This window comes from Poromitra crassiceps (genome assembly GCF_964638095.1).
Source record: "Poromitra crassiceps genome assembly, chromosome: 4".
NCBI lineage: Eukaryota > Metazoa > Chordata > Actinopteri > Beryciformes > Melamphaidae > Poromitra > Poromitra crassiceps.
This window is the reverse complement of record NC_139626.1, coordinates 47,957,810-48,029,898: the sequence shown is the minus strand read 5'-3', so window position 1 is coordinate 48,029,898 and position 72,089 is coordinate 47,957,810. Positions and strand designations below refer to the sequence as shown.

The 72,089-nt window shown below is 44.7% G+C and overlaps 1 protein-coding gene across 1 annotated transcript; it reads left to right on the top strand.

The window, feature by feature from the left end:
* Positions 1-16,755: 16,755 nt before the first annotated feature.
* Positions 16,756-65,337, top strand: LOC310774624 (uncharacterized protein). Its single transcript, XM_083634718.1, has 2 exons — positions 16,756-16,764; positions 63,672-65,337. The coding sequence occupies exon 2, from the start codon at positions 63,684-63,686 to the stop codon at positions 65,247-65,249; it is 1,566 nt and encodes a 521-aa protein (XP_083490844.1). The 5' UTR covers positions 16,756-16,764; positions 63,672-63,683; the 3' UTR covers positions 65,250-65,337.
* Positions 65,338-72,089: the final 6,752 nt, after the last annotated feature.

The following is a 72,089-nucleotide window of genomic DNA, read 5'->3' as shown; positions in this document are numbered from 1 at the left end:
TGCTAGTATCAACATTACACACCCGTGCACTGTAACCGGTCAATTTACTGCATAAATGGGTGTTCTATAATGCATCATGTTCTCCGAAGGAACTCAATGACTCACTTTACATGGTTGAAATGATGCAAAGATTATTAAAACAGTCTTCTGAATCATAATAATGTCGTGCTGCATTAAGAACAGAATGTGCTTTGAGCAGGAAGTGCACCTGTCAGAAATATGGAACAAACTTCTGAGAAAAACAACACTCTGACCTTTATGAAAGCACATCCAAACAGCTGACCTGAGAAGGAGTGGTAACCTGTTACTTCCCCTGTTAACCGCAAAGGAAAAAGAAGAAAATAAATACAGATTGTGTGTGCACTGCAAACACTTTTTTAAATCCCATTCAGTCTTGTTCATTTTATCATTCTTATAGAATATTTAAAAAAAATCTGCCAAAGAGGGAGATCATTTGGTTTGATTCCCCTGCAGCTTCACTTATTTTGCACAAGCTGCTCAAAATAATGGATGACACAACACCCCCTCTACAACAGAGCCTTTTCAGTCAGAGGTCCTCCCCTCCAGTAAAGACCGTTACATGAGGTACTTCGTGCCCACCGCAATAACCACATATAATCACTCCCTCCTCCCCTCCCCTCATATAAAGACACTATTAAAGTCACATTGCTAATGTACATTGGACACTTGTGCACTTTTGTCCACATTGCACATTTTGTTACAGTGTACAGTTATTGACTAGTAGCCTAATAGTATTCTATCATAATATTCGATAGTGGACAGTTATGGAAAAATGCAAGAGCACTATAGTTGTGTAAATATGTGTATAGGCTATATATTGTTGTTGTTGGTTTTACAAGTTCTTACCGACACCTACCCCCTTGTCTGTTTTTGATATAAGTTATGTTGTGTTACTGTACTGTCATTACTGCTGCTGTAACGCCAGAATTTCGCCAGAAAGGCTATCCGCCCGGAGGCAGCCTCCTGGTCCTCTGCCCACGGGGGCTCGCGCAGTGAGACAGCCAGCGAGTACAGTATGCACTCCACAGGGCTGTATTTACATTGTATTGTGTTTGTACATAGACTGTTATTGAAACATGACACCGGTAGGTTTCAGATTTGTAAAATGCATGATTTTGCAGTGGGGAGTAGTGCAGGTTTGTTCTGCCCCAAATCGAGGATCCTACTCGATGATTTGGAGGCAGAACAAGCCCTACGCAGCATTCAAGCACCAGCATTGGCCAATGTCAATTCCAGTCTTTAATCCCAGACACGCCCACTTTACAATGGTCAAATGAAACTCCTCCCCTCCCCATATGTCCCACCTCTCTACCCTGTTTCAGTCAGAATACATCATCACAGACCCTGATCCCATTTCAGCTCGACTTTAAGAGAAATAAAATGCGAAGAGTAACACTGGAATGAATAATAAGGCTAAAGATTGAATGTTGATCTTATTTTATTTATTTATTTATTTATTTATTTATTTATTTATTTATTTATTTATTTATTTATTTATTTATTTATTTATTTATTTATTTATTTATTTGCCATGCAGGGTTCAACATCAGTTTGTTTCGGTCAGATTGAAAAGATTGCATAACGGATAATAAAGTAAGTTGCATAATCTCCTTCAAATCACGAAGTGTCAACAAAATCTACCAGCCTGTAATCCAATGCAATCTAATGTATCGGCAAACGTTGCCTCTTCTATAGTAATGTTTCCATGTCCTTTTTCTGATGAACGCTGACTGAGCACATTTCCATAAACACCCTGATTCACACTGATACAGTGACGCATTCACAGACCTTAAAACCACAGTCCTCTGCTGCTGGCCGCTTGCAGCCATTGGAGCAGCTGTGGGTTCGGTGCCTTGCTCAAGGGCCCAGTGATGGAGGGCGTTGAGGGATCGAGGAGCATTTCTCATTCCCTTTCCCTCATCCGCTCTGGTGATTTGAACACATCTGTTCAGTCATAGAGGTGATCACATCGTTCATATACTTTAAGTCCTGAGTTCTTCTTCTAGTTATTTTAAACAAATCTCTGCGTTGGTGCAGCTGGAAATGTAAAAATACATCACCTCATGTGCGGCAGAGGATCTTCCAGAGCTACCAGCAGCGAGTGTTTAGAACAGAACATTTAAAAGCCTTTATCAACTTGAAATATAGGCGGATTGTGTTATATCAATCAGCCTAATTAGCAAAGTGGACATTTATGTATGCAAAATGTCAAGATTTAAACACAAGGTAAATTATGGAAGCGGTAGGCTAAACATACAGTAGAGGCACAATTAACTTGAACCCACCTGGTGGAGTTGTTGGGTAACAGGAGGACTGAGGCTGTACGGTCATCCCATGTGTAAATATGTGATGTAACTGGGATAACAGCTTATGTGTGTACAGGATACTATATGGCTACAATGTAGCAGAACTGTAACAGTTACTAAATACAAATACATGTACTAAATACATGTGAATTAGGTGTTGTGGAAGATGAATTTCATTTTTTGTTTCATTGTACGCTATATGAGGAACCAAGATTGTCTCTATTTCAGTTAATGCAAAATAAGAAACCTGAACTATTTTGGTCAGGAGATGATGCTAAGTTGGAATGGTTATTCAGAGATGAAAAGTATTTAGTTTGGCTAGGTTTATTGGGAGTGCTTGGAAACTCAGAATGGAGAAGTTGCTCATCTGAATATACAACTCTGTCTTGTCTTGTTTATGTTTGAGCTTTTTGTAGCTTGTTTGTTGATTTGTTTGTATTGTTGAACTTGAATGATTTGTGTCTTGTAAGCCCAGACGGGCTGGGCACCATGAATATGGTGCATGACACAGAAATAAAATGTATCGCGTGGGGTCGTCAAAAAGGGCCTTTCTGTGTGGAGTTTGCATGTTCTCCCCGTGCCTCCCGGGTGCATGCTCCCTAGTCCGATACCTCACGAGTCCGACACCTCACGAGTCCGAAAAAAGAGGCATTGGACAGGGGATCATGTCTATGTTCCCCGGGTTCTATGTTCCCCGTTTTTCACTAACCCTAAACCTAACCTCCCCCAGACCCTAACCCAAAACCTAACCTCTCCCACCCCCACGCCTAAACCTAACCTCCCCCAGACCCTAACCCAAAACCTAACCTCTCCCACCCCCACGCCTAAACCTAACCTCCCCCAGACCCTAACCCAAAACCATGAGGTGTCGTCGGACTCGTGAGGTATCGGACTAGGGAGCAGTCCCCGCCTCCCGGGGGTTTCCTTCATATAGGAACCCCCTTCACCAAAACATGCAATATCCTGGTTGCTAATGTGGTTCCTCCTCTGGTCGTTAAGGGCGTCTGTTCGGAGGGAGGGGAACCGGTTGGAATAGCGTGAACCTCCCACGTGCTATGTCCTACCAGTGAAGTGTAACGTGGCTAAAACCACATAAAAAACCTGGTTAATATTCTAAAAGTGTTGCCGACAACGCCACCTAGTTTTAAGAGACTAGGAACTCATTAAGAATAAAAGAGGTGGTCACACAGGTTCTTTAAAATCAGGAGTAAGCAGAGTTAAAAACCACTAAAAACCCAAGGTAAAAAGTTAACAATGTTTATTACAAAAATATATTAAAATGATTTCCCCGGCCCGGCCCCAAGTCCAGTACTATGCTAAAAAGTCCAATCGTCGCTGCTTCCGGCTCTGGTCTCCCGTCCTGGTCCTCCGGTTCCCTTGATGGGGTCAAAGTATAGCGTCAGCTAACTGTCACTCAATGTACATCGTTCCACATCAAAAAATATATCCGTTTCAACAGCCACTGCACTCTTATAAAAACGAACCCGTAGGTATTAAACTCAAAACAACATGCATATAAACACGGCACTCCGATTGAGGTTAAGGAGTTAGTGAGCTGTTCTAACGGCCAAAAAGAGTCCCGGTGGGCTTGACAGGGGGGAGTTAAAATGGGACAGTGGACGATTAAAAACTGGCTGGAGATAAAAAGGCCCGATCAAAACAAGGGGGAAGTGACAAATATTAAAAGGCTAAAATGGTATTAAAATCCGGCCATCGCCGTATTGAATAAAGTGCAAGCAGGGAGGACGGAGCCAGGGGTAAAACAGGTACTTAACTCGACAGAGGGGCTCGTCGAAACGTTTACCCCTCTGCTGCGGGTCCTTGGCTTTCCCCTGGCTTTCACTGGTGATCAGCGCTGGTCACCGCTACACCGCTCGGCTCCTGTCTGTGTTGACTCTGTCGCTCTTCTGTGGGATGACTAGATCTGCGTCACCTGGCTCACACACCACGTCTCGTCTCTCGGTGGCGGCTTCTCCTCCCTCTCTCTGGCTCTCGACTGTGTCCTTCTCGTCTGGACGAGGAACGGCATCTGTAAGAGACTGGGGAGCCCCACCCCGCCTGCGGCTCCCAGTTCCAGGTGGAGCGGCTTCCGGGCCTTCCCCCTCTCTCCTTCTCCCCCGTGAATCCGCCACGGTGCGCCCATAGGTACGCCTGGAGAGAGGGGTACTCAGCGGCCAAGCCGCTCACACCTGCATCTCACCCAAGCCGCAGGCAGGGCTGAACGCTGCTCCCCATCTCCGCCGCTCCTCCGTCTGGACTCCTGTCAGTCAGCCATTTCTCCTCTCTGCTCTCCCGTCTCGTCCTGTACGTCTCTCCTGCTTCCCCGCTTCTCTCTGTGAAAACAAGCGTTATATTCCCCTGCCCACCCAGGCTGGCAGGTGAAGCCAATTCCGCTGATTTGGAGTGTGGCCCTCAAGTGCAGTCGGGGAATCTGATGTCCCACCAAGAAGTCACTAACATACACAAAGTGTCCCGGCCACATCTCCCCATGGTTGAAGGTTAGCAGTCCCTGTAACCTTACTGTCTCTTAGCTTCCCCAGCCAATGCTCCCATCACAAAACCCACTTTTTGTAGTTCAGTTTGCCCAGCATATTGCACCAGCACCTGTAGCTGTTCCTTCCAGTCCTCATAGCGGAGTCTACAGAGTCTGCCCCGCCGAACTTAGGCACCCAGGGTGCCCCTGGGAAGACGGGAGTCATCATCATGGTTAAGCAATAAGAATAAGAAAATTAGAAAATTAAATTAAAACAAAACCCTTGGGTTATAACTCTGCTCAAGTCCTGATCCTGCCGACAACGCCAAATGTAACGTGGCTAAAACCACATAAAAAACCTGGTTAATATTCTAAAAGTGTTGCCGACAACGCCACCTAGTTTTAAGAGACTAGGAACTCATTAAGAATAAAAGAGGTGGTCACACAGGTTCTTTAAAATCAGGAGTAAGCAGAGTTAAAAACCACTAAAAACCCAAGGTAAAAAGTTAACAATGTTTATTACAAAAATATATTAAAATGATTTCCCCGGCCCGGCCCCAAGTCCAGTACTATGCTAAAAAGTCCAATCGTCGCTGCTTCCGGCTCTGGTCTCCCGTCCTGGTCCTCCGGTTCCCTTGATGGGGTCAAAGTATAGCGTCAGCTAACTGTCACTCAATGTACATCGTTCCACATCAAAAAATATATCCGTTTCAACAGCCACTGCACTCTTATAAAAACGAACCCGTAGGTATTAAACTCAAAACAACATGCATATAAACACGGCACTCCGATTGAGGTTAAGGAGTTAGTGAGCTGTTCTAACGGCCAAAAAGAGTCCCGGTGGGCTTGACAGGGGGGAGTTAAAATGGGACAGTGGACGATTAAAAACTGGCTGGAGATAAAAAGGCCCGATCAAAACAAGGGGGAAGTGACAAATATTAAAAGGCTAAAATGGTATTAAAATCCGGCCATCGCCGTATTGAATAAAGTGCAAGCAGGGAGGACGGAGCCAGGGGTAAAACAGGTACTTAACTCGACAGAGGGGCTCGTCGAAACGTTTACCCCTCTGCTGCGGGTCCTTGGCTTTCCCCTGGCTTTCACTGGTGATCAGCGCTGGTCACCGCTACACCGCTCGGCTCCTGTCTGTGTTGACTCTGTCGCTCTTCTGTGGGATGACTAGATCTGCGTCACCTGGCTCACACACCACGTCTCGTCTCTCGGTGGCGGCTTCTCCTCCCTCTCTCTGGCTCTCGACTGTGTCCTTCTCGTCTGGACGAGGAACGGCATCTGTAAGAGACTGGGGAGCCCCACCCCGCCTGCGGCTCCCAGTTCCAGGTGGAGCGGCTTCCGGGCCTTCCCCCTCTCTCCTTCTCCCCCGTGAATCCGCCACGGTGCGCCCATAGGTACGCCTGGAGAGAGGGGTACTCAGCGGCCAAGCCGCTCACACCTGCATCTCACCCAAGCCGCAGGCAGGGCTGAACGCTGCTCCCCATCTCCGCCGCTCCTCCGTCTGGACTCCTGTCAGTCAGCCATTTCTCCTCTCTGCTCTCCCGTCTCGTCCTGTACGTCTCTCCTGCTTCCCCGCTTCTCTCTGTGAAAACAAGCGTTATATTCCCCTGCCCACCCAGGCTGGCAGGTGAAGCCAATTCCGCTGATTTGGAGTGTGGCCCTCAAGTGCAGTCGGGGAATCTGATGTCCCACCAAGAAGTCACTAACATACACAAAGTGTCCCGGCCACAGAAGCTTCCCCTGTCAGGTGAAAAGAAGCGGCTGGCTAACTGCCCATGTCTCGGAGGAAGCATGGAGCCAGTTTCGGCTCTCCCCAGATCGGCAGAGGGTGGAGTAGCAACCAGGATAAATAAAAGTAAATTAGCACTAAGGGGGATAAAAATGGGCTAAAAAAATCGGGGGGGGGGGGGGGGGGGGGGATTATCTATCTTATCTACAATTGCCTTGTCTCCAGCCTCAGGATTAGCCGAGTGTTTGTCTGCAGTGTGGTTAGTTCAGGCTGATCTCCTGAAATGTCATCAAATAAGCATGAAATCTTAGAATCTGTGTTCCATGCACACAAAGTGAGAGAATGATGTGTTTGCATCATGAAAGGTGTAGGAAGGAGGTATGACTGAACAGGAAGCAGTGGGACATTGAAACTCTGTGGTGGACGTCTGCATTTACCTTCATACCGATGACCTGGGTTCAAGTCCCAGCTTTTAGGTTATACATTTAGTGAAACCTATTTAACCATGACCGAAGCCTTTAACCGTAACCACAGTTGTTATTAGTTGCCTAAAATTAACTGTCAGTCAAAACGTCCGCTTCATGTTATTGTCACAGAATCCAGTTTGTGTTGGGAGGAAGGTAATTTTCACATCATTTGTGTCAGACTCAATCTGAAACACAGACTGCTCATTTCACCAAATGTGATTACGTTGATGAGTTAAATCAAAAATCAAATTGGCAGTGACATGTCTGACATGAGTAGACCTTATATTAGTGAAGCAGCGGTTCATTGGCCAATATGAATTGAACATTCAGCTGATCCGTGTAATAATAATTGAGGTGCGCTATCAAAAAGAATGCCAATCATGACAAAAATGTCAGTTACTGCATTTATTGTCTATAATATTCTGCATTATTCTACATGGGGGTGAGAGTTTATTTGTGAATTTGTGACTGTAAGTGTTTCTCAGTGGGCTGTGTAGGCCTATAACCCACACACCACATCCTGTCATCCACTTTGGATAAAAGAAGCCGCTGGTTCAATCCCCGGCTACTCCAGTCCATATGTGGAAGTGTGCTTGGGCGAGCTTCCGAACTCCAAATTGCTCCCGATGGTTGCGCCAGCAACCTGCGTGGTAGCTTGCCGCCATTGGTGCATGAATGGGTGAATGTAGGCATATATATTGTAAAGCGCTTTGGATAAAATGGCTATATAAATGCATTTACCATGAGGTGGAGGCAGCACTGATCAGTTGCTCCGGTCAAGAGAAGCCAGTTTTATTGAAAGCACTTTTACATAAAAAGAACTGTCGCAAAGGAGACCCATGCAAAACAACAACAAACACACCACAGATTTTGAGATAGGCCTACTGTTTGAAAGTGTAGTGTAAATCTAAAGCTTTTGAAAATGCAAACACTCCGTCCGGAAGTTAGCTATAGCCTACTGAGATTAAAATTTGTAGCTATTAAGAAGTAGGCTAGAAGTCAAATACTTGAGCAAGGTCCTGCACTGACACTCAAAAAAGCACAGGCCTAACAGATGACTTTAGAGAGATTATCTTTTAAGCATTTTGTTCTTAATTGGCAGAGATAGAGAGAGACAGGTATGGGCGAGTGAGATAGAGGATCATATGCAGCAATAACTGCAGGCTGCATTTGAACCTATACTGTAGGTCGCTGCAGCAGGAAGGACTGGGCCTTATATGGTACGGCGGTACGCGCTCTTCTCGGTAAGCCATCGGGACGCCCCAATTCTTGCACTTCTAACCTTTAGGGGAGGAGGTGGATTTAAACTGACACCAGATAAAAGACTTAAAGAGAAATGACTCATTTTCTGACAGTAATCTTCAAAGAGTGTGATGAACCTGATCTCTCTTTTGTGTAGGTGACAAATCGATGTGTTGCAGCCGTGTGTGGCGGCGGTGAGAAAGAGAGCAGCCGGTACCTGAGTGAGAGGAATGAAACAATCTCTTCGAGGCAGGTCCTCAGCAGCTTTATCAACAGGTAAGAAACACGCAGAAAAACCCTGTGTGGACTTTTCAAGATTCAAGATTCAAGATTATTTTAATTTGTCCCGAGGGAAATTTGTCTTGGACATACAGGCTGCCACATAGGTACACAGTGCCATAACAAAAACAACAACAAAAAAAACAATAGTGCATAGCACACCAGTGCCGACATTGCTTTTGATTTTGATGTCTCCGCGCAGTCGTGGACTCAGGCTGTTGGAAGGGCAGGGGCGAAAAAATAAAAAGGGCCCGCACTGTGGGGCCCCACGTATGCAAAGAGCTCTGATGCATCATGTATGATGCAGGGCTTTATGGAGTAGGATATGGCGTAGCCAGCCACTGGGGGAAAAGTAGCCTGCTAGGGGATTCCGGGGGCACTGTATCACATTTTCTCCACTAGAGGGGCACTCATTAAGACAGTGGTTCCCAACCTTAGGGTTGCGACCCTAAGTGGGGTCGCCTGGAATTCAAATAGGATCGCCTGATTTTTATTTTTTATTTTTTACACCAGACCCAATTTAATACTACCGAAGATGATTAGATTATTTATTTAGCGAATGCAAAGTCCTTAAGCCAAGCAGTTGCCTCCTGATCTGCTGTATGGAGGGTGACTAGTCCTCCTTCAAGTCTTTGTAGAGGGCAAGCTTCGATGATGTGTTGCATTGTCTGCTGCTCTCCACAAGCACACAGTGGGCTTGGGCTGCTGCCCCACTTGTGAAGCCTGGCCAAGCAGGGGCCATGTCCAGTCCTGAATCTATTGAGGGTTGACCACTGATGATTAGATGATTAGGGTCACATGCGATTTTTTTAAATTGTTACTTATTTTTTAGTTCTGAGTTTAAAGTGATAATCTCTAAGATTTCAGCTTTGTTCTCTTGGGTGACACCTATGGCGATGAGTGGTAATTGCAGGTGACATCCAAACAGTGTTGCATTATGTGACATTACTAATCTCACATAATGTCACTATAGACCTTATTCGATTGACGTCACTCAGGTACGGGCACGCCCACCGCCGACATGTTCTCGACATAATGCTGCAGCTCTTAAGTGACAACCTATGTGAGAGCAGCGTTTATAGGAAGCTAGCCGCCGTTAGCGTTACCTGTATCGTTCCAATTGTGTTCTAGTATGGCTGTAGTAATGACAGCAATAAAGTCCCCGTGGTTTGTTTCTATCTCTACCGTCCACAGACGTGAAGGGAGCGAGACGGAGGATACAGCAGCACAGGAGATGTGTGTGGATAGTTGGGTGAGAGACAGGTGAAACTTTCTGACAGCTCCTCACAGCAAAGTCTGTTCACCTCGTTTTTTCTTTTGTTTATTTATTACAGGCATTAACGGCAGCATACAAACAACAACTCTGGGTTTTTTATTGCTGTCATCACTATCGCTATTTTGTAATGGAACAGAAATGACAATAAGGCCGTTACAGTCGTCAGCTGCAGGACGGTATGTCAACAATATGGCGCTGTCCGGGGTTATAGCGAATAAGGTCTATACTGCAAAGGCTTCCATCAATGGACCATAGCCTCAATCAACATTGTGAGTGACTCTTTATTTATTTATTTTTATTTAGATGAAAATCTTTGAGATTATAACTTTAAATCAGGATTCTGAGAATAAAGTCAGAGTTTTGAGATTAAGGTCAGAATTCTCAGATTAAAGTCAGAATTCTGCGGGGGGAAAGAAGCATACTATGTGACATCACTGACAATGTCACATTATCGATGGTGTACCGGAATTTGAATGTCGTGGGTCCCTAGATTTTTGTGACATCAAAATAGGGTCACGAGCCAAAAAAGGTTGGGAACCCCTGGATTAAGACATGCTATTGTCGGTTACTTTTTTTAAGCAGTCGGTTACAAGAAAGAAAGAGAGAGAGAGAGAGAGAGAGAGAGACTTCATTGCTCATTACGTGGTCCAACCATTGACATCATAGTGGATCCAACACTTTCACTCTCGCACACATAGGCCACACACACACACGCACGCACGCACGCACGCACGCACGCACGCACGCACGCACGCACACACACACACACACACACACACACACACACACACACACACACACATAGCCTACTGTAGTGTGTGGTTGGCACCACGGTTATGAGAGAGATATAACTGATCATTAATCCAATCCTCTCTCTCTCTCTCACACACACACACACACACACACACACACACACACACACACACACACACACACACACACACACACACACACACACACACACACCAAACACACAGCAGCAGCAGCCCTTTTTCGCACCCCACACAACAAAGGGTGCTGTCCAAGGTGATGAAGTGAAGATAAGGTGCTTCGTTCTTTTGGAAAACTAAAAAGAAATTTGGTTTTAGCCTATTTATCTCATTAACACAAATAATATAATGGCATTGAAAAATGCATGATCTGTGATTAAATAATGTGGTGTATGTGTTCATGGGGTCTCAGACTCTCCTTATGAGAGCTCAGCCTCCATTGGCTCAGCCCCCAGATAACCCTGCTGTTGAATCTTCAGAAAATAAAAAATGAGAAAAATCCTTACGAGGAACACGAAAGCATCATTACATCATAACAGCCACTTCTCATCAGCTGCATCTCTTCTTCTGTGTAGAATCGGATGAGAAGAAGGAGAAAGCAGTGACAGCTCTCCACCTCCAGCTGCAGCAGCGACTCCCCACCAACCACCAGATCTCCCACAATCCACCCTGCAGTTTGAGATCTTCATTCCAGACCAGTTTCATGACCTCCTAAATGGAGGCGGATAAGACAACCTGTCTGCTGTTCCTCCTCCCTGTTCTGCTTCAAGTTTGCACCGGCCAAAACCAGGACTGCCAGGACTGCAGCCGCCTACCTGACGGTTAGTGATTGATTGATTGATTGATTCATTTGTTTATTTAATTTTTTAATCAAGCAACCTCGTTGAGCTCAAGATCTTTTTTCACAAGACACCTGAGAACAACAACAAAAGCAGCTCTATAAGGTGACAGACTCATCTGCATTGCCTCCCACAGGTCTCAGCTGCTTCACTGACTACAATAACAACATCACATGTGTGTGGAACAGCACATACGTGTCGGACAGCATCGACATGCGTGTGGACACCGTGTGCACCCTGTCCGCCAGCAAGGTGCAGAGAATACCAAACAGACAGTAAGCATGACCGCCATACAAAACCAAACCTGATAGACAGGGAGAGACATACAGAAACATAAAGAAGCTGAAAATGGTTCTTCAGAGTGATGCCATTTAACATCTGTTTCTGGTTGTTTTTCTGGAACCTTTTCTGCACTTCTTTGACACCTGCATTGTGTTTTTGTTCATCTGCCTTTGTAGGCTACAACCTAATTTGCAATTGCACAATAGGGTTATTTTACATATTTGACCCATCTCCCCAAATGTTCTTGAAAGGTTCTTTGTGGAAGGATCATTTTTGGTTGCAGCTTGCACCTTCATCTTTCTCTGTGTGTAGTCATGTCATTCTGTGTGCAGCGTGGAATATGAAATTAACATTGATCTTTTAAAATTGTTTCAGAGACCAGAGTGTCTCCTGTAACCTGGAACCCTTTGACAACTCCACACCAGCGCTGAGGAAATGTTCTCTGGTCTTCAGTTACACCTATGTGAGTCATTACACCTACTGTACTGTATGTGAGTCTAACCCGGTCCTGAAACTCATCAGTAACCAACTATTATTATAATAATAATAATAATTATTATTATTAACCTACCTAACTTTAAAAACAAAAACAAAAAACAGATGTCAATCGATCAAGCGTTTAATCTCCCTATCTCAATCTCCAGTCTGTAAAAGTGTTAACATTTTAGGGACTTCAGTTAACTATCCTTCAAAGAGTACTCTCATTTGTTTCTAATTTAATTTATTTTGTGTGTGTGTGTGTGTGTGTGTGTGTGTGTGTGTGTGTGTGTGTGTGTGTGTGTGTGTGTGTGTGTGTGTGTGTGTGTGTGTTTGTGTTCATGACAATTGGCTAAAAGGGGGCGTGGGGGGATTTTGAAATGCAGAGTAGGGTGGGCCGCACCTGCCATCTTGCATTTTGGGAATTTGCATCATATGTGGTCACAGCTATTGCCAATGTGCGCTTGTTTAAGAGTCTGTGTGAAGTTTTTCAAACAGTGAATATCCAACGAATATCCCATTTGAGAAAGAAAACCCTCATCACTGATACATTTTAAGCAATTGGCTGGCACTCTCATCCAAAACATCTTACAGTGATGACAAAAATATAACCACATTTAAAACTCAACAAACAATAGTAAAAATGTCAAAGGGCAAAATTGAGATGACGTGTATTTCCCACAGAAATCTAGGTCTTTTTGCCTGCCATCATACTGAGGAAAATTGTCTAAAAGTTGTCTCATATGTATTTTACAAACAATTGTCTTGACTTACATTTTTCTCAGGTCTTTAAGAGCTTCAATGTATATTCAATTAATGTGAACTGTGAGCCTCTGAAGGAAAGCTTGATCAACTTCAACTTCAAGCCATTCTGCCACAGTGAGTACAATCACATGGATCATACACTCACAGCCTATTACATAGTACTCCTTCCTTACTACTTAATGTCAGGCCGAGTCTGTGAACTACTTGAAGACTTAAAACAGTGTGTGTGTGTGTGTGTGTGTGTGTGTGTGTGTGTGTGTGTGTGTGTGTGTGTGTGTGTGTGTGTGTGTGTGTGTGTGTGGGTGCGTGCGTGCGTGTGCGTGTGGGTGTATGTGTGTGTGGGTGTGGGTGTGATAATTCAGTAAAGCTGAATCCTCCTAGAAAGCCAGCCGTCAACTTCACCACCGTCTCCCTCTCGTTCCCTGAAGTGGAGAGCCATGCAAGATTGCCTCTGTTCAACTGGCAACTCCAGTGGAAACAAGAGGCTCAGACATGGAAGGTGTGTGTGTGTGTGTGTGTGTGTGTGTGTGAGTGTGTGTGTGTGTGTGTGTGTGTGTGTGTGTGTGTGTGTGTGTGTGTGTGTGTGTGTGTGTGTGTGTGCGTGTGCGTGCTCGTGTGCATGTGCGTGCGCGTGCGCGTGCGCGCGCATGTGTGTGAGAGAGAGTGTTGTGAGTCTGAGTTTGTGAGTGAACGTGAATCATTTAAAATGAGCTGTCTGGGTGATTCTTGACTTGTGGATGTAAAATCTTGTCTCTTTCTTTGTCGACTCCAGTCGAGTTTATGTATGAAACAAAACAAAAACAGTGTGACGTTTGCCCGCGAGAGTGAGGGAAGAACTAGAGAGAGCGTTTGGGTGGGATTGTGAGGCAGAAAAACAGATAGAAAGATGTAGTTGAACGTCCTTTTTTTTTTTTCATCCCTGGATGCCTATCAGGATCCCTCCCATGATGCATCTGTGCGGAAAAAAGTGTGTCATAAAGATGCAGTGGCCTGTCAGACGGAGCTGGACCCAGACTCACTGGAACAAGGGGAGAGGTACAAGGCGCGGGTTCGAGTCCAACCTGGACTCGAACCTGGTTGCGCAACCTGGAGTGACTGGGGCCCCACTGCATCATGGATGTCGGCCATCGGGACCACTAAGACAGGTAAAGCAACGATTTATATTGTAGATTGCCAAATGCAAACAGGGCCGACTAGCTAGTTATAGATAGAGTTATCGTAGTGGGGGTAAGAGTGGGTCTGACTATATATAATGTTGTGCTACACCCCTGGGTACTGTAAAGGTAAAAGGTAAAGTCCCACTGATTGTCACACACCTGAGTGTGGGAAATCTGTTCTCCGCATTTGACCCATCCCCTGGGGGAGCGGTGAGCGGCAGCAGTGCTGCGCTCGGGAATCATTTGGTGATTTAACCCCCCAATTCCAACCCTTTGATGCTGACTGCCAAGCAGGGAGGCAAATGGGTCCCATTTTTATAGTCTTTGGTATGACTCAGCCGGGGATCGAACTCACAACCTCTCAGTCTCAGGGCAGGCACTCAAACCACAAGGCCACTGAGCTGTATAGATTCTAAGCTACAGTCAGAGGAACGCAGCATCCGGGCAATGCCAGTCACTTCCAGGTCAGGTTCATGGGTTTGTCCCACAGTGATGCTGAGCATTCTTTCATGGCTCTGTCTTCATTTGCTGAGGTATTCATGGTGACTGAACACACACAGAGCAACAAACAGATCATGTGAACTCAAATGATCTTATCACACTGGGAGTAGACTTCACACGTTTGTGGCTAGAAATGACAGCCTGGGAGCTGTATGAAAAACCCAGAGATCCTGACCTGCAATGTGATGTCAGTAAACTGCACACAGCATGCTCTGCCATCTGATCTGTGATGCTTTATACTATACCAGACTAGAGGAAACCAAAGAAACAAGAGCAGAAAAAGAAAAATATGGAGACAGAGGAGACCGATTTTTAGGAGATTTCACTCGTCTCTTCTTGGGGCAACAGAATCTAATTAGGACAAATATGTAATTTGGACAAATAGGGTGACGTCTCAGGTGGAGGATGATGGGACCCTCTTCTCTTCTGCAGACCCACTTTGTGATTTATCAGATAAGACGGGTATATTTTTACATTAAAAACTATGGCTTTTGTCCGCAAGACATAGTCTATGGTCCCACTAGTTTCCATGTGATACTTGCGATCCATGTGCTCTGGGAAAATGTCTGAGAGAGACCCCTTAGCTGCTCACTCATCACGCATAAAGTAAACCAGATCTAGGTAAGATGTCAGCTATATGCTCAAAAACTAAACGAGAAACAGGAGATCGAGATTGAGAGAAGATGTTTTTGTGTTAAATGGCTCTATATTCTGACAGCAATCACTGAAATAGAGTGTTTGGTCAGTGAGTTGGAACCCCCCACCCCCCACTGTCCTCTATCTCTCTCCTGTAGTCCTGCAGGCAGGGCGGGCGGACGTATCTCCGCAACCGTAACTCGTAGAGACTCAGGGATGCGTTGGATTCGGGGTGAAGAAATACATCATGTTAATTTATAGGCATCGCGATCTGACCTTCCGTTTCCTAGAAAATGTCGACTTTTCTCTGATTGGATAGTTTGAGGTTGCCGCCAATTTTGATCCAATCAGAGAAAAGTTGACATTTTCTGGGAAACAGAAGGTCAGATTGCGATGGCTTTAAATGATTATTATGTATTTTTTCGATATATAGAGCCATTTAACACTTATTTTAACACAAAAACATTGCTCAATGCAGCTTTAAAACCGATCAGACAAAACCAAGGTTTGGTGTTTCAAATTAAATTAATTTGTGGTGAACGTGTCATGCTCTGCTCTGTGTTGTCAGCTCGTCCTGATGTCCAGTTTTACACTCTGGTGGGAACCGTCATATGTGCAGTGCTGGTCTTGTTCCTGGCTGTCATGTTCTTCAGGACCAAGAAAAGCACCTGGTAAGCAGAGGGGAGAGTTAGAGAGACACAAGTAATAAGCACCTCCCCAAGATATTTGTGTCTTTTGCAATAAGATTTTGCTCATCTCTTATTTGTCCAACTGTAACTGCATTCCTTCTGTCAACTTTGCTCTCAGATTGTCTCTCTCTGTCTCAGGGTTTACGTGGTGAAGAAGATCAGAGGTCCTCCACTGCCAGACCCGGCAAAGTCCTTCCTTCATCACGTAGATTTACAGGTAAGCTTTTTCCTCCATGTTTGTCGCTTTTGTATGGTGTGGCGGCCGAAGGCGGTCCATATTATGGTCCATATATTGTTCTTTATTTTTCACCTTCTCAACCCCTCCTCTTCATCCTCCGCCCTCTCTCCTTCAGACTTGGCTGAAACCGCAGTTTACCAGCGAATCTTTCCAGTCTTTCTTGAAGCCGGTGGACATCGTCTCTGTCAAGGTCACCAAGGCTTTGGATGGCGTCTCGCCCTGGGGGAAAGACGCTGCACTGCTACTGGACAAGATAATATGGGACAGCAGCAACCAGTCGACTTCCAGGAATTCCAGTTTTTCCAAGCTATGTCCTCCCCCTCTCTCTTCTCTCACTGAGGGAAATTTGGAGCCATGCGGCGCTGACTCACCTTACGGGCCCGCTGCCGTCCAGAGGGAAGAGGCCAACAGAGAGAAAGGCAGTGAGGAAGAGCACGGGAGAAACATGGAGATTCTGCCATTGTTGTTCAAAGGTAGTGAGAGTAGCAAGGCTATGCAGGTATGTCCAGACTATGAGAGGGTGGAGAAGCTCCAGGCCCAGCGCTGCAAGCTCCAGAACCCAGATTCAGGCATCAGCATTGGGGAAGAGGAGCAGGTCAGTGAGGACAGTGTGGAGGAAGTGGATAGTGTCAGTATGACCGGTGGTGAAGGTGAGGGACTGCAAGGAAGAAGGAAAGAGGAGAGGGAGGGAGAGAAGGGAAAAGATGCAGAGTTTCACAAATTGTTTGGTGGCATTAACAGCAGAGGGTCCATTCAGGTTTGTTCAGACTATGAGCGAGTGGAGCAGACCCAGGCCGAGAGGCTGGAGCTCCAGAGCTCAGATTCAGGCACGGGCAGCTGGGGGGAGCAGGTCAGTCAGGAGAGCCTGGAGGAAGTAGACAGCATCAGTGGTGAAGGTGAGGAGCTGCAAGGAACAAGGAAAGAGGAGATGGAGGGAGAGAAGGGAAAAGATGCAGAGTTTCACAAATTGTTTGGTGGCATTAACAGCAGAGGGTCCATTCAGGTTTGTTCAGACTATGAGCGAGTGGTGCAGACCCAGGCCGAGAGGCTGGAGCTCCAGAGCTCAGATTCAGGCATGGGCAGCGGGGAAGAGGAGCACGTCAGTCAGCAGAGCCTGGAGGAAGTAGACAGCATCAGTGGTGAAGGTGAGGAGCTGCGAGGAGGAGGGGAAGAGGAGATGAAGGGAGAGAAGGGAAAATTTGCAGATTTACCCGACGTGTTTGGTGCCATTAACAGCAAAGCAACGATTCCGGTTTCTTCAGACTATGAGCGAGTAGAGCAGCCCCAGGCCAAGAGGCCGGAGCTCCAGAGCCCAGATTCAGGCACGGGCAGCTGGGGGGAGCAGGTCAGTCAGGACAGCCTGGAGGACGTCGACGACCCGTCTGAAACCACACCCAAAGCCTTCCTGTTTCCTCCTCCCTCCAACATGTCCCGCTGCGCTCTGCCTTCTCTCACCGCTCTGCCCTTGAACTTCTGTGGGCCAGGGATCTCGTACCACTGCCAGCTCACATATAGAGGGGATTTCTCTGACAACCGATAGAGCCCTCCGGTGGTGGATACATGCCAGTGAGAGTGTCACTGATGATCTGCTCAGTGGTAAAAACAAACAGTGAGCTCAGTCAAGGAAGAGACAAAAGATGATACAATCATCATCAACAAAATAATACAATAATTACATTAGTGTACATTGTGCTATTAATATACTATTAATGTATGTACTATTAATGTAGTATATTAATTAATAAATTCTTGTCACCTGAGCTCACCCACCTGGGTGATGCATGCCACGGCAACCAGTTTGCACCAGAACGCTCACCACACATCAGCTATCTCAGTGTTGAGTAGAGCAGTGGTTCTCAACCTGGGGGTCCCGAGTTTATCACCCTCGCATGTCAAAAAGGTTGAGAGCCACTGGAGTAGAGGACTGAAAGATCCAATTACAATAGATATCAAGGGATGTTTAGGTGGCCATGATGGAAGAAAGGCCAGTTTAACAACTTTACCAAGGCAATGAGTGCCCATGGGAACCTTGTTTTAACCTCTCATCTGGACGGTGCTCACTCACAGGACACCTATGGCATTGGGGATGGGGATATTATTCATGTAACAAGACGGAAGAGCACCTCCTACTGGTCCTCCAACACCACTTCCACCAGCTGGTCTCCCATCCAAGGACTATACCACAGCAAAACATTGTTTAGCTTCCCAGACAAGCTAGCCATGTGATGCAGGAGCTGGTGCTGGTGTCCATGCTGCATATAGACGATACTGAAGCCCAAAAGTTTGTGTGTGTCCAGTGTCACCCTGATGTTTTCTTCCATTGGTCGATCACTCGGGACAGAGCGACCTAATTGGACAGAGCTCGATAGGATGTGACATATGGACGTTCACTCAAAACTCACTCAAAAGTTGAACATGAAGTGGATTCAATAAGGAAATGTTTTCAATCAATATTTACTCATTTACTTGAATTGTTCATTTGTACAGTGAGAAAATATAGAAGATGACAAAAGCACAATGATAAAATACAGTGAGAAAATGTGCATAAAAACATCTAAACAGAAGAAAATATGTGTATATATATTTATATATATTTATATATTTTTCATATATTTATATATTTTAAATTAAGGTGTAAAGTAAGGTGACAAAAGCACAATACAGTGAAAATAAGTTGATAAAAACATCTAAACAGAAAGAAATGTTTGTATATATATATTTATATTTTACATATATTTTTATATTTTAAATTATTTTTTAATAATATTTTTTGTATATTTTTGTTGATATCTTCTACATTTTAAGAAAATAAAAAAGATGTACACAGTCTGCCAGTGTGCATCTGTACATCTCTACAATAAATCTTGTAGTTTTAGGTAGGACTGCTGGTACCTGTAACACAATAAAGAAACACCTCTGCTGTTAAGCATGGTGCAGTCTGATTTAAAAGATACAAATCCAGAATTCATCTGTGAAATGGGTGCACATTTATTTATGCCAAATCATGATAAAAACAACAGTCAGAAGAACCGTAGAAAAACTGTAGAAAAGCAACAACAAAAAATCTCGGACATATCGGACACTCTAGGTGCTCCAGGGTTATTTGGACAAACACAAATGAAAACACAGAATGGAGGAATTTAAATGAAATGGTGCATTGATATAATCATATAGTTCTTAGACCCACAATACAAATACAAAGTAAACTGAGCTAAGCCTGATATCACTTGTATTTCCACAAGCCAGTGTTGTTTACTGGAGCAACAACAGTCATTCCAGCTATATTTGATTCTATTGGCTATTCTTATAGCACTTTTCTAAAATGTAACTACCACACAAACAAAACAAAATACAATTTAAAGGAGAAGAAAACAACAATCATGAATATTAGAAGAGGAAACTTTCAGGTGAGTGGAAAAAAAGAAAAAAAAAAGAAAATTGCTGCACTACTGTAGGCGATATCCCCCTACAGGACGTTGAAGGCATGCATCCTACTCCCCCCCTCTGATTGGCTTACCCTGATATCTTATCCTAACCCAAACCAATTGCCCTAACCCTCAACCCAACCAATCATCACGCCTCATGCTTAAACCCAACCTCCTCATGCCTAAACCCAATCAGAGGCAGACTAGGGCGAGACATGCCTCCGCTGTCTTGCTGGGGGGGGATTCTGCCTACTGTAGCTGTATCTGAAACAACCCAACTCTCTCAACATTTAAATATAGGCAACATTTTATCTTTCACTTTACAAATGCCTATATGATTATGACCAATGGGGGGGGGGGGGTGACATGGATCATAAAATGGATTCATGATTTTCAATGATCGAAGCCGTACACCTAAGATCCCGTTCAGTCATGGGCTACATGGGATAAGTCAATTAATCAACAATACAACAATATCAAGAGACAACATGTCGTCAGCTGAGCGCAAGATTTCAATAAGTGCATACAATTTTTAATAAGGGCATACATCGGACACAAGAGTCAGATGCAGAGTGAAGCGTACCCGGGAAGCATACCCGGTCAGGGGTTCACGAAGTTGATGTCCTGTTCGACAATGAACTCTAGCTTCATCTTTACAATAGACAGCTAGTGGCCGGGGACATTTTCTTTCTGTCCCAAACAACATGTGAGGATAATTATCAAGATGTTTTGGCTGTCTCGTGGCTGTTCTACTGTAACTTAATGAAAATGCCAGCTGAATAGGCATATTGAGTATAAGAAATATGATTAAAAATGATGTACACAACCCACTGAATATGTAGATAAGAATAATGTTTGGGATAAGTACAAACTGTATTAATGTGTTAAGATATGTACAAAGTACAAGTATAAAATGTATTAATGTGATAAGTACAAACAAATACATAAGATGAGTATAAAATATAGAAAAAGATTACATTTGCAACATCAGCTCAAACTGATTGACATGGCATCTTATCTCCCTGTCTTATAGTTGTGTCATGGGTTTGGATTTGAGTTATAGAACTTCTGCCTTTTCACACATCCAGAAGTTTTCATTGTCACAATCTGCAGAATTCCACCTGTTTGTCTGGATGTCTGTCTGATTAAAGAACTTGATCTCTGCACAGTCATCATATTTGGTGCTGGTAGGCTGTATAGGGGCCCAGCTGACATATAGAAAAACAAAATGTATTTAATTAATCTACCATAAAATCCTGACATCTGGATTACCTTAACAGTATGAAGCGTATAAACCCATGCAGTTAAATTAATTAAAATACAAAAGTAATGTGAGAACCTTGCAGTCAGCGGTGTCCCATCTAGCCATTTCCATATTGAAGTGGGCGGTACTTAAAGCCCTCCTCCAGTCAGTTTCCCCACCTACAATAGACCCTTCTCACGGTGGCCATTTTGTGTGGAAAAGGCAGGGTAAACACAGGTGCAAGCAAAACACTAATGTTCCATGGCCGTTTCTCAATACCAAGAATGCATTCTTGTTCTTGGGGAGAACGTTCTTGCTAGTCGTTCTTGGAAGAATGAACTTGCTAGGTCACAAGCACACATGACGCTGTTGGCAGTTTGAGACGATGCGTTCTTGAGGGTATTGCGCAATACCAGCGCAGAGGCCGCCTGCAGTACTACACAAATAAAAAGCTCAGCTGATGTAGATGCAGTCAATTGTGCTCTGGAGCCTTTTTGCCATTTCTTGCCATAAATGTTCATAAAGTGGCACTTATTGAAACCCCCGGCCCCCAGATCTATTCATCTGTCATTGATGTTTTAAAGCCCTCATAAATAACATGATATATGACATAGTTGATCAGAAATGCAGCAATTTGCTTCCTCTCTGTGTGCTATATAGAAGGAAGAGACATACAGTAACTCACCACAACGTTCAAATGTTGCATTGGGGCTAGACTTTGGGGACAGTTCTATTGAAGTGAATGGGTAAGTAACTCCCCTGTAAGTGATGTTTGTGTAGATGGGCCATTATATTTAATTGAGCAGTATTCTGCCATATGTGACCTGTATGCAGAATATATATTATGTGGGGAGACATTTATTTTTTGCATCATTGTAAAGCAACAGCACAGTAAACAGTATATATACTCTGCTTGATCGTTCTATTGATTGATTGATTGAAAAGTTTATTTCTATAGGGACAGATACATAAGCATAGAGCATTCACAAGAAACAGTCTTTGTTATATATCCTAACTTCTACAACAGCATGAGTGAATACTGGATTCTGATTGGCTAGCAACAGTGGTAAATACGCCAACAACCCACAGTTCGGCTCCAACCGCAGTATCACTCCGCTCCCTGTTGAATGAAGAACACCTGTGCTGACTCCGCCCACTGTTAGCCTGTCAGTCGACAAATCTCAACAAGGAAATGTCCGATTTCGTAGTAACGTTTGATTTACTGGGTGGATTGACTTTTGAGCAGTGGTTAGATGAAGATGAAGATGAAGGTGAAGTGAACAAAGAACGACATGGTGAAATTGGGGAGAGAGAACTGGCTGAGCTTGAGGTGTCACGGAGTGAACCTGGGACTATCAAACAAACAAATTGGGCAATACGATGTTTCCAGACCTGGTGTGCTCAAAAGAATCTTGCACCTGACTTCAAGAACATCTGCAAGGAAGAATTCAACCTGGCACTCAGCAATTTCTACGCCACTGTTAAAACTGTAAAAGGTGAGCCGTACAGTATCAGTGGATATGCTGGTCTGCGAGCGGGTCTTTCATTAATGACCCCCCCTTTTCCCGTTCGTGGAGCTTATTCGGTGACAGTGAATTCAGCAGCAGCAATGGTGTTTTCACTGCGATGATGAAGAAACTGCGAAAGGAAGGAAGAGACACCTCCACCCACCACCCATCGATAACAGAGGAAGACTTCCATATAATTAAGACTTCCATGGCGCTTTCTCCCGATACACCGTGACCGCAGGGATTAGTCAACAAAGTGTGGTTTGACATACAGCTGCACATGGGGCGCCGCGCAAACGAGGGAAACCGTGGACTGAAACCCGAGTCATTTGCTGTACGCACAGACGACAACAGTGCGAAGTTCGCAACTCTAACGTTCAACGAACCAACCAAGAACCACAAAGATGTAAACGAGATCAACAAGGAAAGGCTGCGGGGATTTATGTATGAAGAACCCGGAAACCCAATGTGTCCTGTGGCTTCCCTCGAGAAGTACCTGTCGCTGCTGCCACCTAATCCACCTGCATTCTATCTCCATCCAAGGAAGGATTACACCAACGATAAGTGGTGAGTTCATTGCCTAGTCCACAATTTGTCACCAGTGTTACCAATGTAACGTTAGTAGCGCTTTTGTAGCATTTGATGGCTTATGTTACATTGCATTAACGCAAATATTTATTTTCCCTAGGTATGCAAAAAGACCTATGGGGATCAATCACCTCGCAAACATGCTTCCTTCCATCTGTAAATTGGCTGGAACAAAAGTCTCCTACACCAACCACTGTTTAAGAGTGACTACAATCCAAAAGCTTTCTGACGCGGGACTGGAATCAAAAGAGATCATGTCGGTGACAGGGCACAAGAGTGACACCTCCCTACAGTCATACTGGCGTCCCAACATCAATGAAAGGAAAAGCTGGAGCACAATACTGGCATCTCCAGGGGTTACAGTAGGATCAGAAAAACGCCCTCTGCCGGCGCCAGATATCAACACACCACCACCAAAACGGGCTGCTTTAGATAACTGTTTAAATAACTGTACTTTTACAGGCAATGTATCAATAACTGTGAATCCCGTTAAGGAATAGGTTAGTTGTTTTTTGGCTCAAAGGCAACTAAATGTTTAGTGCAATCATTGATCTTGTGTATGGAACTATATTCTGTGGCGGAAGGATAAATGTATTCTGAAACCAATAATGATTGTAAATAAATGAATTGAATGTTACAATTGTGTATTTTTTATATTATTTGGTAGCTGTTGTAGAAAACAAATTTACCACTCGAGGTCGGGGGTTGTGGGCACATTTACCACTGGTACAGGGTTTATAGCACTCGGCTTCGCCTCGTGCCACAACCCTGTACCAGTGGTAAATGTGCCCACAACCCCCTCCCTCTCGTGGTAAATTTGTTACATTTATAGCCTAAGCTAGTTTGCAATGTGTGTCCCTAGATGTTATAAGGCAAATATAAAAACAGAGTACAGAATACAGACTATAGAATACTGCTGTTAGGTTACACAAAATATAAAACATAAAACAAATATACATCTGTTATGTACAGTATACAAGATATGTAGTAAAGATACATTAGTGTGTTAATGTAATACAATAATGACATCAAGGATAACAACATAAGATTAGTAACTTAAAGTGGGGAGTTTTATCCACACTCACACCCATCCACTCTCACACTTACTCAAATACACTGGCAACATCCATCTATCCTACATACACACACACGGCACGCGCACACACACACACACACACATACACACACACACACACACACACACACACACACACACACACACACACACACACACACTCACTCACAGACACACATCTAGACAAGACACACGCACACACACTCACACACACACACACACCCCACACATGCACAGCAGATCAGTTACTAATGAGAGCATGACTGCTGGCTCTTCAAATACTGTTTCACATTGAGTTTAAAATGATCCCAGTTGTGGTCTTGTTTAAGATATGTAGGTAATGAGTTCCAGGCCTTAACCCCCTGTACAGAAAAAGCTGTTTGTCCTAAGGAGGATTTTCGGAAAGGGACTTTGCAGTTCCCTGCCACAGCACCCCTAGTGGCTGTGCCAGAAACCCCAAGCGGTACCACCATATCGCCGAAAAAACGTGGCGCCTGATTATGGATACATTTATGGATCAGTTTTAAGTTAGCAAATTTGGGAGTTATCAAAACATTTGGAGTCGACAGGGAACTCATACAGTTTGGAAAACAGTAAGGTCCAATTTAAACTTCCAAGAACCTCGTGTATCAACTTGTACACTTTAAGATGACTCACAGAGCTTATGTCACACCTGTTGTGTTTTAAGATGAAACTAGTTGCCAGCCCTAACTGTCCTCACTGCCAGGCTCAGACACCTGGCTTTGTTTTAACGGGGGAGGCGCAAGCATGCAACGCCTTATATGAGACAGGCAATTTAGAAAATGTTTAATGATCAAAGCTTAAAAAGTTATGCTTTGCAAGGATGCCACAATGGTGAAAAGATAATTTTTTTTAAATGTTTAAAGTTTTTTTTATGAACCAATTCAACAGGTTTAAGGGTTGTTGCACCTGTGAGAGACCAGTTGACAAAACAATAATCAATATGTGAAAAGATCATGGAATGCAAAAACATCCTAGCTGCATTATCTGTCAAAGATGTCCTGATCTTCCTGAAGTTACATAGGTTAAATGTGATTGTGTTTGATACATTTTTCACATGGCGCTTGAAGGTTAAGTTCCACTGCAGGGTTTGGACAACACACCTGTTCCGTTGCCACCACGACGACAGGCTGCAGCCATTTCACACATGACATGATGTTTTATTGAAGCACATCAGATCTGATTAAACAACAACAATATAATAAAAGATGCTTTGGTGTTTCTCATTATAAGAAAATGACACTTGTTTTATTCACCAGCCTCCTCCTCTGCCTCCAAACCACAACACTCATTTCCTCAGAAACAGGATGAATTGTGTGTGTGTGTGTGTGTGCGTGTGTGTGTGTGTGTGTGTGTGTGTGTGTGTGTGTGTGTGTGTGTGTGTGTGTGCGTGTGCGTGTGCGCGTGCGCGTGTGCGTGTGTGTGTGTGTGTGTGTGCGTGTGCGTGTGCGTGCGTGGTGTGCGTACATGCATGCGTGTGTGTGGGAGTGAGTGAGTGAGTGAGTGAGTGAGTGAGTGAGTGGGAGTACGTGTGTAGGTGTGTGTGTATGTGTATGTGTGGGTGTGGACTTGTGGTATGTGGTTGTTTCCAAAGAGGTAACCCTTTATTTTACAGGTACCCTAGTTACATATGAACTATTTGTAATTACACATGAACACCAAATGTAATTACACAGTAATTACCAATAGTTATAAATGATGTTCATATGTAGTTACATGGTAACAGACCTGTAAAGTGGAGTGAGTCTATTCAACTGTAGTTCATATGTACGGTAGTTACATTGTAACAGACCTGTAAAGTGGAGTGAGTCTATTCAACTGTAGTTCATTTGTAGTTACATGGTACCAGACCTGTAAAGTGGAGTGAGTCTATTCAACTGTAGTTCATATGTAGTTACATTGTAACAGACCTGTAAAGTGGAGTGAGTCTATTCAACTGTAGTTCATATGTAGTTACATGGTACCGGACCTCTAAAGTGGAGTGAGTCTATTTAACTGTAGTTACATGGTACCGGACCTGTAAAGAAGCTCTGGCCTGGGACAGAGATTGCTAAAACCCAGTGGTGGATTCGAACCACTGAACTTCAGATTGCAAAGCAGGCGGCTTTAACCACTCAGCCACGAGGGCTTTCCAACTTTCTTAGTGGAGTTTGGGAGGATAACTGTATGTCAGTCAGATGTAGTCACTTCCTAGCTTTGTTATTATAAGCATAGACTTGGGGAAAATGTTGATACTTTGTTAGTTGTAGCTTGAAAGACAGGCAATATTGATTAATGTGAATGCATTTCTGCAGTGTGACTGGGTCCCCAACAAATTGAGAAATTGGGAAATTGATGGAGAAATGACTCATTTACAATAAGCTAACAATTAGAATGTAGAGGAATGGCTATTTTGATTATAGTTTCACTGTTACCTCTATACCTACAATACTTCTATTAGAATGTTTGTATGGGAATTCTGGACAAAATCATACCTAGAACTAAATAAAGTATCAATATTTTCCCCCAAGTCTCTGTGTATAATAACAAAGCTATGAAGTGACAGGAACTACATCTGACTGACATACAGTTATCCTCTTAAACTCCACCATGAAAGTTGGAAAGCCCTCGTGGCTGAGTGGTTAATGCCGCCTGCTTTCCAATCAGAAGTTCAGTGGTTCAAATCCACCACTTGGTTTTAGCAATCTCTGTCCCAGCCCGGAGCTTCTTTACAGGTCCGGTACCATGTAACTACATATGAACTACAGTTGAACAGACTCACTCCACTTTACAGGTCCGGTACCATGTAACTACATATGAACTACAGTTGAACAGTCTCACTCCACTTTACAGGTCCGGTACCATGTAACTACATATGAACTACAGTTGAACGGTCTCACTCCACTTTACAGGTCTGTTACAATGTAACTACATATGAACTACAGTTGAACAGACTCACTCCATTTTACAGGTCTGTTACAATGTAACTACATATGAACTACAGTTGAACAGACTCACTCCATTTTACAGGTCTGTTACAATGTAACTACATATGAACGTAATTTAGAACTATTGGTAATTACTGTATAATTACATTTGGTGTTCATGTGTAATTACAAATAGTTCATATGTAACTAGGGTACCTGTAAAATAAAGGGTTACCGTAATGATTAATCCACTTAGAGTCAGCCTATAATGGATTTTCCTTGCATGCATATAGGCGACTCTGGCGTGCCAAGACCTGGTGGTCAGGTCATGCCGTGCAGACGCATAGGATGGGTTGCTAGTTCAGGTTAAGGTTAGGGTGGGTTAGAGTAGCTTAGCATAGGTTATAGGTTAGGCTCTATATATTAGCTAGCTTCTTTGGTTGCTACTGTATATAGTTCAGGTTAAGGTTCTCCTCTCATCTCTCTCGCTATGCTTGTTTTTTTAATATGTTTCAATTCTGTTTATTGATTGTGCTTAGCTATATTTAGCTAGACACATTCTCTGTAAAGTCTTCTGAGACATGCTTGTGAATTAGGGTCATAGCCTACAAATAAACCTGACTCGACTCTCTCCTTTGGTATTCTCATCAGTATGTTTGGAGTGAAGCAATTGTTGTGTTCACTTCTTTTGTATAAAGTTGTCAAACTAAAGCATGATGAGTGTAACTATGAATCCAGACTGTGAAGAATATGTTTTTTGTAACTATTCATTGATAAAGACCCGTGGCCTCGGACAGTCTTAGTTCATTGTGCTGCTGGACTACAAAACGTCCAAACTGTACGGCTCATGGTGGCTGTCATGTTTTCTCTTTGCTGTCACTCTGCCATGACACACACAGGGAGATGAATCAGCTGCTGTATGCAGTGTGGGGATTTTATTTCTGCATATTGGCTTAGTAATAAAATATGATATTTATAATCAGTGACCAGAAAGTCTATGGTGATGTAGTACTGATAGCCTGGATAAACCCAGCCTCCACGTGAGTGACCTCTATGTACTATCAGTCACAAAGAAACATGAGAAACTTATGTTACAGGCAGAGTCTGTGACGTCATGTTAAAGGCTGGCTTCACCCAGGCTAGTACTGGGAAACTATGCAGTTCCCCTCAGCTGCTGTCAATACAATTGAGTTATTTGCCTGGTTAGATAAGAGTTAAAGGTTTCTCTGAACTTTATAGATGTTTAATGGACAATACGTTTTGAGTGCTTCTATATAAAGTTGCTCCATTTTCCAAAATCCATTCGTTTTTCCAGGCCTTTTCAGACGCTTCATAACTGTACTCGATTCTGATTGGCTCTCTTCACTAATCCATTATTCGAATCGTTCGGAACAGTTTACAGCATTTGAATTGTTCTGCCATGCAGTGAGGACGTAACTCTTCAGATTCATCCAATCAATAGTCTTTTAAAGCAGCTACGAGCAACTTTTTCGATTGTTATTAAACAGTATAAATTTAATATCAATGCATCACATCTTACCTCTAATAGTAGACGAGACCAACGCAGAGTAGTCTCGCTTGAAGCCCGAGTGAATCGGCCAGTGTTAGTCTGTCTGTGGCCAGGGAAGATCAGGAAGTGAAATGAAACGGTTTGCAGCAGCCACTTCGGCCATAACCACAAAATAACTTCCAAAAACCTGTTAGAATATAACGAGAGATGTTCGCGAGAGTATGCGTGGCGTTCACATTGTTTATGCTATGTTGCTAGGCAGCGTGAACGGGTGAAGGCAGGCAGCTGCGTTTCACTTCCGGGTTTCACTTCCGGGTTTAGCCGGTCCGGCGGTAAGGAGAGAGAGAGAGAGAGCCCCCTGTTGACGCGAGTTTAGACAGACACAGACTTAATAATCATCTAAGGGAGCAATCTCCGATTCACACGGCTTTGGTCTCAGCTACTATTATAGGTAAGATGTGATGCATCAATATTGTAATTATACTGTTTAATAACAATCGAAAAAGTTGCTCGTAGCTGCTTTAACTACATTTATTTGGAAAAACATTACAATTAATGTTATTCTGATCCTGAGCCAAAATAAAAGAATGAAAACTGAATAATATGGGGCTTATTATTCATTCATGACTAGTCAGAGTGATGAGGACTCGTTTCCTCTCCAAAACCCGACTCTCTTGTCTCGGTCGTATCTCAAGTCAGGTAGGAAACATTTCTGACTATTAAAAAAGTGTTGGTTAGCGCGGTTGGGTAGTAGCAGTGAAGTGTGAAACAGAGGTGGAAACCCCTTCAGGCTTCTCTTTCCATTTCCCTTTTCATACTCAGTAGTTTCAGGCAACAGACAAAACTCACTTTGTATATGACCTCTTTACAGATGACATGCTGTGATGTGTTGGGCTGAGAGGGTAACACGACGTGAGGACACCTGGAAAGGACTTATCGATCATCTCGGCTCTGATAAGAACCTTCGCTGAACGACACTGGGTAGGTAGGTTTACTATGCTGTTTGTTATTTATGGCCTAGGCCTCATTGACCTGAGCCCAACTCACTTTTGAACCCCCCTAACCCCCCCCCCCCCCCCCCCCCCCCCCCCCCAAAAATTATTTTTGACAAATGCTCGGATGAAACCTATTCTATTTATCACAGACTACTTTGGGTCAAAGTTTAACAAGGTAATTTTGTTTAAAAACTACAGTATTTCACATTTTAAAATAGTGGCACAATATCTGTTGTGTTGCCAGTCAAAACTGACCGCCGGTATGATTTTATTACTAAAGAAACTACATAGGCACGAAACTACACATTGGGGGAAAAGAGAGAGGGAGAGGGAGAGCGAGAGGGAGGGAGGGGAGAGGGAGAGAGAGAGGGAGGGAGGGGAGAGAGAGAGAGGGAGGGAGGGGAGAGGGAGGGAGGGAGGGAGGGAGGGAGGGAGGGGGGAGAGAGAGAGGGAGGGAGGGGAGAGGGAGGGGAGAGAGAGGGAGGGAGGGGGGAGAGAGAGAGGGAGGGAGGGGGGAGAGACAGAGGGAGGGAGGGGAGAGAGAGGGAGGGGAGAGAGAGAGAGGGAGGGAGGGGAGAGAGAGGGAGGGGAGAGAGGGAGGGAGGGGAGAGAGAGAGAGGGAGGGAGGGGGGAGAGAGAGAGAGCGGGAGGGGAGAGAGAGGGAGATGGCGAGTTGGAGGGAGAGTGGGAGAGGGAGCGGGGGAGACAGAGAGAGATGGATGGAGCGAGGGAGGGAGAGAGACAGACAGAGGGGGTGGGGTTTGGAACCAAGGAGAGTGAGGTGTGTGTGTGTGTGTGTGTGTGTGTGTGTGTGTGTGTGTGTGTGTGTGTGTGCGTGCGCATGCGTGTGTGTGTGTGTGTGTGTGTGTGTGTGTGAGAGAGAGAGAGAGAGAGAGAGAGAAAGAGAGAGAGGAGGGAGGGAGGGGAGAGAGAGGGGGAGGGGTGGAGAGACAGACAGAGGGGGTGGGGTTTGGCATGGAACCAAGAAGGCGAGTGAGGTGTGTGTGTGTGTGTGCGTGCGTGTGTGTGTGTGCATGCGTGCGTGTGTGTGTGTGTGTGTGCGTGCGTGCGTGATGACGATGACATGAATGACTACTGTAGACAATGCTATAAACATGGCCCTCCACTCCATCCTAACGCACCTGGACACTGCAGGAACCTACGCCAGGTCCATGTGGACTTTAGCCCGGCCTCCGACACCATCATCCCAGCCAGGGCCGCCAACAGGGAGGGGGGCAACACGTGCAGTTGTGCCGGGCCCTGGATCAGAGTACTGCTCTTATAAAAGGGTTGCTGGCATAAAAGTTCAGCACATCATTGTTTGCTAAGCGTGCAAACACCCCGCACGCTGAAGCGACGCAACGCGTCTGGACGCGCAGGCAGTTTCATTTCGGCATCCTTGTTAACCGATTGGCCGGTCACACCGGCCGCGGTATGGGCAGCTCGCGGCCTGCAGTGATAGTTTCAGCATCTGGTCTGTGCCGTGAGCCGTGAGCGATTGTGTGCAGCCAGGCAGGCAGGTAGTACAGGTTGTGACCGGTTCTGGTGTGAATGGCCAGGCTTCTGCTCGAGCTGAATTTACGCGCGGCACCACTTTCGGATCGAGTGTGTAAAGTTATGAGCCATTTAAAGAACTTCAGCATGGCCGTCGTTCGGCCTGGACATTGGGCGCCCCAAATGTTTTATGAATAGCCCCAGATCTGAAAAAAAAGTTTTCAGACCCTAGAAACGCCCTTGAACTTAAGAAACTTCAGTTTCTGTTTTTGATGATAGAATCATAGAGTAAGTGGACTCTGTTTGTTTGTTTGTTTGTTTGTTTCAATTTTTGTCCCACATTGTGATGTCACTGATGATGTCACAATGTCTATGACATCATCACTGATATGCTACTGGAAAGGAAAAGAAGTTTGCACACTGCAGGGCTCCACATTTGAGTGTTTTAATGTGTTTGGATGTGCGTGTCTCTACCTTTTCTCATATCATCACTGATGATGTCACAATGTTTACTCTCACACATCATCAGTGATGTCACTCGAGCAATTGTGATGTCATCATGTCTATGACATCATCAGTGATGTCACGCGAGCGCTCGATGATGTCATCAGTGTTGGTCACTCGACCAATGTGATCATCAGTGAGTGATGTCATCAGTGATGTGAAGTTGAGCAATTGTGCGCATGCCAATAGTGCAGGCGAGGCCACACAGCAGCCGAACTGCGTATGCGAGCCCACGCCGAGCTGCAGGGCCGGTGAGGCTTGAGCCTTGAGGAATTGAGCGTGCGTAGTGCGCGAGATTTCTAGTGTTACATCCTCCTTTTGTCCTGTCTGGGTTTTTGGTCTGCAATTTTTGTCCCTTATGTGTGTGTGCGTGTCACAATGTCTATGACATCATCAGTGATGTGCGGACTCTACTTTTCTCTCACTATTGATCACTCACTGACGTCATCAGTGATGCGAAGTTGAGCAATTGTGCGCTGAGTGATGTCACTCGAGCACTTCTTGATGTGATCAGTCATGGTCACTCCAGCAATTGTGATGTCATCAGTGATGAAGTTGTAATTGTACACTGCACATGCCAATACAGCAGGCGAGGCCCGCAGCAGCCGAGCTGCGGGTGGCCGAGCTAGCGAGCATACGCAGACCGATGCGTATATGCTCGGAATTTTCAGAATGTACGTCTTACCTTGATTCTAAAAATGTTTACGTTGTTAGCGAGAAGATTGACCCAAGCTGTCTCCTCTGCTTTCCTCACCTCATGACCAGCGTTGGGCAGTAACTTAGTTACTGTCATTTAGTTGCTGTAATTGTATTACTTTCCCCAGTAACTAGTAATGTAAGGGATTCGAATTTGAACCTAGGAATCGAACGCGCGTAGAGCGCAAGATTTCTAGTTTTATATATTGACTCATGAAATGTTTTTTGGCATGAGATCCTTCACATGGTGCGTCTGTATGAAAGTAAGTAGTACCTGCTGGGATTTCTAATAATCTTGTATAGCAGGATAGTTTTTGATACACACTCTGTCACATATACTCTGTCCATACCACACAAAACACATGCACACAAAACCAACATGACGATGTATCAGAGAGAGGGGGGGGGAGGGGCAGGAAGTGAGAAAGTGAGAAAGTGAGAAATGTGTGTGGGCAGGTGGGAGGTGAGAGAGCTCCACACACACACACACACACACACACACATGCACAAAGGAGGAGGAACGGTAGGCTATCTGTGTGTGTGTGTGTGTGTGTGTGTGTGTGTGTGTGTGTGTGTGTGTGTGCGTGCACACGTGTGTGTGTGTGTGTGTGTGTGTGTGTGTGTGTGTGTGTGTGTGTGTGTGTGTGTGTGTTTAAGTGCGAGAAAGGAAGTGTGTGGGCTTGCAGCTTGTGGTTTATGTCTCTTATTGGAAACAACGTACTGATGTTGGGGAAGAGGGAGCTCGGATGTGGCTTATATATCTGCATATATGGGTGTTGTGTGCGTGTGCTGAGAGAGAGAGCGTGTGCTGAGAGAGAGAGAGAGAGAGAGAGAGAGAGAGAGAGAGAGAGAGATCAAAGAGAGGAGACACTGTCAGCTGTTTCATTTCACGTTTGGAGTATAGGGAAAGTCCAAATGTCAAACTTCTTAAAAAGAGTTTAAGGAAGAGAAACATGAAGAGACAGAGATAAAAGCTCATTGTGTTGACAGAGATAAACAGACAGAATGACAAACATAAATACACAGACAGACAGACAGACAGACAGACAGACAGACAGACAGACAGACAGTCAGTCAGACAGACAGACAGTCAGACAGACAGACAGACAGACAGACAGACAGACAGACAGATAGACAGACAGTCAGACAGACAGACAGACAGAGTAAAGACAGACAGTCAGTCAGACAGACAGACAGACAGACAGACAGAGACAGACAACACCTATACAGAGTGAGAACACATGATCATTTTCATCTGGGTCAAAGCGCTCCTTCCTCAGCGAGAATTTCCCTTTCGTCAGGTGTGACCCTGACGTCTGGCCCCGCCCCCTGCCCCACCACCACCACCTGCTGTTCACCTGTTCCTCCAGGCCAGAGGTCCTGACCTGAGAGAGAAGTGTTGGTGGAAGCCTCCGATTCTGCATCAGCTGACCGGAGGCAGTGTAGCATGTTATCAATGTTATCCATTACAGATCAGGTCTAATCAGTAAAATAATTCAGTGGATGTAAATTAAATCTGAATGCTGTCGGATAGTTTTGGATTCATTTGTCGCCAAAATCCACACAATGTACATTTAAACAATTTATTGCAATTGCAATGTACATTAGATTTACATTATGTCATTAGCACTTTTGTCCAATGTGACTTAGTACCTGCAAAAAAAATCAGAGGACAGGAGCAAAGCCAACCCAGTGGTTCCCAACCTTGTTGAATTGAATCAGAATTATTTCTTTCTTTATTTGTTTATTATTTTTTTAACACCACACACAATTTAAAACTACCGAAGAGGCCTGCAGCTCGGCTGCTGTGTGGCCTTGCCTGCCCTATTGGCGCGCGTCTCCCTCCGTCTCTCTCCCCCTCTCTTTCTCTCCCTCAGTCTCTCCCCCCTCTCTCTCCCTCCCTCTCCTCTCTCTCCCTCAGTCTCTCTCTCTCCCTCTCTCGTGAGCCTCCTCAGTCTCTCCTGTGAGCCTCAGACTGATGACATCACTGATGACATCATCACTGATGGCATCAGATTCATGACATCACTGATGATGTCATTTGTGACATCACTGAAGATGTCATCAGTGGGACAGAGAAACAGACAGAGCCCTAGCTCCCATTTATATACCGGTACTGACATTTTTCTGGTATGTAGAAACTTGGGGCAGTGTCGCTGGTTAGTCAGTGTGACCCTCTGTGCTCATTGGCTCCGAGGGCGTTAGGAGGGTTTAACCGGATAAAAAGCATATTAGACACAAAGTGAACTGCAGCAACAGTATCGAGACAGCCAACTTGAATGAGCTGACGATGGCAACGTTTATTATCGACTATCTGGAGATTGACTACAGGAGCGCAGGAGCCGGGGACGACCTGTTGCAGGGGCTTCTGGATATGGATGAGGCCCAGACCCTTGAAGACAGAAAAAGCAATGGTCTTCCATCTCCTCCACCTGCGCCTCTCCTCCCTGCAGCCTCCTGGAAGATGAAGGCTGCAGCCAGGTTGAAAAGGAAGGCAGCGCCCGTCACCCCTTCCACAGTGGCAGAGGGGCCAGTGCAAGAGAAAGCACGCAGAGAGATCTTCTCGTCTGCCGCCGAGGCCCGCCTGAGTCCTGCTGCACCCAGAAGAGAGAGAAGGGGGACAAGATGGTTGATTCTGGATGAGATTTAAGAGTTAGTTCACGCCATGGATGAAAACTCCACAGCCATTGGGACTATCTACACAGTATGTGAGCTCACAGGGCTGAATGTTGAATGAAGTGTCTTCCCGAATTGATTTACTTGCCTGCGAGCCATGTGGCGTAGATATTGTCTTTAAGTGTCGTTGTGCGTCTTATATGATATGGTCTATAATAAAGTAAAAGCACATAGTGCAGTTACACCCTTTTGCCAGCAAACAAAACCCTACTTTTACTGTTATGGCTTTCAGTTGTTGTTTTTGCCATGACCCAGACCCATTAAAACGTATGCGTCATGATTTCAGTTGTGTTTCTTTGACACTGAAAAGATCTCACTGAGACCTTTCAATTGATATATAATATTCATATTCGTCCAAAGTCGCACTTTTTTTGCACTCCAAGCCCTCGATCGGTATTAACTCATTCACCGCCAATGACGTCTTTGACGTGTTATCAGCAATGGCCTTCCCCGCCAAGGACGTGTTTGACGTGTTTTTGTTTTTATTGGTGCAGCGCCTGCAGCAAACACTTGCCCAGCCTGTCACACAGACACAGGTCCCTGCCTTCAAAGGGTAGCCGACAGCACGCGATCAAACACATACCGCAGCTGTTGTTTTGAAATTGATGCAAGAGGAAATGCAGAGAACGGGTAACGCTTCCTTGTGCAGACAGGAGAAACATTGAAACGCCGAGCTGGAGTCGCCTTCCTCTGTGCCAGCCAGGAGAAAACGGGAGAAAGTAATCAAGAGATGTGTTTGATCATCGGAGGAATGAGGAAATGATCGATCAGTGTGCGAGGGCGGTGAGGACGTGTTGAATAGCCGAGGGGAAAACGGGAACGATCATAGATATGACAGGGAGACATGGACGAGGACGGTGTACCAGAACAAATCAAAATAAACACAGGAACAGCTAGGCAGCAGCGGGCAGAAGGCACTCACAGCAGCCCGCTGTCCTTCTCAAGATTCTTCAGTTGGTTCATGAAATCGCTGGGCTGCTCGCCCTCCAGTGTTGCTCCTGGCCAATCCCAGCGCCACAGGGCGTGGTTATTGCTTATCCTATGTTGGGTTAGAAATCTAAAAGGGGGATCGTGTGTGTGTGTGTGTGTGTGTGTGTGTGTGTGTGTGTGTGTGTGTGTGTGTGTGTGTGTGTGTGTGTGTGTGTGTGTGTGTCTGTCTGTCTGTCTGTCTGTCTGTCTGTCTGTCGGTGTGTCTGTCTGTCTGTCTGTCTGTCTGTCTGTCTGTCTGCACACTCACACCGAGTAAACTGTATTGTTGAATGTAAAAAAAAAGCACTTCATGTGTGTATATATATATATATATATATTTTTTTTTTTTGTCATTTGTGTCCTAACGAATAATATTTACATGTCTGATGTCAATACAGTTCAAAATAAAAGAATTGAGAGTGAGTTATGCCTGAGATTGTGCCCTTTTACAAAAATGCTTTTTTCTCCCTTTTCTCTTCCCAGACAGGCTTTTTTGGTGAACATGGGGTGTATAAAAAGGGTTATAAGTAGAGTACAGAACATGCTAAAAGCTAACTTTCTTTTTGGGGGTGAAAGTAGAGACTTAGATCTTCATTTCGAGGTATTGGACATCACTGTAGTCCTAGTACAGAATTTACTGTGGGTCTTGAAAGATGACCAAACATTATGGAAATACTTGGCCTGTGCCAAAAATGCCAGTCAGATATTGGCAGTGAATGAGTTAAAGGATGGGTTTTCCGTGGGGAATATGAATATATATTAAATCTCACGCCCCTAAGGTTTTCGAATCCGTTGAAATTTTTGAAATTGGAGGTTTACTCACAGAGATATCAACCGAAATCCACTCTGTGTGTGGGGGGGGGTGGTGGGGGGGAGGTGCGGGTGCGGGGACTCGAAATACTACATTTCCCACAATGCACTGGGCTCGCGTGGCCTTCGTTTTTATGCCCACCCCTCAGGCATTTGGCTGATATCAAACTCCAGTAGGTGGCGGTAATGCACATATATGTTTGCCAACCGCCATAAAACTCAAAGAAGAAGAAGAAGAAGGCTTCGACAATAAAATATACAAAGAACAAGAAATAAATCGAAAATAAAATTGCCTCCAAATTGCACCAAATGTAAACGGTAGTATATGTCGGGAGATGTCTTCATAAAAAAAATTTCATGCATTTTAAGGCATTTTCGTAGGAGTTACGCGCATCTGATGTTGTAACTATTTTCTGTAAAAATGTGTAAAAACGGGTACATTGCTCAGCGTTGATTTCGTTACTTCAACCCACCTACTACTAGATGTAAAATTTGACGAGCTTTCCAATGCCGCCAGTCCCGTGTCGATTAGTGCTTCCGTTCCCGAGATAATGGTCTCTTTGCAAGGAACTATGGGAAGCTAATATTAGCTACAGCAGGCTAGGCGGTTGACAAGATGGCTGCGTTTTTGTTTTGGTCAAGGCCTCTGAAGGGGCGTGGAGGACCTCTAGAGGCGGGACCATGGCCAACAACAGTTGTAGTTCATAGGTGCACGACTTCCGCAAGGCGGACTTAGGCCAGATGACGCGAAACGCGTCGGCTGGCCCAAAAAATATGTGAGAGATGCTTGATATCTCTGGCAGTGAATATCCAATTTCAAAAATTTCAACGGATTCGAAAACCTTAGGGGCGTGAGATTTAATATATATTCATATTCCCCACGGAAAACCCATCCTTTAAATGCCAAGTTTTGAACTCAATAAATCAAAGATTATTTTTTATAGTGCCTAATTTTTGCCTAATTGCCTGCCTATTTCTTTTTTTTATTCAGAATTGTAATAAATTAAAGTTCAGTAAATGTACAGTCATTTGTCTTGGTGACATTATAGCGCCGACGTACTGACACAAATGGCACCGCCAGATACAAAAATAAAATGGACATAGGCTCTACTGCCCTAATAGAGACAGGTTGCACCAGACAAGTTAGTGTGCCCTTTAAATGTATTGCCCTTAATCCCCCCCTGAACACCATTGCTGTAACTCGATCGCCATTCTCAATTTAATGTTCAAATAACATCTCGATCTTGCTTTTATCACCTCCGTTTCTCTATATTGCTCACTGTTTTCCCTGCATGCCAGTCTCTCTCTCTCTCTCTCTCTCTCTCTCTCTCTCTCTCTCTCTCTCTCTCATGCACGCACGCACACACACAGACACACACGCCTAAACATCACGGGCCCTATCGTCGTCCAGCACTATCTGCTTTTTGCGCTTGTGCCCCGGCTTGGCGGCTTGTGTGCCGTAACGCCGTGTTCTATGCTATCGTCGGACCAGCGTAGACTCACTCCCATTTGAAGGATGGTGCAGTAATCCACTCAGCGGCTGGGAAGGAGAGGGCTGGATGGAGACGGGTGATGTTTCTGAGGTGGAAGAAGACCACCTCAAAGTTTTGGTGATGTGTTTGACATGTTCCAAAAGAGACGGTTTGGTCAAAGATGATGCCAAGGTGGCCAATGTGAGGGGAAGTGAACACAGTACTAAGGGTGAGGGATAAGTTGTCGGCGGATTTGCTCAGTGAGTTTTTCAGCCAATGGTGATGATTTTGAATGTGTCACAAGTTCAGTTTGAGGAAGCTGGCTTGGAGCCAGGACTTTATTTCCATGATGCAGTTGGTCAGGTCAGTGAGTGGCAGTGGTGATTGCGTTGGTGGAGATGTACGGCTGGATGTCGTCGGCGTAGCAGTGGAACTGAAGTCCATGACGCCGGTGTTGTGGCTGAGGGGGAGCAAGCATGTATATAGGATGAAGAGGAGGGGGCCAAACAATGAGCCGTTGGGGAACACTTTGGGAGAGGGGAGCAGTGGGAGATTGGCGGTGGCATGATGCTAATAATGTCTGTCTGAGAGGCAGGAGTTGAGCCAGGAGAGTGCAGTGCCGGTGATATTGAAAATGGTTTCAAGGCAGGGGAGGAGGAGGATGGAGTGGTTCATGGTGTTGCGCCGCACTGAGGTCAAACAGGATGAGAATATTGATACCGGCATCAGAGCAGAGAAGATCATTTGTGACTTTGAGGAGGGCTGTTTTGGTGCTGCGTTTAGATCCTCATCTGGATTGGAATGATTCACATAGGTTATTGGAAGATAGTTGGGCTTTGAATTGTGAAGTAACAGCGTGTTCTACTCTTTTAGACAGGAAGGGGATGTTGGAGATCGGTCTATAGTTGTTAAGTTAAGTATAAACATCAGACTTTTCCAAATAAAATCTTACCAAAAACCGCCTGTATTGTCAAAGGATCCATCCACTTCTGTTTCCTGATCGTTTTGTTTACAGTCACACAATGAGCGCGTTTACATGCAGACAATAAACAGTTTATTAGCGGATTTCTGGAGTTACCTGATTATTCAAATGGTCATGTAAACAGCATAAACCCATAAGCTTTATCCGTTTATGGCCGTAATCGGGTTATGAATAAACCGATAAACATACCTAGGTTTTTGGCCAATAACCTGTCTTTTGAGTGCATGTATACAGCGTATCAGTAGCCTGTACTACGAATGTTGGATAAGAAGATCCAGGATCTGTCCCTTGATCTGGTTTGTCTAAACCAGATCAGCTCGATTGTAGTTAACTTGTACTACGAACCTCGTTTGCCAGTCGTTAACTCGAACCAGGTTTTTCTAATCAAGTTGACTGCGCGTGCACATGAAAATGCCCGTGCACACGAGCTCGTGCCCGCAAAAGAGGCGTGGTTTTTAACAACTAGCCAATCACAATGCAATATGGACCGCTCAGCTCAGAACCGTAGCTTTTACAGCGCCAGACACGCCTATTTCCTCATTCATCAAAGCCATCGACTACTATGTCAGAATCAAAATCCGCATTGGATATTTTTAGTCTGTTCCCGAATGACTGTCTAAAGTTACCACTTTTATTCACATCAGTCATTTATTTGAAGAGCGGTTTCTGCCTCCACGTATCCTACAGCAGCTGAATTCACCCTCTCAATAAACTGCGAGTGGAAGCAATGTGTAGCCTAAATCCAAAATCCGTAGACCATTTAGGCTCAACGAATAATAATGATGTCATGTTTAGTCGCACTGATTGAATAATTCCTATAGGCTATCAATAAAAAAAAGAATGATAATAAAATTAAAAGAGGCTTCTGAACGACACGGTATGTGCGGGCATAGATTTCATTTATAAAAAATAGCCTATTTTGTGGTCACATATATTGTCAGCAGAGTCGCATATCTCCATATTTCATATAATGATGCTGGAAATATGAAGTTCAATCACATCATACAGGCCAAAGGCAACACTTGCAGCTGCAAAATGCAGGAGTAGGCTAGATATGAATCATCTTAATATGGGATCGCCTGTGTGCAGGTGATCCCATATTAAATTGCTTAGATGTAGTAGGCCAGCATGTAAGCTATGACTATTTCAATTCCAACCCAACGTCAGTCTCAGCTCCATTGCGCACACGGCACCGTGCGCTTTGGAGACGTTTATGTAACCTTTTTATGCCGGTTTAGTGATATTTCTCCACTCACTATTCAGCTGCAATCGATCAGCGGGATCAAACGACGTATCTAGGCTACTTGAGAGCACAAAAATGAATATATAAAAACATATTCCAAAGTGGTATAGGGCTTAATTAAAATAGCCAACAAGTGCAAGGCTTTAGTCCTTGATTAACATTAACATTGATTACCATTACTCATTCAACATTACAATTCGTGCTCCTTCGGGAAACTCATCCAGAAAGGGGTTGGCCATTTTTCCAAACTGCTGATTCGATTGGTTCGTGGGCGGTGGATTTAAGGTCTAATCTTATCCTTGCAACTTAACCTGCTACGGACCAGGTTAAGTGTGAAGCATAAGTTGCTATGGAAATATATGTCGCTAAGAAGTTAACTTGCTTTGTAGTACGGCCAAACCAGGTTTAAACCTGAAGTTACCTCGCTAAACCACTAAACTGGCTTTGTAGTACAGGCCTCAGGTTTCTTGTGGGTTTATACATCTGCGCATGTACAAGTTGCATGTAAAAAGTTGAATTACCGCCGCCTTCTGGAGAGAAATCTGACTAATTGACTGAATCATGTAAACCCGGGTTTTTCCTATTGTCGGATTATTAAAGTGCATGTAAACGCAGAAATCAGATTATTGCCATAAACTGATTACTCACAGTTATCAGTTTGGTGTGCATGTAAACGCACTCATTGAAGCACAAAATGAGAAGTTGTATTTTTTGTTGTTGTTTGTGGAATGAGTATACCGGTCGTGCTGCTAGTATCAACATTACACACCCGTGCACTGTAACCGGTCAATTTACTGCATGAATGGGTGTTCTATAATGCATCATGTTCTCCGAAGGAACTCAATGACTCACTTGACATGGTTGAAATGATGCAAACATTATTGAAACAGTCTTCTGAATCATAATAATGTCGTGCTGCATGAAGAACAGAATGTGCTTTGAGCAGGAAGTGCACCTGTTAGAAATATGGAACAAACTTCTGAGAAAAACAACACTCTGACCTTTATGAAAGCACATCCAAACAGCTGACCTGAGAAGGAGTGGTAACCTGTTACTTCCCCTGTTAACCGAAAAGGAAAAAGAACAAAATAAATATAGATTGCGTGTGCACTGCAAACACTTTTTTTTTATCCCATTCAGTCTTGTTCATTTTATCATTCTTATAATATTTTAAAAAATCTGCCAAAGAGGGGAGATCATTTGGTTTGATTCCCCTGCAGCTTCACTTATTTTGCACAAGCTGCTCAAAATAATGGATGACACAACACCCCCTCTACAACAGAGCCTTTTCAGTCAGAGGCCCTGATAGCTCCCCTCCAGTAAAGACCGTTACATGAGGTATTTCGTGACCACCGCAATAACCACATATAATCACTCCCGTACAGAGAGACTCTCTCCTCCCCTCCCCTCATATAAAGACACTATTAAAGTCACATTGCTAATGTACATTGGACACGTGTGCACTTTTGTCCACATTGCACATTTTGTTACAGTAGTTGAATAGTATTGTAACGTTCCTGGTAACTCATGAGGCAGAGGCTTCTTGTTGGTACAAGGTTCTTTATTCTCAGTTAGTTATATTACAACTCTCAGCGGTTGTCACGCTCATAGCTAGCAGCCTTCCCTTCTAGCAGTGTGTGGAGACTGACGCGCATGCTCAGTCCTCCCCGGAAGTATCCCCACAGCATAGTGTTCCCCAATACAACACTCCCACACATCAGTTCCTATCTGTAGTTGAGACACTACCAATGCTCACCCCTGTATGTGTACTGCTGATTCGCTACATACTCCCCGCCCAACAATAAGGTCAACGCCCACGTTGATACCACATCACACACCCCCTTGTACCAAAACACACCCAGCATCTTTTTTTAACAGCTTCTTTGTTTTTTCAACCACATTTTATGTTTCAATCTCAGACTTTCCCACATCTCCTCCCCCACAATATCTCATGTCATGCACATCCTTTACTTTCTGTTACAACATTTCAACATTTCCAACCACCATCTCCTCTCTTTTTTTTTTTTTTTTTAATACAACTCAAAGTTGTTAAAGCGTCCTGGAGCCCTTGGCTCTCTCCGTGGCCGTGTTAGTCTCTGTGAATCTGCCTGCGGGGCTGATCCCACCTGCAGTGTCTCTGGGCCTTCAAGTCCCTGAGTGGGGGCCGCCCGGTCATGGCCGGACGCCCCTCTCTGTGGAAACAGAGTCCTTCTTTCAGCCTGTCTAGGTGAAACCGCCGGGCGGCCGAGATCTGGGGGAAAGGTGCACCCCCCCCGGTATGGGGCCAACCTGTCTCGGTGGAGTACCTTCTTGCCACCAAGTGGCATCTGCACTCGGTACACCACATCCCCCATTCTCTCCATGACCCTGCATGGGCCTGTCCAGTGACAGTCCAGTTTAGGGCTACGCCCTTTTTTTCTCCGGGGTGTGTACACCCAGACCAACTCTCCCCCCTGGAAATAGTTTCCCTTTGCCCTCACATCATAGTTCCTTTTTTGTTTCATGCCTGCTTTCTCTAGCTGGTCCCGAGCGAAGTTGTGAGCGGACTCTAAGCGATCTTGTAGCCTCCTGGCGTACTCTCGCCCCGGGGGAGCGTCCAGTGCATCTGGTGGCTTGCCGAACGCCATTTCTGCTGGTGTCCGCAGTTCTCGACCTAACATGAGCAGAGCTGGTGTGCAGGCGGTGGACTCTTGTGTGGCAGATCTGTAGGCCATGAGGATGAGAGGCAGGTGCGTGTCCCAGTCCTTCTGGTGCTCCTCCGTGAGGATGGCCAACTGCTTTTTCAGCGTTCGATTGAATCTTTCTACAAGGCCATCGCTCTGGGGGTGCAATGCTGTGGTCCGTGTCTTTTTAATGTTCAGTTTCTCGCACATGGTGGCGAACACTCGTGACTCAAAGTTTCTCCCTTGGTCACTGTGTAGGGTCTCTGGTGCTCCGAACCTACTGAACATGCCGGTTACTAGTGCGTCGACCACGGTCCCCGCCTCCTGGTCGGGCAGTGCGTACGCCTCTCGCCATTTTGTGAAATAGTCCATGGCGACCAGGACGTATCGATTTCCACTGTCTGAGCGTGGGAAAGGTCCCATCACGTCTACTGCTACCCTCTCCATGGGGGCTCCTGCTGCTAGCTGTTGGAGCGGGGCGCGAGACTGGTCTAACGGGCCTTTGTACGCTGCGCAGAGGTCGCAGCGTCGACAGAAGTCCTGTACGTCTCTCCCCATCCTCCCCCAATAAAAGCCTTGTCTGATGCGACGGAGGGTTTTGCTTACCCCAAAGTGCCCAGCCCCTACAGTTCCATGGCAGCTCCTGCACACCTCCTCCCTCAGCGTTGTCGGCACTACTTTCCGCCACTTATGTTCTCCTGTCGCTGGCTCCTTCCAGGACTTCATCAGCACTCTGCTACTCAATCTCAGGGTGTCGAACCCTGCCCACAGCCCTTTGGTTGTGTCGGTGGCCCCTGCCACCTCTTCCCAGGGCGGCTTCTGGCCCTCTTCTACCCATTTCAGTACTGGCGACAGCTCCCTGTCGTTTTCTTGGTGGCCCCTCCAATCTGCTGCCTCTGCCATCCGCAGCGTCTTGCACACTGGTCCATCCCCCGTGTGGTTGGGGCAGATCCTAGCTTCCTCTTGGAGCTCTCTCTCTCTTCCTTCTCTCTTTTCGCAGTACGTACACCCTCTCTCTGCGCAGGGTCGTCGTGACAGGGCGTCTGCGTTGACGTGGCGCGCCCCTGCCCTGTGTTCTATCGTGAAGTTGTAGTCTGCCATTTTCTCTAACCAGCGGCACACTTGCCCCTCCGGCTCTCGGAAGGACCACAGCCACTGCAGCGCCGAGTGGTCGGTCCGTATGGTGAACCGCGGCTGTCCCAGGAGGTAATATCTAAAGTGTCGTAGTGCTTCTACTACGGCGAGGAGCTCCCGGCAGGTGACGCAGTAGTTACGTTCTGCTTTATCGAACGTCTTGCTGTAGTACGCCACCACCCGCTCCCCGTCCGGCCCCGCCTGGGACAGCACGGCCCCCATACCCCCGTTGCTGGCATCAGTGTCTAGTAGGAACGGCAGGGCGGGGTCTGGTGCTCTAAGCACCGGAGACTCGGTCAACGCTTTCTTGAGGGCTTTAAAGGCTAGGTGGCATTCTGTCGTCCAGTGGAAGTCTGCGTTCTTCTCTTTTAGCCTGAACAGTGGTTCCGCTATTTTAGAAAACCCGTTTACGAATTTCCTGTAGTATGCGGCTAGCCCTACGAAGCTCTCGAGTTCGCCTTTGTTTCTGGGGGTGGGCCACTCCATGACCGCCTGAGTCTTCTCTTCCAGGGTGCGAATGCCCCCCGCGCCGATGCCATGCCCTAAGAACTCCACTCTCCTCTTCAGAAAGTGGGACTTGTCTGGGTGTAACTTTAGACCCGCCTCTGCTATCTTCTGCAGGACTTTTCGTAACGCCCCCACTGCTGCCTGGAACGTGCCCCCGTGTGTCAAGATGTCATCTAAATACACGACGCATTCGGATCGGGGAATGTCTCCCAGCAGCTTCTCCATTAACCTCTCGAACGTTGCTGGTGCGTTGCACAGCCCGAAACTGAGTACTCGAAACTGCCACAGCCCCTTCTCTGTGCGGAAGGCGGTCTTTTGTTTGGCATCGTCGCGGAGGGGCACCTGCCAGTACCCGCTACGGAGGTCTAGGGATGAGAACCAGGATGACTCTCCCGCGGCGTCTAACAGTTCCTCGATGATGGGCATCGGGTATGCGTCTTTTTTTGTCACTTTGTTCAGCCCCCTATAGTCTACACAAAATCGCATTTTGGGGCTATTTTTCTTTCTCACCAGCACTACCCCTGACGCCCACGGGCTGTCTGATGGCTCAATGATCCCCGCCCGCAGCATGTTCTCTACATCTTCGTTCGCTATCTCTCTCCTCGCTGCTGGGACCCGACGGGGATATGACCTGACGGGTCGCGCCCCCTCAGTGTCTATTTCGTGTTCCACCAGGTGGGTACAGCCTAGCTCATCATCCGACATGGCGAAAATGTCTTTATATTCCTCTAGTACCCTCCACAGTTCATCGCTCTGCTGGGGTTCTAACCCTTCGCTCTGGCGTTGGTGCAATCCCCTGAGCATCTCTAACCTCTCTCTCTCCCCCTCTGCCTGTTGCGCTGGCTGAGGGCAAGTGTTTGGAGGTGGGCTAGGGGCGGGGCTTTGTGGAGGGGCTTGGTCTGCTGGGTGGGGCTCATGCTCTACGGTGACGCGATATACAGTGATGTTATTTACATTAGCTCTCTCCTCTGGAACGGTGGGAGGGTGGCCCATCTGGACTACTGGCCCCCCTGCAAATGTCAATGTGCTTTTTCCTAGGTCTACTGTGCATTTGTTTAGCGTTAAGTAGTCTTCCCCCAGGATGCAGGGCCCCATCATTTCTACCACCCACACCGGAAAGTCCACTGTCTGTCCCCCCACTGTTATCATTACGTGTCCCCTCCCCCTCATTGGCATGAACTCACCGGATACTGTTCTTAGCCGTTGTGCTGCTGGCTGCTCCAGGCGCGTCCCCTCGGGCATCATGTTGACGTTCACCAGCGTTGCCGTACACCCCGTGTCCACCAGGGCGGCGCAGTATCTCCCCTGTAGGTAGACTGGAACATGGCAGCCGTTCATCGCGCGCGGCCCGCTCTGCATGTTGACAGCTCCGGCGATGTCGTCTACTTCGGGGCCCGGCGGAGCCCCACCTCCCCGTTGCTGTCGGTGGGCTCCTTCCTGCGATGACGTGGCTACGGGGACTGTGGCATCGTAGACCCGTCTCGTCCCATCTGGACGGGCCCTGTGCCGTTTCCCTGGTTCCACGCTCTCCGGCGGCAGTCTGCTTCCCGATGCCCGGGGCGTCCACATCCCCAGCACATCATGCTCCCTCTGGCCCAGCTGTTGTTCCGCTGGGTGGGCTGCCGAGCGGGGTTGGGCTGCAGGGTCGCTCTGCGGAGCAGTTGTTCTGTCAGCTGTTGTACTGACTCGGACAGTTCTTTCACCCTGTTGCCTTGCTCTGTCAACGCCGTCTTCCACGCTGGCTCTTCTTGTATCGGGCTTTCTGCTGCCATTCTCGCCACGGGCACAGCTCTCCCCTCTTCGCTGTTCATGGCCCAGCCCTCTACTGTCTCTCTTTCAAACGCCAGCTCCAGCGCCACTTCTAGTGTCTTTGGCCGTTGCAACATTACTTGCTCTCTTAGCCCTCGCGGCGCGATAGCCTGGATGAAGTAATTTCGTGCTAGCTCGTCTAGTGCTTCTGGCGGCAACCGGCTGTACACACGCCGGCTGAGGATCTCAATGTCTGTAGCCAGCGCTCGCAGCGACTCCCCTGGTCGCCTGCGCCTGTTACACAGTTCCGCGACCATGATGCCTTCCTCTTTGCACCGTCCAAACCGCCTCCTCAGGGCCGCCATCACAATGTCTAAGTCTTTTGTGTCTGCCATTGCTGCCACACATGTTATAGCTTCGCCCTCGAGCGACATCACCAAGTGACTGGCTCTCTCTTCCCTCGACCAGCCATTCATGTCCGCTGCTACGTTAAACATTGTGCAATATGGCTCCCACTCGCCTTTACCGTTGAATTTTGGCGGGGTGATTTCCTTTCTTCCTCGCCGCCCGCTGTCCTTTGTCGCCTCGACCCGTGTCCCGTCTTTGTCCTCGGCCCGCAGGCTAGCTCCGCTGGGCTGTGGCACAGCCTCCATGGCTACAGCGGCAATGTCAACCCGCTCGATCTTCACCCTCACCGGCCCCGGTTCCTCCGCTCCTTCTCCCGCCTCGCTAGCTTGCCTGCTAGCTCCCTTGAGCCGCGGGATAGCTTCCGTGGCTACGGTGATAGCGCTGTCTAGTCCGGATTTTATCTTCACCAACCCCAGGCTTTCTGCTGTTTTTCCCACTTGGCTCTCTGTGGTAGCGGCTGCGTACCCAGACATCTTCCTCCTCGGACGCCTGGTAGTCTGCCCCGGCTCTTGCCTTTCCCGCCTCTCGATTGAGTCGTTTGCGCTCTTTCTTCAGGAACTTGTTAACCATTTCGCCGAATCTGGAGGCAATATTCACCGTTTAAACTTCTGACGCCAGTGTAACGTTCCTGGTAACTCATGAGGCAGAGGCTTCTTGTTGGTACAAGGTTCTTTATTCTCAGTTAGTTATATTACAACTCTCAGCGGTTGTCACGCTCATAGCTAGCAGCCTTCCCTTCTAGCAGTGTGTGGAGACTGACGCGCATGCTCAGTCCTCCCCGGAAGTATCCCCACAGCATAGTGTTCCCCAATACAACACTCCCACACATCAGTTCCTATCTGTAGTTGAGACACTACCAATGCTCACCCCTGTATGTGTACTGCTGATTCGCTACAGTATTCTATCATATTCTATAGTGGACAGTTATGGAAAAATGCAGGAGCACTGTAGTAGTTGTGTAAATATGTGTATAGCCTATATATTGTTGTTGTTGGTTTTACAAGTTCTTACCGACACCTACCCCCTTGTCTGCTTTGATATAAGTTATGTTGTGTTACTGTACTGTCATTACTGCTGCTGTAACGCCAGAATTTCGCCAGAAAGGCTATCCGCCCGGAGGCAGCCTCCTGGTCCTCTGCCCTGGGGGCTCGCGCAGTGAGACAGCCAGAGAGTACAGTATGCACTCGACAGGGCTGTATTTACATTGTATTGTGTTTGTACATAGACTGTTATTGAAACATGACACCAGTAGGTTTCAGATTTGTAAAATACATGATTTTGCAGTGGAGAGTAGTGCAGGTTTGTTCTGCCCCAAATCGAGGATCCTACTCGATGATTTGGGGGCAGAACAAGCCCTACGCAGCATTCAAGCACCAGCATTGGCCAATGTCAATTCCAGTCTTTAATTCCACTTTACAATGGTCAAATCAAACTCCTCCCCTCCCCATATGTCCCACCTCTCTACCCTGTTTCAGTCAGAATACATCATCACAGACCCTGATCCCATTTCAGCTCGACTTTAAGAGAAATAAAATGAAAAGAGTAACACTGGAATGAATAATAAGGCTAAAGATTGAATGTTGATCTTATTTTATTTATTTATTTATTTATTTATTTATTTATTTATTTATTTATTTATTTATTTATTTATTTATTTATTTATTCATTTATTCATTCATTCATTCATTCATTCATTCATTAATTTATTTATTTATTTATTTATTTATTTATTTATTTATTTATTTATTTATTTATTTATTTATTTATTTGCCATGCAGGGTTCAACATCAGTTTGTTTCAGTCAGATTGAAAAGATTGCATAACAGATAATAGAGTAAATTGCATAATCTCCTTCAAATCACAAAGTGTCAACAAAATCTACCAACCTGTAATCTAATGCAATCTAATGTATCGGCAAACGTTGCCTCTTCTGTAGTAATGTTTCCATGTCCTTTTTCTGATGAACGCTGACTGAGCACATTTCCATAAACACCCTGATTCACACTGATACAGTGACGCATTCACAGACCTTAAAACCACAGTCCTCTGCTGTTCGCCGCGGGGACACCTCGCCATTCCGAAGTGTCGGCATTCCGATCATTGACTTCTATGCTTTCGGAGAGGCGGCCCTTTTTTTTATCTCCAAAAAATGTTTCGCCGAGAGGTTAGGTTAGGCTTAGGCTTGGGGGGTGGGAGAGGTTAGGTTTAGGGTTAGGGTCTGGGGGAGGGTTCTTTCGCAATGGCGAGACAGATCTCAATTTTGTCGGAATGCCGGTATTTCGGAGTGCCGACATTTCGGAATGCCGAGGTGTCCCCGTTGGCCGCTTGCAGCCATTGGAGCAGTTGTGGGTTCGGTGCCTTGCTCAAGGGCCCAGTGATGGAGGGCGTTGAGGGAACGAGGAGCATTTCTCATTCCCTTTCCCTCATCCGCTCTGGTGATTTGAACACATCTGTTCAGCCATAGCGGTGATCACATCGTTCATATAAGTCCTGAGTTCTTCTTCTAGTTATTTTAAACAAATCTCTGCGTTGGTGCAGCTGGAAATGTAAAAATACATCACCTCCTGTGCGGCAGAGGATCTTCCAGAGCTACCAGCAGCGAGTGTTTAGAACAGAACATTTAAAATTATAAACTGAGTTAGTAATTTATCTTTTAATGGAGTTGTATTAGTTTTAAATTATGTTCCCACTTGCACTTCTTTGTTACACGTATTTACGTTGTCTGTCTTGTCTCCATGGGGACCACAATGGAAATAAGCCTTCGGGCTTTATTGTGTTTTTATCCTCGGTGATATGTTGTCTTATGTCCTGTTTTTATCACCAAATAAAGTCAATCAATCAATCAATCAAAAGCCTTTATCAACTTGAAATATAGGCGGATTGTGTTATATCAATCAGCCTAATTAGCAAAGTGGACATTTATGTTATGTATGCAAAATGTCAAGATTTAAACACGTTAAATTATGGAAGCGATAGGCTAAACATACAGTAGAGGCACAATTAACTTGAACCCACCTGGTGGAGTTGTTGGGTAACAGGAGGACTGAGGCTGTACTGTCATCCCATGTGTAAATATGTGATGTAACTGGGATAACAGGTTATGTGTGTACAGGATACTACAGTATATGGCTACAATGTAGCAGAACTGTAACAGTTACTAAATACAAATACATGTACTAAATGCATGTGAATTAGGTGTTGTGGAAGATGAATTTCATTTTTTGTTTCATTGTACGCTATATGAGGAACCAAGATTGTCTCTATTTCAGTTAATGCAAAATAAGAAACCTGAACTATTTTGGTCAGGAGATGATGCAAAGTTGGAATGGTTGTTCAGTGATGAAGTCTTCAGTTTGGCTAGGTTTATTGGGAGTGCTTGGAAACTCAGAATGGAGAAGTTGTTCATCTGAATATACAACTCTGTCTTGTTTATGTTTGAGCTTTTTGTAGCTTGTTTGTTGATTTGTTTGTATTGTTGAACTTGAATGATTTGTGTCTTGTAAGCCCAGACGGGCTGGGCAGTGGGCACCATGAATATGGTGCATGACACAGAAATAAAATGTATCGCGTGGGGTCGTCAAAAAGGGCCTTTCTGTGTGGAGTTTGCATGTTCTCCCCGTGCCTCCCGGGGGTTTCCTTCATATAGGAACCCCCTTCACCAAAACATGCAATATCCTGGTTGCTAATGTGGTTCCTCCTCTGGTCGTTAACTCATTGAGTGCCATGGACGTCTTTCGACGTCCAATTAAATAGTGACGTAGAGTGCCACGGACGTCTTTCGACGTCCAATGCGTTTTTTGACGGTGGGACGTCGATCAAAGCCTTCCGCATTTCCTGTACAACTATTGTAGCTATTGGAGGTCTATAACCTATTTTACAGAACCCTTAGGTGGCGACAGTGCTCTCCAGGTTAACAGAAAGGCAGAGAAAAACAGAGAATAAGTCGTTGGGGAAACGGAAATCGCATCGCATCCGTATGCATCGATATGCATGAAGCGTTTTAACGTTAGATGTGCCCGCAGCAGCCAATCTGCTCCCACAATTGAGCTCCTCCATGTCCGCTGCAACAGCCCATCCGCATGATCAGCCGTGGAGTTATTATTCTCAACTGGAAGCATAGGAGCCGGTGACAAGCACACGCGGAAGGCTGTAAAAAAGCTGGATGTCGCGCACCCTTCACAGTGCAGAGCAAATTCAGCAGAGAGCCACCTCCCATACGGAGGAGTGTGCAGTTGAGGCGGGGCGGGGCGGGGGGGGGGGGGGGGGGGGGGGGGCACGCAGAGCAGCACACAACACTGACCCAGACAGACCCAGGCAGCAGGACAGGGTTGGCAAACGCAAGCCAGAATATCCGATGCCCACCAGCAGCAAATCAAGAAAGCAAAGAAGCTGCAACCAGCAGCGCACGCAGGGGCCAGCACTGCTGGTTGCAGCTAAAAATATTATTCTGCCAAACAAAATTCCCTGGCCTTCACTGTTTTATTGAAGGAAATTATTTTTGAGGTGTGACTACATCAGAAAATTAGCTTCAGAGTCAGTGATGTGTTTGAAATGTTTAATTTCACAAAAGGGCCATTATCTCAGCTTCTAGAAAAAAACTGCTCTTTTTTGTTAAATCAAGCTATCTTCTCCGGCTGATAACTAAAGAACGGAAAATGATATCAATAAACCTGTTTTTGCTGATGATAGAAAAGAGTCTCATCGTTCTTTTTGCGTGTTCATTGTTTACATAGTAATATCACACAATATTCTGTGGGCCTCGAGAAATCACTGAAAAAAGCTCTGAAACTCTGGCACTGGGAGCGTCCGTTCTCCAAAAGTGGCTGGCACTCAATGAGTTAAGGGCGTCTGTTCGGAGGGAGGGGAACCGGTTGGAATAGCGTGAACCTCCCACGTGCTATGTCCTACCAGTGAAGCTTCCCCTGTCAGGTGAAAAGAAGCGGCTGGCTAACTGCCCATGTCTCGGAGGAAGCATGGAGCCAGTTTCGGCTCTCCCCAGATCGGCAGAGGGTGGAGTAGCAACCAGGATAAATAAAAGTAAATTAGCACTAAGGGGGATAAAAATGGGCTAAAAAAATCGGGGGGGGGGGGGGGGGGGGGGATTATCTATCTTATCTACAATTGCCTTGTCTCCAGCCTCAGGATTAGCCGAGTGTTTGTCTGCAGTGTGGTTAGTTCAGGCTGATCTCCTGAAATGTCATCAAATAAGCATGAAATCTTAGAATCTGTGTTCCATGCACACAAAGTGAGAGAATGATGTGTTTGCATCATGAAAGGTGTAGGAAGGAGGTATGACTGAACAGGAAGCAGTGGGACATTGAAACTCTGTGGTGGACGTCTGCATTTACCTTCATACCGATGACCTGGGTTCAAGTCCCAGCTTTTAGGTTATACATTTAGTGAAACCTATTTAACCATGACCGAAGCCTTTAACCGTAACCACAGTTGTTATTAGTTGCCTAAAATTAACTGTCAGTCAAAACGTCCGCTTCATGTTATTGTCACAGAATCCAGTTTGTGTTGGGAGGAAGGTAATTTTCACATAATTTGTGTCAGACTCAATCTGAAACACAGACTGCTCATTTCACCAAATGTGATTACGTTGATGAGTTAAATCAAAAATCAAATTGGCAGTGACATGTCTGACATGAGTAGACCTTATATTAGTGAAGCAGCGGTTCATTGGCCAATATGAATTGAACATTCAGCTGATCCGTGTAATAATTAAAAAAAAAGTCAAATAAGGGGTTATTTGAGGTGCGCTATCAAAAAGAATGCCAATCATGACAAAAATGTCAGTTACTGCATTTATTGTCTATAATATTCTGCATTATTCTACATGGGGGTGAGAGTTTATTTGTGAATTTGTGACTGTAGGTGTAGGTGTTTCTCAGTGGGCTGTGTAGGCCTATAACCCACACACCACATCCTGTCATCCACTTTGGATGAAAGAAGCCGCTGGTTCAATCCCCGGCTACTCCAGTCCACATGTGGAAGTGTGCTTGGGCGAGCTTCCGAACTCCAAATTGCTCCTGATGGTTGCGCCAGCAACCTGCGTGGTAGCTTGCCGCCATTGGTGTATGAATGGGTGAATGTAGGCATATTGTAAAGCGCTTTGGATAAAATGGCTATATAAATGCAGTCCATTTACCATGAGGTGGAGGCAGCACTGGTCAGTTGCTCCGGTCAAGAGAAGCCAGTTTTATTGAAAGCACTTTTACATAAAAAGAACTGTCGCAAAGGAGACCCATGCAAAACAACAACAAACACACCACATATTTTGAGATAGGCCTACTGTTTGAAAGTGTAGTGTAAATCTAAATCTTCTGAAAATGCAAACACTCCGTCCGGAAGTTAGCTATAGCCTACTGAGATTAAAATATGTAGCTATTAAGAAGTAGGCTAGAAGTAAAATACTTGAGCAAGGTCCATTGACACTCAAAAAAGCACAGGCCTAACAGATGACTTTAGAGAGATGATCTTTTAAGCATTTTGTGCTTAATTGGCAGAGATAGAGAGAGACAGGTATGGGCGAGTGAGATAGAGGAGGATATGCAGCAATAACTGCAGGCTGCATTTGAACCTATAGGTTCAGCTGCTGCAGGAAGGACTGGGCCTTATATGGTACGGCGGTACGCGCTCTTCTCGGTAAGCCATCGGGACGCCCCAATTCTTGCACTTCTAACCTTTAGGGGAGGAGGTGGATTTAAACTGACACCAGATAAAAGACTTAAAGAGAAATGACTCATTTTCTGACAGTAATCTTCAAAGAGTGTGATGAACCTGATCTCTCTTTTGTGTAGGTGACAAATCGATGTGTTGCAGCCGTGTGTGGCGGCGGTGAGAAAGAGAGCAGCCGGTCCCTGTGTGAGAGGAATGAAACAATCTCTTCGAGGCAGGTCCTCAGCAGCTTTATCAACAGGTAAGAAACACGCAGAAAAACCCTGTGTGGACTTTTGATTTTGATGTCTCCGCGCAGTGGTGGACTCAGGCTGTTGGAAGGGCAGGGGCGAAAAAAATAAAAAGGGCCCGCACTGTGGGGCCCCACCAGCATGCAAAGAGCTCTGATGCATCATGTATGATGCAGGGCTTTATGGAGTAGGATATGGCGTAGCCAGCCACTGGGGGAAAAGTAGCCTACTAGGGGAGTCCGGGGGCACTGTATCACATTTTCTCCACTGGAGGGGCACTCATTAAGACAGTGGTTCCCAACCTTAGGGTTGCGACCCTAAGTGGGGTCGCCTGGAATTCAAATAGGGTCACCTGTTTTTTTGTTTTTTTTTACCAATTTAATACTACCGAAGATGATTAGGGTCACTTGCGATTTTTTAAAATTGTTAGTTATTTTGTAGTTCTGAGTTTAAAGTGATAATCTCTAATATTTCAGCTTTGTTCTCTTAGGTGACACCTATGGCGATGAGTGGTAATTGCAGGTGAGATCCAAACAGTGTTGCATTATGTGACATTACTAATGTCACATAATGTCACTATATGCAAAGGCTTCCATTAATGGACCATAGCCTCAATCAACATTGTGAGTGACTCTTTATCAGGGGTGGAAGGAACGAATTACAACTACTCACGTTACTGTAATTAAGTACTTTTTTTTGGGTAGCTTACTTGTAAGTTATTTTTTCAAGTCTGTAATTTTACTCTTACTTAAGTATGGATTGCACCATGTAATCTACTTCGTTACTTTTTAAATCATACTTCCAAACCTTTGATCTGCATTTTACGCAGCCAATAAGTGATCGCAAACGGGGCAATGAACCTTAGTTATCGATACTGTTATCGAGTAGCGGCCGTTTGGTACATTAATTCCCCCCCGCCTGTCTTTCCCCTCTGATCTGTCCGCTGAATTCGCTGTCAAGCGCCCTGTCTCTGTCACTGACTCAAGCCTGTGTGCAGACGTGAGTGACTGTCTAAACACTTTGAATTTGATTAAGTATTGAATCACGTGCATCACACGTGACGTGACACGCCCCCTCCTGTTCACTGCTAAAAATTTGATCATTAATTTGGTTGCGAACTTGCATGACAGACCAGTCCACACAGGACTCAGGAGGAAGCGACATGATGCTGAACCCTTCACAAAAGTGAAAGACAAACCTGAAGCCAAATGCCACCCAAGATATGCATTGTCCACAGACGCCACGCAAGTCCCGTTCGTTGACATAATCCACTTGATAAAATAATCCCAAAATATGTGGTCCCAGGCAGTGATGAAAGTTCCTTGTGCCATGCGTCCTGCTCTGTGACACGTCATGACATGTACCGTTGTCCGACCATATTAGGAGGGCAGGTGGCAATGTAGCCTAATAGGTGACCATGGGTATAGAGCATTGATTGTATATATTAGGTATAGAGGCTAGTCTACCCAGTGTGGATATTCAATGTGTATTCCGTAAAAAAAACAATAAAAATAAGCCCAAATAGTTTGCAGTGCACAGTACTGTGTTTTCACAGCAATATAAAATTGAGAGAGGGAATTATGACCTGTTTAACTCCTATTAGCTTGCTATAGGCTATAAAAAAATACTAATGACAAGATTTTTGTTTCAATCAAAGCAAATATTTAAATTAAAATACAACCATTTATTTCATAATAGTTGTTTCCAATCCACTGGTTCAGTATCAGTACAGAGCACATCTTGAAAAGTCTGGAAACAAATCATAGTGGTGTAAGGATAACAGTTACTCGCTATGTGAATAACATTTATTTTCTTTATTGTTGGAAAAAGTGTTGCTGAGTGCTGATGTCTGTGCTGCTGATATTATTTTACTTGCATGTCATGTGGGCCCTATTCCTTTTCAAATAAATGCACAGCAACAGCTTCAGCAGTTTTTGTTTATTGGAGGCGAGGCTAATCCTTCTGTTCAGAAATAAAACAGTCACAGACTCACAGTTAAGCAATAAAAAAACAGTTCTGTAAAAGAAAAGGTGAAATGTTCATCCTTCTAGCAAATCTAGGTACATTTCAGACTTGAAAGCAGTGTCCTGTCTTCTCTGAGGTGACATGCAAATTAACTAGATTCATATGATCAAATGTTTCCCTCTTTAAGAGTCAAATGCTTACCAGTATTATTAAAATGAATAACATCTGGGGGAAGAGCAAAGCAGGTGTGACTGACAGACCCCTCACACCCACCGCAGTTTTCAGTTATTTAGGGTTTTGCTCCCTGTTGATACTAAGAAGCGATTGATCTTTCATTCATATAATTTATTAGAGAAATATGCTTTGTTGAAAGTGTATAATGTATTTTCTACATGGATCTCCCGTTTCAAGTGAATGCCTGTGACAGCCTGCTATTAAAAATCGATGGTTAAAAAAGTAACTAATACTCTGAGTAGTTTTTTAGAAGAGTACTTTTTACTTTTACTTAAGTATATTTTTAACACCAGCACTTTTACTTGTAATTGAGTAATATTTCAGTAAGGTAACAGTACTTCTAGTACAAACTTTCAGTACTTCTTCCACCACTGCTCTTTATTAATTTATTAATTTATTTATTTTTATTTAGATGAAAATCTTTGAGATTATAACTTTAAATCAGGATTCTGAGAATAAAGTCAGTTTTGAGATTAAAGTCAGAATTCTCAGATTAAAGTCAGAATTCTGCGGGGGCAAAGAAGCATACTATGTGACATCACTGACAATGTCACTGATGATATTATCGATGGTGTACCGGAATCTGAATGTCGTAGGTCCCTAGATTTTTGCGACATCAAAATAGGGTCACGAGCCATAAAAGGTCGGGAAGCCCTGCATTAAGACATGCTATTGTCGGTTACTTTTTTAAGTGGTCGGTTACAAGAGAGAAAGAGAGAGAGTGAGACTTCACTGCTCATTACGTGGTCCAACCATTGACATCATAGTGGATTCACTCTCACACACATAATAAGCCTACACACACACACACACACACACACACACACACACACACACACACACACACACACACACACACACACACACACACACACACACACACACACACACACACACACACACACACACACACACACACACACACACACACACACACACACACACACACACAGCAGGCCTTTTTCGCACCCCACACAACAAATGGCGCTCTCCAAGGTGATGAAGTGAAGTCCTTACGAGGAACACCAAAGCATCATCACATCTTCTTCTGTGTAGGATGAGAAGAAGGAGAAAGCAGTGACAGCTCTCCACATCCAGCTGCAGTGACTCCCCACCAACCACCAGATCAACCACCAATCCACCCTGCAGTTTGAGATCTTCATTCCAGACCGGTTTCATGACCTCCTAAATGGAGGTGGATAAGACAACATGTCTGCTGTTCCTCCTTCCTGTTCTGCTTCAAGTTTGTGCCGGCCAAAACCAGGGGTGCTGCAGCCGCCCACCTGATGGTGATTGATTGATTGATTGATTGATTGATTGATTGATTGATTGATTGATTGGTTGATTGATTGATTGATGGATTGATTGATTAATTTATTCATTTGTTTATTTTTTTAATTGAACTCAAGTTCTTTTTTCACAAGAGACCCGAGAACAACAACAAAAGGTGACAGACTCATCTGCATTGCCTCCCACAGGTCTCAGCTGCTTCTCTGACTACAATAACAAGATCACATGTGTGTGGAATAGCACATACGTGTCGGACCGCATCGACATGCGTGCGGACACCGTGTGCACCCTCTATGCCAGCAGGGTGAAGCCAAGACCAAGCCCGTAAGCATGACCGCCATATAAACAACACCGGATAGACAGACAGATAGATACATGCAGAAACATAATAGGTGCTGAAAATGGTTGTTTGGAATGATGCCATTGAAGAACCATTTCTGGTTCCACAAAGAACCTTTCTGCACTCCTTTGCTAGACAAACACCTGCATTGTGTTGTTTATCTGCCCTTGTATAGCCTCATTTGCAATTACACATTATATAGGCTGAGGAGTTATTTTCCACATTTTTCACATCACTCCAAATGTTCTTGAAAGGTTCTTTGTGGAAGAATCATTTTTGGTTGCAGCTTGCACCTTCATCTTTCTCTGTGTGTAGCCTACATGTCATTCTGTGTGCAGCGTGGAATATGAAATGAAATGAACATTGATCTTTTACAATTGTTTCAGATACCACAGCACCTCCTGTAACCTGGAACCCTTTGACAACTCCACACCAGCGCTGAGGAAATGCTCTCTGGTCTTCAGTGGCACCTATGTGAGTCAATACACCTACTGAGTCTAACCCCGAAACACAGCAGCAACCAAACATTATTATTAGTATTAACCTGTCTTCTGTATAAAAATAAACAAGCAAACAAGTGAGCAAACAAACAAACAAACAAACAAACAAACAAAACATCACTGGATGCCAAGCTTTTAATCTCCCTAAATATCTCAATATTCAGTCTGTAAAAGTGTTAACATTTTAAGGACTTCAGTTACCTATCCTTCAAAAGTACTAGGCCTATCATTTGTTTCTAATTGTGTGACTGACTGGGTATTTACCATCAACCATTTTTAGCTGCGACCAGCAGCTGTATGATATAAGGTATAAGTCACTCGGTCGGTCGGTCGGTCGGGTGATTGGTCCACAAAAAGTTCATTTTAGCGGGCACAGTTTTTGCCCTAGGAGACTGAAATTTGGAGTAGAGGTCAAGTATGTGTGCGTGCGTGCGTGTGTGTGTGTTCATGCCAGTTGGCTAAAAGGGGGCAGTGGGGGGAAATTTGGAAATGTGGGATGGGTCTGAAACTTGGCATGGAGGTCATGTGTGTAAAGTGTGTTGTGTTCAGACCCATTGGCTAAAATCAGGCAGTGGCAGAATAGGGTGGGCTGCCCCTGCCATCTTGCATTTTGGAAATGTGCATAATGTATTCGCAGCATTATATATATATATATATATATATATATATATATATATATATATATATATATATATATAGCATGTATTGCGACTTTGCGCTTGTTTAAGAGTCTGTGTGAAGTTTTTCAAACAGTGAATATCCCATTTGAGAAAGAAAACCTTCATTATGCACTGATACATTTTAAGCAATTGGCTGCCACTCATCCAAAACATTTGACAGTGATGACAAATATATCACCACCTTTACAACCCAACAAACAATAGTAAAAAGTTCAATGGTCAAAGTTGATATAAAGTCTATTTTCCCACACAAAGTCTTTTTGCCTGCCATCATACTGAGGATTTTCTCATGATTGTCTTTACTTACATTTTTCTCAGGTCTTTTCGAGCTTCTATGTATATTCCATTCATGTGAGCTGTGAGCCTCTGAAGAAAAGTTTGATCAACATCAACTTCAAGCCAGTGTGCCACAGTGAGTATGATGGATCATACACAGCCAGCCTACTGTGCATAATATTACATATTACTCCTTACTACTTAATCTCAGGCCGAGTCTGTGAACTATATTTCAATGATGAGAGACTAGAAGGAAAGTACAATACACTTTAATGATGCAACAAACAACACTTAGATTTGGCGTATGACTCCATGGTATGATGACGCTCCTCTGAGACGTGAGGAGGACATCAGTGATTTATAGGATAGAGAATCCCCCATAGGGAATTCTACAGGAGTCATGACATTGGTGGTGTTCAGGGGAGGAGGTGGGGCAAAGCAACTGCTACGGTAAGACCATTACTGAGGGGAGACACACAAAGTGTCACAACACTCTAAAATACGAGGGAATGATATAGAACTCCAGTTAGGTGATTGGCCAGCAGGCCAGAGAGAGGGAGAGCATGGGAAAGTGTGGGAGACATTGATTGGACAGAATGACGGCGTGCATATTTATGAATGAGTAATGTAACCTGAACAGGGCATTGTTGCAGGGGGAGAGAGAGATGAATGGAAGGAACAATGGATTAATGAATGAGATTGTTAATCAGACATTGATTAGGGGAAGTAGTCTTGCATCATTGAAAATAGTCTGAGACATTATTTAGACTTACAAAAAGGTGTGTGTGTGTGTGTGTGTGTGTGTGTGTGTGTGTGTGTGTGTGTGTGTGTGTGTGTGTGTGTGTGTGTGTGTGTGTGTGTGTGTGTGTGTGTGTGTGATATTTCAGTAAAGCTGATTCCTCCTGTAAAGCCAGACGTCAACTTCACCACCGTCTCCTGCTCGTCCCCTGAAGTGAAGAACAACCCATTTTTGTCTCTGTACAGCTGTCAACTCCAATGGAAACAAGAGGCTCAGTCATGGAAGGTGTGTGTGTGTGTGTGTGTGTGTGTGTGTGTGTGTGTGTGTGTGTGTGTGTGTGTGTGTGCGTGTGTGTGTGTGTGTGTGTGTGTGTGTGTGTGTGTGCGCGTGCGTGCGTGTGTTGTATGAGAGTTGTGAGTCTGCATGATAGTGTCAGAGAGAATAAAACAGAGAAATGTGTGAGTGAACGTGAGACAAATGATGTCTGGCTGATCCTTGACTTGTGGTCGAGTTTATGTATGAAACAAACAAAAACAGTAATGATGTTTGCCGGCGAGAGTGAGGTTAATACTAGAGTAAGAGAGAGAGTTTGTGTGGGATTATGAGGCAAAAACAGTTAGAAAGATGTAACATCCACTTTTTTATTTTATTTTTCATCCGTGAAAGTTTCTCACATTCTTTCCCAGGATGCATCTGTGCGGAACAAAGAGTGTCATAAGAATGTGGCGTGTCAGACAGAGCTGGACCCAGACTCACTGGAACAAGGGGAGAGGTACGAGGCGCGGGTTCGAGTCCAGATCAGCGGAGATTGTTCAATCTGGAGTGACTGGGGCCCCACTGCATCGTGGGTATCGTCCATTGGGACTACTAAGCCACCACCAACAGGTAATGGAAAAGTTTGTATTGTAGATTGCCAAATGCAAACATGGCCTACTACTGTAAGTATAGATACTAAAATACAGTCAAGTTGTTGCAATTTGATTTGGTTTGACTCCACGGTCACAGAGCCGTCATGGATGACCCAACTAACACTGACTCTACTTAATGTGGCTCACCTGTGAGCTCATTAGATTCAGCCAGAGAGACATTCAGACACCAAGCTGAATACCTGTGCCACAATTATTCCAACTCCCCTTTCCCTTAATTTTAGCATTGTAATTTTTATAGGAAATAAAGTAAACATTTGATCATTGCAAGACCCAGGTCCGAGTCCTATGTTCGCACCACACAGGTTAATCAGGCTGATGCCATTCACTTCCAGAGGCCCATACCACAAATGGAGGATAAACAGATCCAGGATCTGTCCCTTGATTTGGTTTGGCTTAACCAGATCAAAGCAATCAAGCTGATCGGTACCACGACGCCGGTCAACAGCTGGGTCTGTCAATTTGGGATTTCTTTATCCAGCTCTGAGCTTGTGCACCTGAAAATGCTCGTGAACAGGAGCTCGTGCCCACGAAAGAGGCGTGGTTTGTAACAACTAGTCAATCACAATGCAATATGGACAACTCCGGATTTTACAGCGTCAGACTTGAAAGCCACATCAAAGTGGATTAACGGAGCTTTACTGCATGTCACAATCAAAGTCTGCGTTGGATATGAGTCTGTTACTGAAGGACTGTCTAAAGTCACCGCTTTTATTCACATCAGACATTTGATCTGCTGCCGTTTCTGCCTATAGTGCCTATACAGCAGATTAATATAGGTCTACTCAATAAAACCTGCATGTGTTTTTTTGTAAACTCAGTCTAAGTATCCAAAATCCGTAGGCCTATTTAGATCAAGCAAGATTAGTGGTTTAGCGAGGTAACTTCAGGTTTAACCCTGGGTTTGCCGTGCTACGACGCTAGTTAACTTCTTACCGAGATATATTTCCATAGCAACTTCATGCTTTATAGTTAACCTGGTCGATAACAGGTTAAGTTGCAAGGATAAGATTAAACCTTAAAAGGCACCGCTCATGAACCAATGAGCTTCCTGGAAAAGGAGAGAAGTATTTTGCGACCCCCAAGACCCTGTAGAGACAGGCTGAGCTGGAGGTAGAGCGGGTCGTCCACTGATCGCTTTGGATAAAAGAGGTCGGTGGTTCGATTCCCGGCTCCTCCAGTCTGCGTGTCGAAGTGTCCTTGGGCAAGATACTGAACCCCAAATTGCTCCCATTGGTGTGCCAGCACCCTGCGTGGTAGCCTGCCACCATCGGTGTGTGAATGGGTGAATGTAACTACTGACTGTAAAGCGCTTTGGATAAAAGCGCTATATAAATGCAGGCCATTTAAGACCCATTTAATCATACGTCTCCAAAGCGCACCGTTTGCGCAACGGAGATGCGCAACATCAACATGAATGCTTCCCTTGTGGTCAATGTGTCATGCTCTGCTCTGTGTGGTTGTCAGCTGGTCCTGATGTCCTGCAGTTGGACACTCTGGTGGGAACCGTCATAGGCGCAGTGCTGGTCTTGTTCCTGGCTGTCATGTTCTTCAGGACCAAGAAAAGCACCTGGTAAGCAGCAGGAGACGCAACCAATAAGCAGCTCTCAAAGATATTTGTGTCTCCTGCGATGTAAAAATGTGTTCAATTTTGCTCACTCCTGCCTCTCTTGTTTGTTCAAGTGTAGTACAATTCCTTCTGTCAGCTTTGCTCTCAGATTGTCTCTCTCTGTCTCAGGGTTTACGTGGTGAAGAAGATCAGAGGTCCTCCACTGCCAGACCCGGCGAAGTCCTTCCTTCATCACATAGATTTCCAGGTAAGATGTAGAAAAAGAAATCTCCACGTTTGTCACTTATTTGGATGAGAATGCTGCAGTCATCTTTCTCTATGAAAGGCTTCATTGAGCTTCCTTATGGCCGGGTTTCATTGAAACTGCTTCACTGACATTTGTTGCAGTGAAGAAATTTGGTTTAGCATGTTATACTGTAACTAGAACGACCGCACCGCGGATTTATGCCTCCGCCATTAGTTCATTCTTGAGTCCAAATCGCCATTTGAGGCAAATTGGATGAAACTCCGTCAAGGCATTCCTGAGATATAGCGTTAACAAGCTTGAAAATGGTGTTCGAGAGGTCACAGTGACCTTGACCTTTGACCTTCGACCACCAAAATCTAATCAGTTCATGCTTGAGTCCAAGTCGATGTTTCAGGCAAATTTGATTAAATTCTGTCAAGGCGTTCCTCAGATATCGTGTTAACGAACATCGGACGGATGGATAGACGGACGGACATACGTATGTACGGACGGACATACGTATGTACGGACGGACAACCCGGATCCATAATGCCTCCGGCCTGGCTATCGCCGGCGTAAGCATAAAAACAACAACAATGTTAAAAGAAAAATGCATATTAAAAATAACATAAGATCTCACATATCAATAAGCCACAGCACAATAACACAACACATTAGACATTGTGTTCGCCCATGTATGTTTTCAAATGGAAAAAGTGACTCATCAGACATGATATGGTAATAATAATAATAATACCGTCTATTTATCCACAAGGGCAAATTGTCATTGCAGCAGCAGAGAATAAGATACAAATGCTCATACTGGCTGCAAAGAATTCCCACTCTGTTGACTATGTTACAGATTTACAAACATTTCTGATGTAGAACCTTATGGCCCATATAGTTCTTTATTTTTCACCTTCTCAACCACTCCTCTTCATCCTCCGCCCTCTCTCCTCCAGACTTGGCTGAAACCTCAGTTTACCAGCGAATCTTTCCAGTCTTTCTTGAAGCCGGTGGACATCGTCTCTGTCAAGGTCACCAAGGCTTTGGATGGCATCTCGCCCTGGGGGAAAGACGCTGCACTGCTACTGGACAAGATAATATGGGACAGCAGCAACCAGTCGACTTCCAGGAATTCCAGTTATTCCAAGCTATGTCCTCCCCCTCTCTCCTCTCTCACTGAGGGAAATTTGGAGCCATGCGGCGCTGACTCACCTTACGGGCCCGCTGCTGTCCAGAGGGAAGAGGCCAACAGAGAGAAAGGCAGTGAGGAAGAGCAGGGGAGAAACATGGAGATTCTGCCATTGTTGTTCAAAGGTAGTGAGAGTAGCAAGGCTATGCAGGTATGCCCAGACTATGAGAGGGTGGAGAAGCTCCAGGCCCAGCGCTGCATGCTCCAGAGCCCAGATTCAGGCATCAGCATTGGGGAAGAGGAGCAGGTCAGTGAGGACAGTGTGGAGGAAGTGGATAGTATCAGTATGACCGGTGGTGAAGGTGAGGGACTGCAAGGAAGAAGGAAAGAGGAGAGGGAGAGAGAGAAGGGAAAAGATGCAGAGTTTCACAAACTGTTTGGTGGCATTAACAGCAGAGTGTCCATTCAGGTTTGTTCAGACTATGAGCGAGTGGAGCAGCCCCAGACCGAGAGGCTGGAGCTCCAGAGCTCAGATTCAGGCACGGGCAGCTGGGGGGAGCAGGTCAGTCAGGAGAGCCTGGAGGAAGTAGACAGCATCAGTGGTGAAGGTGAGGAGCTGCAAGGAGGAAGGGAAGAGGAGATGGAGGGAGAGAAGGGAAAAGATGCAGAGTTTCACAAATTGTTTGGTGGCATTAACAGCAGAGGGTCCATTCAGGTTTGTTCAGACTATGAGCGAGTGGAGCAGACCCAGGCCGAGAGGCTGGAGCTCCAGAGCTCAGATTCAGGCACGGGCAGCGGGGAAGAGGAGCAGGTCAGTCAGGAGAGCCTGGAGGAAGTAGACAGCATCAGTGGTGAAGGTGAGGAGCTGCGAGGAGGAAGGGAAGAGGAGATAGAGGGAGAGAAGGGAAAAGATGCAGAGTTTCACAAATTGTTTGGTGGCATTAACAGCAGAGGGTCCATTCAGGTTTGTTCAGACTATGAGCGAGTGGAGCAGACCCAGGCCGAGAGGCTGGAGCTCCAGAGCTCAGATTCAGGCACGGGCAGCTGGGGGGAGCAGGTCAGTCAGGAGAGCCTGGAGGAAGTAGACAGCATCAGTGGTGAAGGTGAGGAGCTGCAAGGAACAAGGAAAGAGGAGATGGAGGGAGAGAAGGGAAAAGATGCAGAGTTTCACAAATTGTTTGGTGGCATTAACAGCAGAGGGTCCATTCAGGTTTGTTCAGACTATGAGCGAGTGGAGCAGACCCAGGCCGAGAGGCTGGAGCTCCAGAGCTCAGATTCAGGCATGGGCAGCGGGGAAGAGGAGCAGGTCAGTCAGGAGAGCCTGGAGGAAGTAGACAGCATCAGTGGTGAAGGTGAGGAGCTGCGAGGAGGAGGGGAAGAGGAGATGAAGGGAGAGAAGGGAAAAGTTGCAGATTTACACCACGTGTTTGGTGCCATTAACAGCAAAGCAACGATTCCGGTTTCTTCAGACTATGAGCGAGTAGAGCAGCCCCAGGCCAAGAGGCCGGAGCTCCAGAGCCCAGATTCAGGCACGGGCAGCTGGGGGGAGCAGGTCAGTCAGGACAGCCTGGAGGACGTCGGCGACCCGTCTGAAACCACACCCAAAGCCTTCCTGTTTCCTCCTCCCTCCAACACGTCCCGCTGCGCTCTGCCTTCTCTCACCCCTCTGCCCTTGAACTTCTGTGGGCCAGGGATCTCGTACCACTGCCAGCTCACATACTAGAGGGGATTTCTCTGCCAACCGATAGAGCCCTCCAGTGGTGGATACATGCCAGTGAGAGTGTCACTGATGATCTGCTCAGTGGTAAAAACAAACAAACAGTGAGCTCAGTCAAGGAAGAGACAAAAGATGATACAATCATCATCAACAAAATAATACAAAATTAACATTAGTGTACATTGTGCTATTAATATACTATTAATGTATGTACTATTAATGTAGTATATTCATTAATAAATTCTTGTCACCTGAGCTCACCCACCTGGGTGATGCATGCCACGGCAACCAGTTTGCACCAGAACGCTCACCACACATCAGCTATCTCAGTGTTGAGTAGAGCAGTGGTTCTCAACCTGGGGGTCCCGAGTTTATCACCCTCGCATGTCAAAAAGGTTGAGAGCCACTGGAGTAGAGGACTGAAAGATCCAATTACAATAGATATCAAGGGATGTTTAGGTGGCCATGATGGAAGAAAGGCCAGTTTAACAACTTTACCAAGGCAATGAGTGCCCATGGGAACCTTGTTTTAACCTCTCATCTGGACGGTGCTCACTCACAGGACACCTATGGCATTGGGGATGGGGATATTATTCATGTAACAAGGCGGAAGAGCACCTCCTACTGGTCCTCCAACACCACTCCCACCAGGTGGTCTCCCATCCAAGGACTATACCACAGCAAAACATTGTTTAGCTTCCCAGACAAGCTAGCCATGTGATGCAGGAGCTGGTGCTGGTGTCCATGCTGCATAGACAATAGTGAAGCCCAAAGGTTTGTGTGTGTCCAGTGTCACCCTGATATTTTCTTCCATTGGTCGATCACTCGGGACAGAGCGACCTAATTGGACAGAGCTCGACAGGATGTGACAGAATGGACGTTCACTCAAAACTCACTCAAAAGTTGAACATGAAGTGGATTCAATAAGGAAATGTTTTCAATCAATATTTACTCATTTACTTGAATTGTTCATTTGTACAGTGAGAAAATATAGAAGATGACAAAAGCACAATGATAAAATACAGTGAGAAAATATGGATAAAAACATCTAAACGGAAGAAAATATGTGTATATATATTTATATATATTTATATATTTTTCATATATTTATATATTTTAAATTAAGGTGTAAAGTAAGGTGACAAAAGCACAATACAGTGAAAATTAGTTGATAAAAACATCTAAACAGAAAGAAATGTTTGTATATATATATTTATATTTTACATATATTCTTATATTTTAAATTATTTTTAATAATATTTTTTGTATATTTTTGTTGATATCTTCTACATTTAAGAAAATAAAAAAGATGTACACAGTCTGCCAGTGTGCTAACACATCTGTACATGTTCCTTGGCACACTGTTGTCAGTGATTGATGGTCTGGCCCTACTGTAATAGCCTATTTGTGCTACAATAAATCTTGTAGTTTTAGGTAGGACTGCTGGTACCTGTAACACAATAAAGAAACACCTCTGCTGTTAAGCATGGTGCAGTCTGATTAAAAAGATACAAATCCAGAATTCATCTGTGAAATGGGTGCACATTTATTTATGCCAAATCACGATAAAAACAACAGTCAGAAGAACCGTAGAAAAACTGTAGAAAAGCAACAACAAAAAATCTCGGACATATCGGACACTCTAGGTGCTCCAGGGTTATTTGGACAAACACAAATGAAAACACAGAATGGAGGAATTTAAATGAAATGGTGCATTGATATAATCATATAGTTCTTAGACCCACAATAAACTGAGCTAAACCTGATATCACTTATATTTCCACAAGCCAGTGTTGTTTACTGGAGCAACAACAGTCATTCCAGCTATATTTGATTCTATTGGCTATTCTTATAGCACTTTTCTAAAATGTAACTACCACACAAACAAAACAAAATACAATTTAAAGGAGAAGAAACAAACAATCATGAATATTAGAAGAGGAAACTTTCAGGTGAGTGGAAAAAAAGAAAAAATAAAGAAAATTGCTGCACTACTGTAGGCGATATCCCCCTACAGGACGTTGAAGGCATGCATCCTACTCCCCCCCTCTGATTGGCTTACCCTGATATCTTATCCTAACCCAAACCAATTGCCCTAAACCTCAACCCAACCAATCATCACGCCTCATGCTTAAACCCAACCTCCTCATGCCTAAACCCAATCAGATTCTGCCTACTGTAGCTGTATCTGAAACAACCCAACTCTCTCAACATATTAAATATAGGCAACATTTTATCTTTCACTTTACAAATGCCTATGATTATGACCAATGAGGGGGGGGGGATGACATGGATCATAAAATGGATTCATGATTTTCAATGATCGAAGCGGAACACCTAAGATCCCGTTCAGTCATGGGCTACATGGGATAAGTCAATTAATCAACAATACAACAATATCAAGAGACAACATGTCGTCAGCTGAGCGCATGATTTCAATAAGTGCATACAATTTTTAATAAGGGCATACATCAGACACAAGAGTCAGATGCAGGGTGAGGGGAAGCGTACCCGGTCAGGGGTTCACAAAGTTGATACATGTCCTGTTCGACAATGAACTCTAGCTTCATCTTTACAATAGACAGCTAGTGGCCGGGGACATTTTCTTTCTGTCCCAAACAACATGTGAGGATAATTATCAAGATGTTTTGGCTGTCTCGTGGCTGTTCTACTGTAATTTAATGAAAATGCCAGCTGAATAGGCGTATTGAGTATAAGAAATATGATTAAAAATTATGCACACAACACACTGAATATGAAGATAAGAATAATGTTTGGGATAAGTACAAACTGTATTAATGTGTTAAGATATGTACAAAGTACAAGTATAAAATGTATTAATGTGATAAGTACAAATACATACGATGAGTATAAAATATAGAAAAAGATTACATTTGCAACATCAGCTCAAACTGATGGACATGGCATCTTATCTCCCTGTCTTATAGTTGTGTCATGGGTTTGGATTTGAGTTATAGAAGTTCTGCCTTTTCACACATCCAGAAGTTTTCTGCAGAATTCCACCTGTTTGTCTGGATGTCTGTCTGATTAAAGAACTTGATCTCTGCACAGTCATCATATTTGGTGCTGGTAGGCTGTATATGGGCCCAGCTGAAACATAGAAAAACAAAATTTATTTAATTAATCTACCATAAAATCCTGACATCTGGATTGCCTTAACAGTATGAAGCGTATAAACCCATGCAGTTGAATGAATTAAAATACAAAAGTAATGTGAGAACCTTGCAGTCAGCGGTGTCCCATCTATCCATTTCCATATTGAAGTGGACGGTACTTAAAGCCCTCCTCCAGTCAGTTTCCCACCTACAATAGACCCTTCTCACGGTGGCCATTTTGTGTGGAAAAGGCAGGGTAAACACAGGTGCAAGCAAAACACTAATGTTCCATGGCCGTTTCTCAATACCAAGAATGCATTCTTGTTCTTGTGTTCTTGGGGAGAACGTTCTTGCTAGTCGTTCTTGGAAGAATGAACTTGCTAGGTGGTCACAAGCACACATGACGCTGTTGGCAGTTTGAGACGATGCGTTCTTGAGGGTATTGCGCAGCGGTGAGGCCGCCTGCAGTACTACACAAATAAAAAGCTCAGCTGATGTAGATGCAGCCAATTGTGCTCTGGCACCTTTTTGCCATTTCTTGCCATAAATGTTCGTAAAGTGGCACTTATTGAAACCTGCTACCCTGCTTGTAGGCATCAAAAGTAATCAGAAATTAATTTAGTGATGAAATAAAACTTTAAATTGTAAAAAAAACTTTGTGGAGCTTATGGCGTCTTCTCTGCTGCGTTCTGCCTCCGTTTATGCTGAAATGAATGCTGGGATATGTGCCTTGCCAAGTTGACACAAGTCACCAACCAGAGCATCCTCGGTAAAGTGTGCATGTCAAGAACACATCCGGGAATTTTAAGCGTTCTTGGCGAAATGGGAACTTTGCATTGGAACAGTACTTGATGACATTTCACAGGGACACAAAAATGCAAGAACACACAAGAACCCTTATTGAGAAACGGCCCTTGATTGGAATTTGGAATCCCTCATTAGTGTTTTGCTTGGACCTGTGTTTATTCTGCCTTTTCGACACAAAATGGCCCCCGTAAAAAGGGTCTATTCTGCTGTACAGTGGAAATGAAAAACTGCACGTGCCGTCCATGCCCGTAACTACCATTGAGGACACCGAGGTCATGACCTCGGTATTTAAAAAAAATTATAATAATAAAATTAAAAAATAGCCCCGGCCCCCAGATCTATTCATCTGTCATTGATGTTTTAAAGCCCTCATAAATAACATGATATATGACATAGTTGATCAGAAATGCAACAATTTGCTTCCTCTCTGTGTGCTATATAGAAGGAAGAGACATACAGTAACTCACCACAACGTTCAATGGGGCTAGACTTTGGGGACAGTTCTATTGAAGTGAATGGGTAAGTAACTACCCTGTAAGTGATGTTTGTGTAGATGGGCCATTATATTTAATTGAGCAGTATTCTGCCATATGTGACCTGTATGCAGAATATATATTATGTGGGGAGACATTTATTTTTTGTATCATTGTAAAGCAACAGCACAGTAAACAGTATACTGTATATACTCTGCTTGATCGTTCTATTGATTGATTGATTGAAAAGTTTATTTCTATAGGGACAGATACATAAGCATAGAGCATTCACAAGAAACAGTCTTTGTTATATATCTTAACATTTATAGCCTAAGCTAGTTTGCAATGTTTGTCCCTAGATGTTATAAGGCAAATATAAAAACAGAGTACAGAATACAGACTATAGAATACAGCGGTTAGGTTACACAAAATATAAAACATAAAACAAATATAGTACATCTGTTATATACAGTATACAAGATATGTAGTAAAGATACATTAGTGTGTTAATGTAATACAATAATGACATCAAGGATAACAACATAAGATTAGTAACTTAAAGTGGGGAGTTTTATCCACACTCACACCCATCCACTCTCACACTTACTCAAATACACTGGCAACATCCATCTATCCTACATACAGACACACGGCGCGCGCACACACACACACACCCACACACACACACACACACACACACACTCACAGACACACATCTAGACAAGACACACGCACACACACTCACACACCCACCCCACACATGCACAGCAGATCAGTTACTAATGAGAGCATGACTGCTGGCTCTTCAAATACTGTTTCACATTGAGTTTAAAATGATCCCAGTTGTGGTCTTGTTTAAGATATGTAGGTAATGAGTTCCAGGCCTTAACCCCCTGTACAGAAAAAGCTATTTGTCCTAAGGAGGATTTTCAGAAAGGGACTTTGCAGTTCCCTGCCACAGCACCCCTAGTGGCTGTGCCAGAAACTCCAAGCGGTACCACCATATCGCCGAGAACGCGTGGCGCCCAGGGCCGTAACCAGGCTTCCGAAATAGGGGAGGTCCAGCAAGGGGAGACGGATTCGGATTCGAAAAAATTTTTAGGGTTTTTTCCCCCCCTTTTTTAGCCATATTTAGAGTAATATATCATTTTAAATCAACATTAGGATTATACTGTTGTGATGTCATTATTCAGTATATTCTCTTTCATGTCACCACCTGCTCAGCTCTCCTGTCAATATAATTGTAACTAACAAACACAAACTGTTTTAGCCAAATTTATATCAAAATGACACCTACAAACACAGGTACACAACCCAAGCCGTACACAACACACAAAGTCATCATCGATAATAAAAAAAAACATACAGAGGGACATTTATTTATTCCTGATAGGAACGATTGAAAAATAAAATAAAATATATTATGTTGTTTTTAACTTTACACCACCTCTTTTTGTTACTTATTGGGTCATGAAACTGAAACCATGCATATAGCCACCTGCATACCTGACTTCGGGAGCTTGGCAATTGGCATCATGCATGATTAGCCAGTAGCATCCCAACGTGTCACACAGGTAACATTACTTAAGAGACAGACTAGACACTTACTTTCTTGGTTGTTGCTAAAAAAATCTGTCAGTGTCACTCACTGTCTGTCGTTCACTCGCTCACTGTCTCGCAGCTCGCTCACCTTCAATTATCTCGCCAGGCAGACAGACAGTCATCACTCACCACCATGCTGCTGCTCTCTCGGAATCAAGTTACCGCGGACGCGGCGTCAGATGACTTCTTGCCTGACCTGCCTTTCGTTTCAAAATAAAAGCGATCCCATGTTTTTCATGCTTTTCCATGCAGATTGTTTTATTTTTTTCTCTGAAATATTAGGGGAGGTCCGGACCTCCCCGTGCTCATAGCTAGTTACGGCCATGGTGGCGCCTGATTATGGATACATTTATGGATCAGTTTTAAGTTAGCAAATTTGGGAGTTATCAAAACATTGGGAGTCGACAGGGAACTCATACAGTTTGGAAAACAGTAAGGTCCAATTTAAACTTCCAAGAACCTCGTGTATCAACTTGTACACTTTAAGATGACTCACAGAGCTTACCTGTTGCGTTTTAAGATGAAACTAGTTGCCAGCCCTAACTGTCCTCACTGCCAGGCTCAGACACCTGGCACAACGAGGCATATGTTCTGGGAACGCTCACTGAACTAATCTGGAACTATTTGTTTTAACGGGGGAGGCGCAAGCATGCAACGCCTTATATGAGACAGGCAATTTAGAAAATGTTTAATGATCAAAGCTTAAAAAGTTATGCTTTGCAAGGATGCCACAATGGTGAAAAGATTTTTTTTTTTTAATGTTTAAAGTTTTTTTTATGAAGCAATTCAACAGGTTTAAGGGTTGTTGCACCTGTGAGAGACCAGTTGACAAAACAATAATCAATATG

Excerpts from the sequence above, each read along its gene's own strand:
- LOC310774624 (XM_083634718.1), top strand. The coding sequence starts at position 63,684 with ATGGAGATTCTGCCATTGTTGTTCAAAGGTAGTGAGAGTAGCAAGGCT.